The 72089-nt window shown below is 37.3% G+C and overlaps 1 protein-coding gene and 1 non-coding gene across 2 annotated transcripts; one reads left to right on the top strand and one right to left on the bottom strand.

Annotated features, from left to right (window-relative positions):
- The first annotated feature begins 25377 nt into the window (after positions 1-25377).
- LOC141660316 (uncharacterized) lies at positions 25378-38548 on the top strand. The gene is made up of 15 exons (XM_074467294.1): positions 25378-26788; positions 27124-27291; positions 27377-27543; positions 27629-27839; positions 27951-28188; positions 28298-28445; positions 28519-28825; positions 34192-35574; positions 36267-36392; positions 36489-36706; positions 36773-36983; positions 37085-37322; positions 37433-37580; positions 37729-38048; positions 38271-38548. Exons 1-14 carry the CDS (start codon positions 25480-25482, stop codon positions 38038-38040), a joined length of 5184 nt encoding a protein of 1727 aa, XP_074323395.1. The 5' UTR covers positions 25378-25479; the 3' UTR covers positions 38041-38048; positions 38271-38548.
- Positions 38549-63298: 24750 nt separating this feature from the next.
- Positions 63299-63405, bottom strand: LOC141662734 (small nucleolar RNA R71). The gene has a single exon (XR_012550832.1). It is a non-coding gene; the product is annotated as a small nucleolar RNA R71 (small nucleolar RNA).
- Between the last annotated feature and the right edge of the window lie 8684 nt (positions 63406-72089).

Raw genomic sequence — 72089 nt, forward strand, 5'->3', positions numbered from 1 at the left:
GCTCAGGCACTAGCTGACTTCCTGGTGGAATGTACCATACCCAACCAAGAAGTCGGGGGTAAGAAGATAACATACCTCAAGACAAGGAAGTTGATAAAGGGGATAAAGATGAGGTTAATAAGGAAAAAGAATATTGGGTTCTCTATTTTGATGGAGCATCAAAAACGAATTCAAGTGGAGCAGGTTTGGTTTTAGAAAACCCTGATGGGTTCTTAATTGAGTATGCCATGAAGCTAGACTTCCCAACCACAAATAATGAGGCAGAATATGAAGCTCTGATAGCTGGTCTTGGCTTAGCAGGGACACTTAGAGTCAAGAACTTAAAAGTCTGTGGAGACTCGAAGTTGGTCATATCCCAGGTGAAGGGAGAGTTTGAGGCAAGGGATGAGACGATGGCTAAGTATGTCCGCGTAGTAAGGGCCGTGATGACCCAATTTGATGAATGCCATGTTGAACACATTCCAAGGGAGGAAAATGCTAAGGCAGATGCGTTGTCAAAATTTGCTTCATCTGAGATGGAAGAAAGTTCTGGAAGTGTATACTATCGCGTTTTGAAAACACGGAGCATTGATGTTAAGCTTGTGGCTCTTATAGGCCTGGGGAGGTCATGGATTGATCCCATTAAGGCTCACATTCAAACCGGATGGTTACCAAATGATGCTACTGAAGCACGAAAATTGGTTGTTCGAGCACTAAGATACTCTTTGATAGATGGAATTCTATATAAAAGATCTTTTGTGGTTCCCTACTTAAGATGTCTCAGACCTGATGAGGCTCGCTTGGCTCTTGAAGAAGTACATGAAGGCATATGCGGGCAACACTTGGGGGGCAGGGCCTTGGCTCATAAGATAACCCGTTTAGGCTTCTATTGGCCAGAAATTATGGCTGATGCCAAAGAATATGTGAAAAAATGTGACCGCTGTCAGAAGCACGCACCAGTTGTTAGACAACCCCCCGAGATGCTGACTTCTATCAACTCGCCCATCCCCTTTTCTATGTGGGGAATGGACATATTAGGGCCTTTCCCCATGGCCACGGCACAAAGAAAGTTTCTGATTGTGGCCATTGATTATTTCACCAAGTAGATTGAAGCCAAACCCTTGGCCAAGATCACAACTAAGCAGGTTGCACAATTCCTGTGGGAAAGTATTATGTGCCGGTGATAAGTGGCATTTTATACCACTTAGAACGTCTTAAAAAGGCTTAAATTGGTGTCTTGAAATCAAGTATTTTGTGTATTTGATGCGTTTTTCTAGTGTTTATGCATTTCAGGGTATTAGTTGCATTTCAGGGGAGTAATCATCAAGAATAAGCCTTGGCATGTGTTCATCATTGAGAGAGGGAAGAAATGGGCAGATTACGGCGAAGTAACGAAGCGAACTCAGGAATTTTCCAGAAGGGTCCTGAGCGCCCGCTCAGCTATGCTGAGCGGCCGCGCAGAAAGCTGAGCGCCCGCTCAGCTATGCTGAGCGGCCGCGCAGGGTCGGGGAAAAAAATAGTTTATTTTAGGACTTCTATTTCTGTTTGGCTTCCACTTTTATGTAATCTGAGTTTTATGGGACTATTATTTAAGTAGATTTGGAGACGTTTTCAAGAGAGTGGATCGTGGTATTACGCAAGGAGCGAAGGAGATAAGGAAGAAGACCGTTTAGTGCACAGCAACGAAGAAGAAGCATATTTTCTTGTGATTCTTGTTTCGTTGTAACGTTGGATGCTAGTTTTCTTACCTTGAACCTATTTACTCTTGTGACGTACTCTGATTTAATATAATTAGTTTAGTTATATTTTCTTGTGTTTGTTTATCATGATTTCATATGAACCCATGATGACGATAAGTGCTATTATGGGCTAATCGTGATCATGGGGTTGCAACGGATTTATTATGGAATTCTTTAGTTAATTATTTAATACTTTAGTGTGTGATGATTGTATGATATCTAGTTTTGGTTGTGCGTATTCGTCTTATGTGTGTCGCGAACATATAAGATAGGGTGTTAATCTCTTGTGAAGCGACGGTGGATCTTGAGATTTAGAACTTGCCATGCTAGCATAGGTTCATGTACGTTGTGCATGATTAGTGGGTAACTCTAACAGTTTTATTTGCCCTATGTAATCAAAAGGAATAACTTGTGCTTAAATCGTTGTGTTGTCAATTTCTGTAGACATATAGGAACTCAACATAATTGATGACTATTCAACTTCTATCTTGATTGTGGATATTGGTAGAATGGTATTAGTACAATGAAAGTTGGCTTTTATCAGTTTTGTGTTATTCGATTAATATCATCACTGTCACATGCTAAAGGTAATAACAATGACTATTGAAGAAAGTAGTAATGAAGTTGTGATCTCATGAGTATTTTATTATTGATAATTTGAAGTGTTAATTAAGTGATTAATTAAGTAGATAATTGTAGTTAATATTTAGTCAACAATTCTAAGTGTTAGTGTCTTAACATTGAGAAGTAATCATACATTGGTGAGTGAGTTTAATTAGACAATAAATTAGTCTGAGTCTCTGTGGGAACGAACTAGAAAGTATTCTATATTACTTGCGAACGCGTATACTTGCGTGAATATTAGCGTGTGTTTTCGCTCTAACAGCCGGTATGGAATTCCCCGCATCCTAGTCACTGACAATGGAACACAGTTCAACAACGAGGAATTCAAGAAGTATTGTGAGAAAAATGAAATCGAGTTACGATTCACATCTGTGGCCCACCCGCAAGCCAATGGGCAAGCGGAAGTGGCAAACCGAATAATCCTGGATGGACTAAAGAAGAGGATTGAGAAGTCAAGAAATAACTGGGTAGATGAAATACTCCCGATACTATGGGCCTATAGGACTACTTGTAGAGTCACGACTGGAGCAAATCCCTTCATGTTAGCATATGGGGCAGAAGCAGTTGTTCCCGTAGAGATATCACATTCTTCTCCCAGGGTTCAAGCTTTCAATGCTGAGGAGAATGAGGAAGGGCAAAGACTAGCCTTGGATCTAATTGATGAAGTGCGAGACGAGGCACATGCGAAAATAGTGGAGTATCAGAAAAAGGCTTCATTCTACTACAACCTAAGGGTTAAAGAAAGGTTCTTCAAACAGGATGACCTAGTCTTGAGGAAGGTGGAAGCTTCTGGTGTAGGGCAGAAAGGGAAACTTGCCCCAAATTGGGAAGGGCCATATAAGGTCAAGAGTGTACAAGGTAGAGGAACCTACAAGCTGGAGACTATGGATGGTGTTGAAGTCCCGAGAACTTGGCATGCACAAAACCTGAAGGTTTACTATATGTGAAGCCATTAAACATGATTCTCACTTGTCAAGGTGACAAGTAGGTTGAAAAGCACCTTGAAGCTTTGATTGCTTAGGATTTACATGTTTTAGCTTTATTTTTTAGGATTATTAGGAGTGGTGTAAGGGATGAATCTCAAGAGTTGCCATAAACTTGTTTTACAATTTTAGTTCATCTTATTATAGAACTATTTGGTGCATACTATATATGATTAAGTTTGCTTATCTATTTTAGTACAAGTACGGGGAAAATAGGGGATAGCTTTTAAAAGGCTAGCAAACTAACAGTACAAGTACTTGAAAAGGATAGTAGAAAAGCAAACAAATAACTTAAAATAACATAATAAACCCCGAAGGGTAATAAGTTCCGAATACGACTAAGTCAATACATAGAAAGCCACGATGGGCCAAATAAGAAAAACAAACTACTCAAAGATCCTTGAAAAAGTCATCATCAATGTTTCCCTCATCGGCAGCAGTAGATGAAGGAACGGGCGTAGGATCAGCATCTCGAGGAGAAACAGCTGCGACCTCAGCAGAAGAATGTAAGAGTAGGAGAAAGAGGAATATCATCAAGAAGAGGCTCTTTCCCAGGAATAACAGGGACTAGATAGGCGGTGAGAGTCACCTCCAAAATCTTCTTCCCAATCTCCTCCACTATCTGCTCCCAACAGCTAGAAAAGGTCTCCGGGAAGTTAGCATCGTACTCAGCATTTAGGACATCCTGAAAGTCCTGAGATGCCTTATACTCAGCTATCACCTCAGCCCAGGCCCTCTGAGCATCCATCTCCATCTTACGAACTTTCTCATTTTCATCCGCCAGCTCATTCTCTACCTCACGGAAACGAGTGAAGTTGGCCTCGGAAGCCTTGAGGTACCTGTCCCTATCTCTCTCAGCAATGGTTAGGCTAGTCCTCACATCCTTCAAATTGTGAAGGGCAGCCTGGAGATAGGTATTCATCTACACGAGCATATCCAAATACAGTAAGTAAGTATGAAAGAATTGAAAAACAATCAAAAAAGGAGACGAGGAAGAGGCTTACAGAAGCCACGGCCTGAGCACCCAGACGCTCAATCTGTAGGTCATCAGAAGACTCTACTATCTCAGCCCTGTCATGAGGTATAATCACACTCTCAGACCAAACAGCGGCAGCCTCGGAACTCCCTACCACTGTGTCCCTCCTCTGAAGGCCCCAAGTGACGGTGAAAGGAGAGGTATCCTCATCAAGGCTAAGAGGCCTCTGGGATAAAAAGGTAGGGACGGCCTCTTGAACCATGACTGAAGGGCTGTCACCAATCCTAACCCGCTTGTCACGGTGGATCTCAACAGCAGAGCCCTTGGAAGCACGGGCCTCCCGCTTCTTGAAGATCGTGTCCAAAGCTGCCCTAGCTGCAGAAAGATACAGGCACGTAAGAAGAAGGACAAATAAGGAATTAAGAAAATGGAACAAAAAGGGGAAAGAAATACCCTCGGGACCAAGGTCACTTAGACCTAAACCTTGTAAATTACCCTCTGAAAGGATGAGAGCGCAATGATGCAAGTTATCAGCTGTGATGGCCTTGATGGCCGCATCCTCATCTATCCCCAATTTTAGGTCTCTTAAAGACCCGTCTATACTTTTTAAGAAGTTGGGCCTGAAAAAATGGTCCTAACCCTCCTCGGAATCTAGAAACACATAAAACCACTCGCTCTTCCATGTTGGATACGAGTCAGGGTTGGTGCCAGAAATAAAGCAGGAGCGGGCCAAGGATCTATGAACTATTTTGACCCATCCTTGGTCCTCGAAAGCATTTACAAATTTAAATAAATAATGAAAGACACAAACATTAGGCTAAAAACCGTGTTTACGAGATTGGGCCATATAACAGTGAATAAAATGCCAAGAATTGGGTGTGAGTTGGGTCGGACAGACTCGGGCCTCAGCCAAAAGGCGAAAAACGAAAGGATGAGGAGGAAGGTGAAAACCAGCATAGAAGGTTTCCTTATAGACCCGAATGGCCCCAGGCTTTGGGTAGCAGGCCCTATCATTTGGGCCTGGAGCCTCGGCCCTATAAGGGTGAGAAATGCCAAAAAGGAGAGCTATGGTACCTACTTGTTCTGGACCAAATCTAAGTGTAACATGTTAGGGAAGGCTTGCCCAAATTCGGTTAAAAGATTCCTAAGAGAAATAACTGAGGAATGTACAAGAGATTTTTTACCTCGGTTGGCCCTAGATGGACGGGCAACAGCTTGGGGAACATGGGAGTGAGATGAATCGGAATCCGCCATGGATGAAGACAGAAACCCAGGAAGCTCTTGAAGGTAAGTGAAGAAGATGAAGATTCAAACGGAATCTTCAAAATAAGCCCAGAAAGCGGTGGTGTAGAAAGCCGGAAATCGCTTTGAGGTGGCGATTCTTGAGAGAATAATTGCAGAGTAGAGGTGAAGAAATTTTGTGAAAGTGAAGTGTGAGAAATGAACTCACACTCCACCCCTTATATAGAAGAGCCTGAGGAAGCACAAATGTATCTGGGCCTAAAGAAATGGGCCTAATAAAGGCGGGAAGCCCATAAGATTTGAATTTTGAAAAGATCTATAATGTTTTAAATCAAAAACAAAAGTTCATTGAATAAATCAAGGCTCGAAAAGCCTCAACCACGCCCAGAGTGCATGATTCCTAGGTGTGGTACCAAACATGTCTCCTAGGCGTGGGTGCACAACGCCTAGGATCTATGAACAGATAGGCCTTCAACAACGCCCAGGGTGCATTGTTCCTAGCCGTTGTTAGAAGTGTGGCTCCTAGGCGTGGATCAACAACGCCCAGGAAGCATTGACCTTCAACAACGCCCAGGGTGCATTGTTCCTAGCCGTCATTAGAAGTGTGGCTCTTAGGCGTAGATAAACAACGCCCAGGAAGCATTCACCTTCAACAATGCCCAGGGTGCATTATTCCTAGCCGTTGTTAGAAGTATGGCTCCTAGGCGTGGATCAACAACGCCCAGGAAGCATTGGCCTCCAACAACGCCCAGGGTGCATTGTTCCTAGCCATTGTTAGAAGTGTGGCTCCTAGGCGTGGATCAACAACGCTCAGGAAGCATCAGCCTTCAACAACGCCCAGGGTGCATTGTTCCTAGCCGTTGTTAGAAGTGTGGCTCCTAGGCGTGGATCAACAACGCCCAGGAAGCATCAGCCTTCAACAACGCCTAGGGTGCATTGTTCCTAGCCGTTGTTAGAAGTGTGGCTCGTAGGTGTGGATCAATAACGCCCAGGAAGCATTAGCCTTCAACAACGCCCAGGGGGCATTGCTCCTAGACGTTGTTATAAGTGTGGCTCCTAGGCGTGGATCAACAACGCCCAGGAAGCATCAGCCTCCAACAACGCCCAGGACTTAAGTTTCCTAGACGTTGTTAGGAAACTGTCTCCTAGGCGTGGATCAACAACGCCTAGGATGTATTGAGCAACAAAAGTTCTATTTTTCTGATTATTTAATTAATTAGAAAAATGGGTTAAAATAGGGAAAATTGCTAAAAAATTCCCAATAAATAGGGAAAATAAGCAAAAAATCCCAGAAAATTAGGAAAATTAAAAAATAATTTCCAAAAATTATTTTTGTTAAAAATTCTTGAAAAAATTAAGGAAAAAATCCTCGGAATTAAGGGAAAATTCCTGAAAAATCGGATAAATCCCAGAATTAAGGGAAAAATTCCTGAAAAATACCAGAAAATTTCTAAAAAGAAGTAATAAGGTGAGGAAAATAATAGAAATGTTCTATAATAGCCTTGAAGCCGCGTGCAAAGTAAATCGTTGTAAATGTGTTGGTCGCTCCACACTTTACGCAAAAACGATACCCTGTAAGGGAACAAACAAACTTAACTTCTGCGAAACCTTTTACGGTTTCCCAGAAGTTGGGGGGCAAATGATATGGGCCTAAAATTAGTTTAGAAATATAGTTAATGTTGAATTAATTAGACCTGGTATGGTCCAGTAACGAAGCCCGATTAACGAGGCCCGAAACTCTGATTATTTATTAATTTCATAATTAATAAATAAGGGAGATTAACAGCTCATTAAAGGAGTCCAATCAGTGATATAAATCTATAAAAGATAGCCCCGAGGGCACCTACACCAATTAGGAATCTGATTCCTCTATTCTAGGACTTCAAAGTCTATCCAAAGTCTGAGAACTTGATCAACAAGTCTCCTATCCCTAGTCTAATTCAAGGACTCTCAACATCTATATAAAGGGATCTACCCCTCAATCAGAACTACATTTTTGGCTTGATTCTCTAATTCACAAAGATACGTAGGCATCTCGTAAAGGCAGAGTTAAGCTACGAAACACGAGAGCAACCATTAAAGGCTTTGAGCTCCCGAACCTTAGTAATAATTACAGTAAATAATAACCTTAGTTTTTTATCCATACCAATTATTAAATTAAAAACTCTGATAATCACTACAATAAGAACAGAAATATTTACTACTTTTTGGATGAACTTGATAAAGATAATCACCACCATTCAAATACGAAGACAACTAAAATTACGTCTTATTTTATAGCTAGTCAAATCAACAACACTCTATTATATTTCTCTTGGTCACAACAAGATAAATCACTATAATAATAATATGAATATAATTTAATCAGCCTACAGATCAATTTTAGAAAATATTATTCAGAATAAACACACAAAAATGCCTCAAAATTTTGATCATCATATAACACATCAAAGAAATAGTAAATGACTACAAAAAACATGAAATAAATAGCAGTCAACACAATATGATGAAGAATAAAGAGCATACCTTAAGGTATATCAATCACTTGAAAAATTAATCAACCCTGAAAAACAATCGAATATAACATTCAGTTAATAAGAGTAAAATTAGATATATAATTGATAACTCCTGGTGGAAGGTCTGATCCTTCGACGCCGTGCCTAGATCCTTCGTCACTATGGAGGTGTAGCTGTTGTGGGACTCCTACAAAACAACACCGGAAGGGGGGTTTGGGTCCCGCGGCGCCTCCGGCGAGAGAGTAAGAACTTGCTTTTGGGGAAGATGAAGATATAAATGAATGCAGGGTGACTGTGTGTGATGTGTGTATATGAGTGTGTCCACTCTATGGGTTTGGACACAACTTAGTCCCAATCCAAGGGACTTTGTATCTACCTGTCATTTTCGGAACTGCTCCTAACCAAGTAACTCATGTCATAAAGTTCTATGTCATCAACACTCCTTCATCATACAATGAAATCATCGGCAGGTCAGTTCTAAACATGATGCAAGCGATAACTTCAATCTCCCATCTCAAAATCAAGTTCCCAACCGCGACAGGAGTCAGGGAGATAAAAGGAGATTATGGAGTTGCTGAAACATGCTATATCCAGGGGTTAGTCATGGCAGAAACCCACTAGGACAACAAAAGGAAGGCCACAGTCCTTCGTAAACAGCAAAGCATCAAGAAGCACCGACCCTGGCCAAGGGAAGAAATAACAAAAGAAGTACAACTCATTGAAATAAGTCTGAACCAAGGAGCAAACATGCCAAGTCCGCAAGGACCGGCAATCAACCAGGTAATGGTAGTCGACAAGGCAAATCAGGTCCTAGACCAAGCTAGTCCTACCATGCAAGCAACCAAAGCAAAAGAATCAGAACAAATGAACTTCTACCTGAAGAAGAACTCCGAAGCCCGAATTCATCAAATGGTTTCAAACAAACAACAAGCAAAAATCGAAGCTGCAGTTGAAATAGAATAAGTCCGGATTGATGAAAGCAGTCATAACAGGAAGGTAAAAGTTGGGTCACAATTCGAAGAGTCCTTCAAAGAAAGGCTAGTGTCCTTGCTCCGTGAGTACAAAGATGTTTTTTCCTGAAGTCCAAGAGACATGCCCGGAATACATGAGTCCATAGCAATGCACGGCTTGGATGTCAACCCCAACAGAAAACCAGTCACACAGAAGAGAAGAAATTTCACCCCGGAGAGGCAAAAAGCCATAGACGAAGAAGTGGAAAAGTTACTCAAAGCAGGAATCATCAGAGAAATCAAATATCCGGAGTGGCTAGCTAATGTTGTTATGGTGAAGAAGTCCAACGGCAAATGAAGAATGTGTGTAGACTACACTGATCTGAATGATGCATGCACGAAGGACCCATACCCTCTCCCCAATATCGATCAATTAATAGATGCCACTTCCAAACACATCATGCTAAGTTTCATAGACGCCTTCTCCGGGTACAACCAGATTAAGATGAACCCGAAAGACATACCTAAGACAGCATTCATAACTCACAGAGCGGTCTATGCTTATGTGATGTTACTATTCGGCCTCACAAGCGCAGGATCCACTTGCCAAAGAGCCATGAACAAGATATTCAAGTCTCAAATCGGGAGGAACTTAGAGTGCTATGTCGACGACATGATTTCCAAATCAACAACTATATCAGGACACATAGAAAACCTGAAGGAGTGCTTTGACAACCAGAGGAAGAATCAACTTAAGCTGATTCCAGAGAAATGTACCTTCGGAGTAGGAGCAGGCAAGTTCTTAGGATTCATGATCAGCAATCGAGGAATAGAAGCTAATCTGGAGAAGATAAAATCAATCCAGGAGATGAGGGCTCCCCGGACCCAGAAAGATGTGCAGAAGCTAGCAGGTTCCCTAGCAGCACTCAGGAGATTTGTCTCCAAACTAGCAGAGAGGTGCTTACCATTCTTCGATTTACTCAAGGGAGCAAGTAACAAGAAAGAGGTAAACTGGAGTCCGGAGTGCCAAAAGGCATTTGAGGAAATCAAGTCCTACCTCTCTCAGCCACCAGTCCTAACTAAAGCTCAACCAGGAGAGCCTCTCTACTTATACTTATCAGCGGGAGCATAAGTAGTAGGAGCTGCCCTAATCAGGGAAGAAAATGGTAAACAGCAACCAATTTACTATGTAAGCCAAGTTCTTAAAGATTCGGAAACTAGATACCCAAGACTGGAGAAGTTTGCCTTCGCCTTAGTAACAACTTCAAGAAAACTCAGACACTACTTCCAAGGAAGAGAAATTAGAGTGGTCACAAATCAACCTCTTAGAAAGATAATTCACAAGCCAGATATATCGGGAAGGCTAGTCAATTAGGATGTGGAGTTAAGCTGATTCAATTTAAGCTTCATTCCCAGAACAACCATTAAAGCTCAAGCACTTGCAGATTTCATAATTGAATGCAACTTCCTAAAAGAAGATCCGGAACCAATGAACATAGATCCGGAGACAAACCAAGATGCAAATCCGGATGCCTGGATCTTGAAAGTAGATGGTTCTTCAACAAGTGAGAGGTCGGGAGCCGGACTTATACTAAAAAGTCCTGAGGGATTCAACATTCAAATAACTATATCTTTCGGTTTCCCGACAACAAACAACCATGCGTAATATGAGGCATTGATTGCAGGACTAAACTCTCCAGGACCCAGAATCCAGGACATAAAAATCTACAGCGACTCCCAAATAGTGGTCAGGCAAACAAATGGAGAGTACATAGCTAAGGACCCCATTCTGGAAAAGTATCAAACACTTGTTCAAAGTTACCTAGCCTTAATACCAAAACATCAAGTCCTTCAAATATGCCAAGAAGAAAATGAAGAAGCGGATATTCTATCCAAGTTAGTCTGAAACTCATCAGACCTGGACTTCTCAGTTTACTTTGAAGAACTCCACAAACCATCTATTGATTCCGGAGAAGTCTTGGAGATCGAAAGCAACCAGAACTGGATGAGTCCCTTCATCAACTACTTAGAGAAAGGGGAGCTCCAAGAAGACAAAGGAAAAGCCCAAAGACTGAAAGCAAAAGCAGCCAAGTTCTTCCTCGAAGAAGGACTACTCTACTGCAGGACTTTATCATCTCCTATCCTAAAATGCGTTGGCCCAGAAGAAGCAAAATACTGTTTGACGGAAGTACATGAAGGGATATGCGGAGATCACATGTCCACAAAGGCCCTAGCTCATAAGATCATAAGACAAGGCTAATACTGGCCAACTATTCATCAGGATGTAATAGAGTTCGTGAAAAAATACAGGGAATGCCAGCTCTTTAGCAACGTGTCCCGGATCAACCCAGTCCTACCTTCTTCAGTCCTATCATCAATCCCATTTGTTGTATGTGATATTGACATTATGGGACCCTTTCCCTGGGCCAAAGGAGACCTCGGGTACTTGTTAGTCTCAATTGATTACATGACCAAATGGGTTGAAGCGAAAGCAATGAGGACCATTAACCAGCAAGACTGCATAAAGTTTATGGACAACATTTTGATGAGGTTCGGGATTCCACGAGTCCTAGTATCAAATAATGGACCAAAGTTCATCGAATCAGAATTCGACTCCTACCTTCAGGAGTGTGGGATCAAGCACAAAAAATCATTAGTAGCATATCCCCAAGGAAATGGGCAAGTAGAAGTCACCAATAGAATCCTGCTCCGGGGTATCGAAAAGAGACTCAAAGAGAGCAAGAGAAAATGGCCAGAAGAACTGCCAAACATACTATGGTCCTACAGGATAAGCCCCAGGACAAGCACCAGAGAGACTCCATTCAAACTAGCTTATTGCACAGAAGCAATGCTTCCTATTGAGGTGGGATCTCCTTCTCACAGAGCAATAAACTTTGATGAAGAAACCAACGAAGAAGGACTCAGAATAAATATGGAGCTAATTGATGAGGTCCGAGACCAAGCTGTAGAAAAGATGGAAAGATACAAGGAGAAGACAAGGGAGCACTTCAGTAAGAAGTCCAGAGTAAAAAACTTCCAACTAGGAGACTTAGTTCTTCGAGATACCAAAACATCAGATCCTACAAACACTGGAAAGCTAATGCCCAAATGGGAAGGACCATACAAGATCAAAGAAATCCTAAGGCCATGAACCTACAAACTCCTGAACATGGACGGCTTAGAAATCCCCAATACCTGGCACTGACTCAGGCTAAGGAAGTTCTACCAATAGGAAAAAAGCAAACAAAGCAACCAAAATCCTGTAGCCGATATGGCAAGCAACCAATTTGTTTTTCCTTATGTTTTGTATGAATGAAACTCTGGATTAATGAAAAACATTACTCTCTTGACATTTATTAAAACTATCCACTAGTCCGGACCAACCATGAGTCTGGACAATAGCAACCATATTTACTTAGAATTAATTTTCTAATTAAAAAAGTCATCACTAGTCCGGAAAAAATATTAGTCAGGACTAGAGCAACCATATTTACTTAAAATAAATTTTCTAAGTAAAAAAGACATCACTAGTCCGGACAAAATATTAGTCAGGACTAGAGCAATCATATTTACTTAGAATTAATTTTCCAAGTAAAAAAACCATTACTAGTCCGGATAAAATAATAGCCAGGACTAGAGCAACCATATTAGAATTAATTTTCTAAGTAAAAAAGTCATCACTAGTCCAGACAAAATATTAGTCAGGACTAGAGCACCATATTTACTTAGAATTAATTTTCTAAGTAAAAAAGCCATCACTAGTCCAGACAAGATAATAGTCAGGACTAGAGCAACCATATTTACGTAGAATTAATTTTCTAAGTAAAAAAACCACCACTAGTCCGGACAAAATATTAGTCAGGACTAGAGAAACAATATTTACTTGGAACTAATTTTCTAAGTAAAAAAAAACCATCACTAGTCCGGACCAAACATTAGTCAGGACTAGAGCAGCCATATTTACTTAAAATTAATTTTCTAAATAAAAGGCCATCACTAGTTCGGACAAAACATTAGTCAGGACTAGAGCAGCCATATTTACTTATAATTAATTTTCTAAGAAGCAATCGCCAGTCCGACATAATATAAGTTTGGACTAGATCAAACTTATTTACTTAGACTTAATTTTTTAAGTAAAAATAAGCACCTACTAGTCCGGACCAAATACGAGTCTGGACTAGAGCAAACAACATTAACTTAGAAAAAATTCTAAGGCAAGAATAAACTACAATAGCAAAGCAGAATAACAGCAAACAAAAGCAAGCATTTAAAAGTTAACCGTACTAAAATAGCCCGGAGATATGTACAAATATTACAATCACAAATCATTAAAAGTTTTAACCCACAGCAAGTCACAATTCAGATAAAAATCTAAGAGTCCGGAGCAGATGGTGAAAGGAAGCTAGGACAAGAACCATCAAAAGGCTCCGGCTCCCCAAGCCCGGCCTTGATATGTTGTTTCTCCTTGATAAATTCTTCAACAAAACTCTCCCAGTCTGCCTCCGGATTCATCTTAATATGCCTCTCCGCGACAACCCAGCAGCGAGCAATTTCCGGAGCACCAGCATTCGCAATCGCCCTGTCGTACTCCTCGGACTTCTTATACGCTTCGATGACTTCTGCCTCTGGCCTCATAAAAGAAAGCTGCTTCCAGAGCTCAGCTAAATCAGACTTTAAATTCGTAGCTTCCTTTTCAGCATTCTCAGCCCGGCTTGTAACCTGGGTGAGATGCTTATTCAGTCTTGAAAGAGATGTATCCTTAACAATGATTTGATCCCTTAATTGCCCGATCTCTATATTCTTGTCAGCAATTGTGGTCCGGGAGATCTTCAATTTATTGTATGCAAGAGAAGCAGCCCCGCCCATATACCCACCAAGCTATAGAGAAAAAATTTACAAACATCAGAAAAATTTACAAGGCAAAGATAGAAGAAACAGAGAAAGCAAAAGAGCATTGCATACCTGGCCCCAGAGACGAGTACATTCCTTCATCGTGGAATCGAACCCGGAGGCATTCATCTCCTTCTAGTCGGAGGCCGAGGGAATATCAGCCATGAAATGTGCAACTTTCAATTCAAGCCCCTGACTGGATATCTCCGGATGTTCTTCCACCACGCCCTTACCCTTGTCCACTCCGGACTCAACACCAACATCAACTTTTCCACTCCGGGGAGGCTTAGAACCAACACTCCGGAGCCTCTTCCTCCTCCGAGTGACCTCAATCTCAGGAACCTCCCCAAGAGGCTCAAACTCTTCTGGGTTCTCAAACTCATCACCAACTTCAACTTCAACATCCTTCTCCGGACCCCTCTGTTGTTCCTCGGACTCTGGTCTAGAAATAGCATTACTTTGAGAACCCTCCTCTGGAGCAACGTTGGATCCGGATCCACCAGTAACAGAAGCTTTTTTGGAAATTTGAAGGCACTTCCCAAACCCTTCAAAGAATCACTATAAGCCGAGGAGGACATATCCGGATTGTAATGAGGCAAACCTGCCAGAACACAAAGCAAAAAAAAAATCAGCACAAGTACACTATAAAGAGGAATAACTAACAAACAGTTTATAAACAAAAAGTAGTCGAGACTAGAAATAAATAACTTACAGCCCAGCCTATGCATAGTCTTATACATTATGAATGTATCTCAGGTGAGCTGAATACCCAAGCATTCACAAAAAGTAAAAACCATTCGGATTGCATCTTCCCGGAGAGTAGCTCGAGGGAACCGGGTCCGGACTCCCTCATGGGCGATATGAGGGATATACTTCAAATCCAACCCTCTCATCATAATAATCTCCCCATTCCAATGCTTTAGGTACGACTGTTGGATAACAGGCCTATACGAAGAACCATAACCACATTGTGCAGCCCAAAACCGAAGTTCGTACAGAGGCATCTGACTAGACTTAACCAAGCTAAACATGTGATGCCACAACTTAAACGTGGGCTACACCTTAAATTGATTATAGCAGAAAATAAACCAAGTCATCCACTTTATTCTGTTGGGGGTTATCTGCATTGGTGACAACTGATACTCATACTTACAGAGATATTTCAGAAAGAAGTGCCAGTATGGATTCCATCCCCGCAGATGCTCCAGCCACATCGGAACGAACCCGTCGGACGGTCTATGGTATATCCTCTCCCCGGGCTCGGGCCACCTCCACTCAATCCGGGGATCAAGTTGGAAAGCAGCCCGGATTGAAGGGTCTTGAGTCGCGTGGTCCAGAGCAGCATACTCATCCTCTAACTCGTACGGCTCCTTACAATAATGCTCCCAGGGAACCTCCTATCGAACTCATCTTGATCATATGGCCCCGGACCTGCGTGAGGCTGCCTTGCATAGCCAGACCGAATACTCCTAAAATACCAGCTATTTTCTATTTCTTCACTCCTGGTGATAAAATAATTCGGGACATCAACCCATAACCCCTCCGGAGTGCAGGGAACCTTCCTAGCGGAAATCTTTCCTACAATCAGTTTAGTGATAACATTAGCATCTGAAGTAGATGCCTTCTTCCCCATCTCAATGCGCTCGGAGTCACTAGATGAATCTAAATCGGAGTCCGACGGCCCCGGATAATAGATGATGTAAGCCTTGGCATGAATTTTAGCCCGGACCATATATCTAAAATAAATGACAAAGGTTAGTCTAAATCCCTACAAATTTTTATCTTGCATCCTATAATGGTCCGGACTAACCTATGTCCAATTTTATTAAAGTCATAAACATCTAGTCTGGAGATGAGAAATTAGTTACACAATACTATCATCCCCACAAAACACTATAATTCCAAATCAAGAAATCCGGACTAAAACTACACCGATAAACACAACCCACAATAGTACGGACTCAAAATACAACAAACTCAAAGATATACCGACACTAAACTATCAGTCCGGACTAAACGTCCAAGTCCGGACTCAACCAAAAAACCCTAATTCCAGAAACATGATTATCCAAAATCAAACACCAAAACATGACCACAAAACATATACATACATACATACGAACACAGTCACACCTATGAACACAAGAACATGCGAAACCAACTAAAAAGAGAAATCAAAGCAAACAACAGAATCTAGAAACAAATACAAGGAAAAAAGCAAAAGAAAGGAAGAGGGATCTTACAAGAGCAGAAAATAAGGGGAGGTTGAGGACGACCGAGCAACAAACTCAAATCTCCGAGAACTCCTATAACAACCGGCGATAGCAGCAAAGATAAATACAGAAAACAAGAAGAAGAAACCGAAATAAGAATTGAAGAGAGGTAAAAAAATAAAAGAATGAGAAGGGGTATCCTTTTTATAGGCGATATGAATACCCAGGGGGCCAGGCCACGTGGAACAATCTCAGCCGCCCATCCAAGATGAATTTACACACAACTATATATATATATACACACGGTGATTAATAGGGATAATTATTACTGCACGTCTTTTGAAAAGGAAAAACTGTAACAATTCAAATCATTGGGGGGAAAATCCCAAAACCGTTTCACCTTCCAAGTCTGGACCACTCACCTCAGCGCAATTCGGACAAGGAAGCAAGAAAAGCTTAAATTGATCTAAAGACAAGCAACCTTAGTCCTGATTGGCTAAACTCAAGGTAATCCGGACTGGGGGCAAGAAAATATCAAATTGATCTAAAGACAACCAACCTTAGTCCTGATTGGCTGAATTCAACGCAATTTGGACTGGGGGTAAGAAAATCTCAAATTCTTCTAAAGACAACCAACCTTAGTCCTGATTGGCTGAACTCAAGGTAATCCAGAACGGGGGGAAGAAAAGCTCAAATTGATCTAAAGACAACCAACCTTAGTCCTGATTGGCTGAACTCAACACAATCCGGACTGGGGGCAAGAAAATCTCAAATTCTTCTAAAGACAACCAACCTTAGTCTTGATTGGATGAACTCAACGCAATCCAGACTGAGTGGCAAGAAAAGCTCAAGTTGATCTAAAGACAACCAACCTTAGTCCTCATTGGCTGAACTCAAGGCAATCCGGACTGGGAGTAAGAAAAGCTCAAATTGATCTAAAGACAACCAACCTTAGTCCTGATTGGCTGAACTCAATGCAATCCGGACTGGGGGCAAGAAAAGTTCAAATGCTTCTGAAGACAACCAACCTTAGTCCTGATTGGCTGAACTCAAGGCAATCCGAACTAGGGGGCAAGAAAAGCTCAAATTGATCTAAAGACAACCAACCTTAGTCCTGATTGGATGAACTCAAGACAATCCAGACTGGGGGCTAGAAAAGCTCAAATTGATCTAAAGACAACCAACCTTAGTCCTGATTGGCTGAATTCAACGCAATCGGGACTGGGGGGCAAGAAAAGCTCAAATTCTTCTAAAGACAACCAACCTTAGTCCTGATTGGCTGAACTCAAGGCAATCCGGAATGGGGGGCAAGAAAAGCTCAAATTGATCTAAAGACAACCAACCTTAGTCCTGATTGGCTGAACTCAACGCAATCCGGACTGGGGGGAAAAAAGCTCAAATTCTTCTAAAGACAACCACCAACCTTACACCCCCATCCAGAAAATCTGCATAAGGGAGTGGGGGGTACATGATAGTACATGTAGCTCCTACAAGGACTAGACCCGGACTCTTAACTCAGTCTAGTCCCGCACACTACTAGTCCTAACTGGCCTAATCCCGCAAACCCAATCTTGGGAAATCCCAGCACGTGAGGCACTTGCCTAAGCACATGACAGGGACAACTGTCATCCATCAATCATGGGAATAATCAGGGCACGTGTCAGAGGATTCTCAGAACATTCCCCAGCCAGTCCCGCACTGACACGTGTAAAGCATCCACTCCAGTCAGGTGTCCTCCGCTCCTAGAGCCAATGGCTACGATTCAAAGGTACCAACCCCAAAACCCTATCCTTGGTCTATAAATAGCCCAAAAAAATAAGGTTTTGGGGTTAATCACTCTCTCACACTCATATACACACAGCCACATTGCATTCCTATCTATCTTCATCTTCCCAAAAAACGAGTTCTTACTCTCACACTGGAGGCGCCGCGGTACCCAAACTCCCATTCCATTGTTATTTTTATAGGAGCCCCACCACAGCTACACCTCTACAGCAGCGAAGGATCGAGGCACGACGTCGAAGGAGCAGCCCCGCCACCAGGAGTTATCAATAATGGATCCATTAGTCTAATTCAATTTAATTACTAATTTTGTCAAATTTTAATTCTTTTATTATTATTATTTCATTATTATTATAATTTTAAAAATTACAGGATATTACAAATGTAAATAATCTTATATATACATAATTGCCAATCATTTGATTTAAAAAACAAAGAACAAATAGTCATCTAGGTTTTTATTACAACTTAAGTTTCCAACTTTGTTTTTTCTAATTTTCCTTTGAATTAATGAATATCAAAAATTATAATTAACTTATTAACTTCTAAATATATTATCATCGTTCGTAATATTCTCGTAAAATTCCTATAACTTTTTTCATTAAGATTTTTGTAATTTTTAAGATAAATAATAGCAAGAGATTATTTTAATCCCTTATATTCTCTTAAACTTTCTTTACTTTCTTCTTAAGTCATCTAAAATATTTTGATTACATTGTCATTTTTTACGCAATTATCATCTTATTATTATCCTAAAATTTCTCCTTAAGGTAAATTAATCAATATATTCATATTTTCTGAACTTTTTTTGAAGTCAAAATTACGAACTTAATTTTCTGTTAAAAAATCTTAATTGCTTTCTAAAAATGTTCTAGCAATTTTTTTTGACATACTGTCTTAGTATTCTCCCAAAAGTTAAAAATTATTAATCAAAAGGTAAATCTTAGATTACGAATAACTTAAAATTTAATCGAGAAAAGTTTTAAATAAAAAATTAGGTAATATAAAAAAGGGAAGTAAGTCATTTTATATACACATACTTTTCAATTGTTTGACTTCAAAAACAAATAACAAATAATCAGTTAGGTTTCTCGTTACTCCCTCTATCCCATTATTTTTTTATAGTTTTTTTCTCTATACAATATAGTTTCATAATTTATTTTTAATTTTTTATATAATAAGAATTTGAGCATAAAATATTGTTATTTAGAACAAGAATAATTTTTAAAAAAATTACGTAACTATTTTTTTAATAGTCTTAAATTGGCATGCCGAACCCCTGCCCATGTAAAGAATTAGATGGGACGCAAAAGTACAAATTTTCAGCTTTATTTTGCACGTTATTATAATTTTGTCGCTATTTCTTTTATAAAGCCTTAGTGTTTTTATTAATTGTCTGATCGATTTTATGATTATAAAGTGCAATATTTTATCTATAGAAGAACGATGAATGCTTTTAAAATTAGAGGTTTGTTTTAGACTTATTTTACATGATGTTTTAATTTTGTCGCTATCTTTATTGTTAAGACTTTAGCTTATGTTAATTATGTGATCAGTTTTATGATTCTTGACTGCAACGTTTTGTTTAAGGACGAACAATAAAGGTTCATTTTATACTATTTAATTATAAGGTATGTTATTCTATATTTAAATTTTTGTAAATTTGTTATTTTTTATAGAATGTAATCAAAATATATATTATAATAATGCATAACACAATATATACTCAATATATATTCTAGATGTTAATAACATTAACCAAAATGAGAATGAGGAAGAAAAAGATATCATGATGTAAGTTTAGCAAGACACAAGTATGACAATTAAAAGGAAGTATATAGTTTTATATATCATAAGTGTTATTTTAAAAAAAAAATAGAACAAATGGTTAGTTAGGTTTTTCATTATCACTTGAATTTTAAACTTTATTTTACATGTTATTATAGTTTTGTTGCTTTTTGTTTTGTTAAATTTTTCATTTTATGTTGATTATTTATTTTGTTTTATAATTTTGGATTATAGCTTTTTGTTTAGGAAAAACTCATAATGCAATGGGACGATTAGTTTTAGATATTCATTTTACCTATATATATAATTATAAAGTATATTATTTAATATTCAAATTTAATTATTTAGGTTTGTTATTTTATATTAAATATAGTGAAAAAAATATATTATAAAGTCGAGCACAATACATACTTGAAGTGTTGGTGACTTCGAATAAATGTTCTTCAGGAATTATTGGATGTCAAGAGTATTATCATGTGCATTAGCAAAAAGTAAATTCTATATATTAATGTATTTATATACTTTAACATTATTCAATGAAATTTGTAAGGGGATAAAAATTCTAAATTTTACCACAGAGTTATTTGTAAAAGAAAGTGTAGGAATAGAATTGAGAAAATTATATTGAAGGATAAGTTGGTGAGCGATCCTAAGGACATCACTAACATCTTTTTTGAGTACTTTAAAAGCATATATAATAAAGGAACAATGGAGGTTTGTCAATTGGGCTCCTTACTAAGCTCAAGATTGAAGGGGAAGAAGTGGATCAGTTAGAGCAAGATTTCAGTATGGAAGAAATAGAATTTGCTCTCAAATTTTTTAGTAATGATAAGGCCCTAGGTGCAGATGGGATAGATATGAAATACATTAAGGAATTTTGGGTATATCTTAAGGATAAGATTCTTGAAGAATTCAACACCTTTGCCGAATTAAGTATATAGCCTCAGGGTTGTAACTCATCATTCATTTCACTGGTTCCTAAAATTAAGGTCCCCATGTTGCTTAAGGATTTTAGACCAATCAGTTTAATTAACAGTGTGACCAAACTGTTAACAAAGGTGTTGGCTCAGGGGCTTAGTAGAATATATGATAAGTTAATAGATGGGAATCAGTATGGATTTGTAAAAGGGAGACAAGCTGCACATAGTATCATGCTGATGAATGAGGTCCATCATTCTATTCATTCTTTAAAGAATAGAGGCTTAATACTAAAATTAGACTTTGAGAAAGCTTTTGACATTGTCAACTAGAATTTTCTTTTGGATGCTATGATAAGTTTAGGGTAGGGTGAAAAGTGGAATAAGTGGATGATGAATTTGTTCAGATCAATTAGGATTTCAGTGTTGGTGAATGGTAGTCCTACAAAGAAGTTCAGTATTTCAAATGGACTTAGACAAGGGGATCCTTTGTCTCCAATGTTATTCAATTTGGCTGGGAAAGTATTGAGTAAAATGTTACATAAAGCTTGTAACTTAGGGTTGTTTGAAGGTTTGGTTTTTGGAAAAGAAGGAAAGAATGTGACTCATTTACAGTTTGCTGATAACACAATTGTTTTCTTAAATGGAAATATGAAGTCAGTATCTGGTATTAAAAGGGTATTACAATATTTTCAGATACTTTATGGATTGAAGATCAACTTTCAGAAAAGCAAGTTATTTGCTTGTCATGTATCTAGCGAGGAGATGGACTTGTTTGCTGGTAAGCTCGGTTGTAAGGTTGGACTTTGGCCTCTAAATTACTTAGGTAGTCAAATTGGCTTAAGTCCCAGGAAATTTATTTTTTGGAAACCTTTGATTGACAAATTCAAGAATAAGTTGGCCAGTTGGAAGAGGGACAGTTTGAATCAGGCTGGAAGGCTATCACTGATTAAGTCTACTTTAGATAGTTTGCCAATTTATTGGTTTTCTCTGCACAAAGTGTCTGCTGGTGTTTGTAATCAGTTAGAAAAAATAAGAAGGGATTTTTTCTGGGGTAATGATTTGAAGGATGATAAGAGCTTGGGAAGGAAGATGCATCTAAAAGCTTGGAATTTGGTCTGCAACCCCAAAAAGGTAGGTGGCTTAGGTATTAGTTTGCTACAGCACAGAAATCTAATACTCCTCTATAAATGATGGTTTAGGTGGCAGTCTGATAGGGATGCTAGTTGAATGTTTGGCTCAGGGAAAAGTATGATCTTAATAGGTGGAAGGAGCTGGAAGGTTTTAGCAGCAGTTATAGGTCTAGTTCTTATTTAGTACAAGATGTGTTCAAAGCAGTGGGTGAACTAGCTAAGTCTGGTCATTTAAATCCTGGTAGTTTGAGATGGGAGGCCCGTGATAGGGAATCTGCTCTATTATGGGGGGACATATGGTACAAAAAAAAGGTATTAATGGAGCAGTTTAGTAGGCTCTATAAGATTTCTAATTTGAAGCATAAGGAAATTAGAGTTTTTAAGGTTCTATGGGATTGCTATGATAGAAAAGGGGAAGTCTTCTGGAACAGAAAGTTGAAAAGCTGGGAATTAGATGAGGTTTTGGAGTTAGAAAAGGTGTTGGACTCTTTACACTTGAGTAGTAATAAAGATGTGTTGTTATGGGCTCCAATAGGTGAGAAGTATTCTTGTAAAGCAACTTATGAGTTACTCGTGAAGGAAGATTCATATTCTAATAATTTTTGGGAAGTTATCTGAAAATGCAAGGTACCTGAGTCAGTTAAATTGTTTTATGGAAAGTTCAATCTGGGATAGTGCCAACCAAAGTGTGGATAACTGATAGAATCAATAATTTTGATGGCTCCAAGAACTGTTTGCTTTGTAAAAATGAGGAGGAGTCAATGGTACATCTATTTTGGAAGTGTGAGCTGTCATGTAAAATATGGACTTTTGTTATTGACCGGTGAGGCTTAACTCTAAATGTGAGTGTAGTTAATTTGGACTCTATGTGGAACTCCATGTCTTTATTTTCTCAAGGTGTTATTAAGAAAATGTGGATCACTGTTTTAGTATCTACAATTTGGACTATCTAGCTATGCAGAAACAAGTGTCTTTTTAATAACAGTTTCTTGAAATTTAATCAATTGTGTTTTTTGGTTCATAGTAGAGCTTTAGAGTGGAGCTTAGCAAATGGGATAATAAGTTAGCAGAGAGCCAAGTGGTGGGGTATTAATCCAGTTGGGGTTATCACAGCAAGTGCAAAAGATGTTTGGTGGAACATAATTCATTGTGATAAATTTGAGATTGTTTCTTGCATTGATGGTAGTTTAAGGTGTGATTCGAAAGGAAAATGGTTAGCTGGATTAGGAGGAGTTATTTATTCAATTAAGTGGAAAGTTTTAATCCAGTTTGCTAGTCCTTCAACAACAACTTAAGTCCCTGAAGTTGAGTACCTTGCATTGGAGACTTTGCTTGAAATTCTCAAAGGCAGCTGTTGGAAGCATATGCAGATTCTAATCTTTTCAAATAATGAGATATTGGTTAAGCACACTAATTTGGCTACTATTCAAGAAAAGTTTTGGAATGGTAAGTTCTTATCGGTGCAGCTAAAACACATTAGGAGGGAATGGAATGTAGTGGCAGATTCGAATGCAAGGAGGGGAACTCGTTTAAAGAAATTAGAGTTAAGTGCCTCTTGAATTATTTTGCATGTATGCAAATTCGAGATATAATTTTTTTAGTGGGGTTTTATCTAAAGATTAGGAGTTTAATAATTCATTAGTTCAATTTTTTAAGAGTTTTAGAGTAATTATTATTCATAGGATCATTATGATAACTTTGGCAAGTGGAAAAGCTTCCAGATTCTTCTTGCGAGTTCAAATATTTGTGTGGGGGGGTGGATAGTGTGTTTAGGGGTTTGTGACTGCATTTAAAGAGTCTTATCATTAGTAATATAAATATCAGTGTTTAGTTTGCTGCCTTATTATTTTCAGATTTAGGCTTTTCATTTTCATAAATCAGAGAGTTAGTTTGTTAAGTTTTCTCAGTCTCTTTCAATGGAAGAAGGAAACGTTAATGTCAATGGTAGATGGCTTATGAGTTATGCCTAGCAAATGGGTTGTCAAGTGCATTATGCACAGTTATTATTCTCAGGAAGCACTACCTAATGGGAATCACACAGGGATAGGGGCGGTGTTCAGAGATGGGGGTGGAGTCATACTGCAAATGACAGCTGGGTCTTTGGGTTTTGAGGATCAGTTGGAAAGTGAGTTGCATGCACTATTGGAGGGTTGAAGGAGGCTTTTTACAAGGGCTAGAAGAGAGTGATATTGGAGACGGACCATGTTGATACCTATTGGGATCTCTATAATTCTATAGTGGTGGGAGGGAAACCTCAGTATGCTCATGTTCTATGGCAGCTTAATCAGCGTAAGGCTGATAAGAACTATAAGTGTGAACTGAGGGTGTTGGACAAGGAGACTAATTTATTAGCTTCTTATCTTGCTCAGTATGGGGCTCATCATTGGAAGCAAATGGTTATAATTGAAGAAGATTTCGGCAGGATTGAGGAGTTGTGGTACTTGGATATGGGGTTGGGTAGCACGGAATAGAGATTCTGAGCGGTGAGTCAAGGGGAGATTGAGCCGGCTTTGTTGCAGGAGGAAGTTGAAGATCCTGAGCAAGCAGTCAATGATTTGGAGGGTGCTCAAGAGCAAGTCCTGGGCATGGATGCTGATGGAATAGCTGGTGGTGGTGATGGTAATGTTGGGATCAATAATATAAAAGTGGTCACTCGTCTTCCAGCTGCGGTTTTTGGTGATGCAGGTGTGGAAAATGGAATTGCAGATGCTGAAGTTGCTGGTGACGAAGCCCAGAAAGAGGAAGCTGCCATGGAGTTTTGATCCTGGAAGATGAAGAGTTGCAGTGGTTTGTTTGGGCCTTTGTTTATTTTAGTTTAATATTAGTACGATTAAGTTTCTTTTGGATATTATTATGGTCTAGCTGATTAAAATTCAAGACTTGGATGTTGAAACCCAATTTATAAATTGGGTTGGTTTGTATTGGTGAATTGCTGGACTTTGTCCCTTTTTATATATTGCGTTTCAAAAATAAAAACTTTAACATTATAATAAAAAATATTTTATTTTTGACGTAGCTCATATATAACTAAATGCTATCATATTAAGTAATATATTTAATAATTTATAAATATATATGTATTTTTCCGCTACGAAGCGTCATAACTTAGTATCCTAGTTATTCCTATCTAAGATTAAGTTTAAAAAAATAATGGATAAAAAAATAAAAATTAATGTAAGTAAATATTTTACGTATATATATAAGCTAGTGATAAAATACAAATCAATATTATAATACAAATTATAAACTAATAATCGATTGATATACGTATAATTAGTAATTAAAAAAATGATTAACTTATATATTTATGACCGTGGTATTACATATTTACTTATTCAGCGTTATTTAATTTAGTGATTTCCAATAATTTAGTGATTATTTAAATTTCATTGTACTACATTGTTGATATACATTTATCCTTAAATTTAGTGATTTTCGGTATATAAATCAGAAATTTACGGATGTTTATATGTTAATTTAATTTAATTTATATTAGAGGAAAAATATGATACCCAAATTTTCCTGCGGCCTAAACGAGGAGCAGGGGCAAACTCCCGGGAGCCGACTCTGACAATAATACAGCATCAAGTTATGCAAAGACTTTTAAAAGTCCTCAAATATCAGGCACAGACTTTAATGCCATAAAATCGACACCGTTGTCTTCAAAAATAATAGGAAGCGGTCGGGACGGGGGATATATATTTTAACATGTACATTTCAATAATCTTATTAAACTAGGAACGAAGAATGCTTAGCCGGAATAAATATCCAAGTACATTTTGTGTATTCCTTTTGCTTCAATCTTGCCTTTCCACTAGCATCATCACCTCAGATGAACCTCTATATGATGGCGATGTTTTGGTTTCGGCAAGTGAAAACTTCATACTTGGATTCTTTAGCCCTTCTAATACTACTACCAGAAGATATGTGGGAATTTGGTACAATAAAATCTCTGTACAAACTGTAGTTTGGGTTGCCAACAGGGATGATCCTATCTTAAGTACATCAGGTGTTCTATCACTAGGCAAGACTGGAAATCTTGTTTTAGTGGACAGCCGAAAGCCAGATGTTGTCGTATGGTCGACTAATGTGTCCAACTCATCTTCTAATATTGTTACATCCAACCACACAGCAGAGTTGTTGGACTCGGGGAATTTTGTGGTGCGTGAAGAAGATAGCAAAAATGGTTTTGTGTGGCAGAGCTTTGATTTTCCAACAGATACTCAGCTTCCGGAGATGATAATTGGAGTAAACCGTAGGTCCGGTTTCAACCGGTTCTTGACTTCTTGGAAGTCACCTGATGATCCCGGAACAGGGACTTACTCACTTATGATTGATGTTAATGGCTCCCGACCTCAGTTGTTCCTGTATAGAGATGGGATTCCGTATTGGCGGGCAGGACATTGGAATGGAGTTCGATATAGTGGTGTACCTGAGATGAACACTAGTAATTCCATTTTCAAAGTAAAGTACGTAGATAATTCTGAGGAGGTATCGCTGTGGTTCAGCTTGCGTAACACATCAGTTTTATCGAGACTAGTTATCATTGAGTCACCTCGGACGGTTGAAAGACAAACACTGCAAGAAGATGTCCATAAATGGGGTGTCTTCTTTTCGGCACCAAAGGACGAATGTGATTATTATAGTCATTGTGGCGCATTTGGAAACTGTAACAGTTTCAGTGCAGGTGCTTACGAGTGCAAGTGTCTTCCAGGATTTGAACCAAAGTCACCACGGGACTGGAACTTAAGGGATGGCTCACAAGGTTGTGTTCCAAAGCAAAAAGGCCAAATATGCAGAGATGGAGAAGGATTTGTGAAACTTGCTGAGGTGAAGCTGCCCGACACAACTAAAACAAAGCTAGAAATGAATTTGGATGATAAGGCGTGCGCAGACTTGTGCTTGAAGAACTGCTCGTGTACGGGTTACGCCAGCGCTAAGGCGAGTGGAGGAAGTTTCAGTGGATGCATTACATGGTATAATGAACTGGTAGACTTGAGAGAGTATCCAAGTGGCGGCCAGGATTTCTACCTACGTGTGGATGCGGTTGAGTTAGGTATGCTTTCTTTCTCTTATATAGTGTGTTATAATCTGGGAAGATATAAAAAAAATGTTCATATTATTGAATAAACAACTTTAATAGTGAAGTAGTCGTCTAAGGCTCTCAATTTTTTTATCGATTAGTAGCTCTTATAAATCTTTGATTTCATAGACCAATTTTTATGAGTTGAGGTAAAGAAATTGTGTTCAGTGCTCTAGTTAAGTAGTATCAATTTGATAATCAGTGCTCGACATATTTCCCTGTTAATGTATTTAATCTAATGTTATCTTATTGTATTTTTTCTTCATCTGATGACATCTTTTCCTTCTGATTCCATTCCCATCTTGAAGAAAATTGGAAAACCAGAGCTTCAATCCCTACCATCATCCCAGCTAAAGATTCGAAGAAGTTCAACAGATTTCACGGCTACATCAAGGTTTTAGTTATTGTGGCACTAAGTGTTGCATTATTTGTTCTGCTTACCGTCACATATTGGTTAGTAATGAAGAAAAAGACAGGTAAACTATTGTGTGAATAAAGTTTTGTTCGACACTAGTTAGTTTCCCACATTCTGAAAATAACCAAATGAATGATCGAATTTAGGAATAGCTCAGCGAAGACGGGAGAATATAAACTGGATCAGTAGCAACGACATAGGGACAAGTACAAGTGATGTGAAAACTTATTCTCTGAGCACAATTGTAGCTGCAACTGAAAATTTCTCCCTTGCTCACAAAGTCGGAGAAGGTGGTTTTGGTTCCGTGTACAAGGTACATTCATTGTAGTTCTATCAATGCACTTGGGTGATTTGAATTTTTATATGAGTGCAGGGATAATGCTCAAGAAATATTGTAGGGTAAACTGCATAATGGACAAGATATCGCTGTAAAGAGATTGTCAGACACGTCAGGGCAAGGGATGAAGGAATTTGAAAATGAGGTTACGTTGATAGCAAAGCTTCAGCACCGAAATCTTGTCAGACTTTTTGGATACTGCACTCAGAATGAAGAGAAAATGTTAATTTATGAGTACTTGCCGAATAAGGGCTTAGATTGCTTTCTTTTTGGTAAGATTCAGTCTAGAGAGTTAAAATTAGTAGGCATGTTTATCACCATTGAGATGACATATTTGTTAATTAAACTATTCTGAGTTTAAGTTGATGTTAATTTTGATTCAGATAAAGAAAACAAATGCATACTTGATTGGGAAAAACGATTTGATATAACTCTGGGCATAGCACGGGGGATGGTATATCTTCATCACGATTCAAGGCTGCGAATCATTCACAGGGATTTGAAAGCAAGTAATATTTTACTAGATGCTGACTTGAATCCAAAAATATCAGACTTCGGCATGGCTAGAATATCTGGAAGCGACCAAAATGAAGAACAGACGAAGCGAGTAGTTGGAACATAGTGCGTACCACTTGTACTTATTTATATCAATATTGAATGATGAAGGAAGCCAAATTTTGCACTCTTCTAGCTAACCAAAATATATAACATCGCAGTTGTATGATTGCAGTGGTTACATGTCGCCAGAGTATGCAATGCAAGGACATTTTTCAATAAAATCTGATGTTTTTAGCTTTGGAGTTCTACTCTTGGAGATCATCACAGGAAGAAAAAACAGCAGCTACTATACCGAAGACTCAATTAATTTAATTGGACATGTAAGTAACAAACATTTGTTTATGATGTTGTACTAGTAAATTCATGGAAGGTCCTTTAAATAATTTCTCCCAGGTTTGGGATCTTTGGAGGGAATCAAAAGTCTTGGAGGTAGTTGATGAGTGGCTTGGTGAATCAAGTCATCATGATCCTCGGATATTGAGATGTATCCATATTGGACTACTGTGTGTGCAAGAATCTGCTACTGCAAGACCAAGTATGTCGGAAGTGGTGTTTATGTTATGCAATGAAACAAGTCTTCCACCTCCAGGCCAGCCTGCATTTATTTTCAGAACATCTGATAGAGGTCCAACAAGCACAAATTCTACCAGCGTTGGAACTAATCCTTTTAATGAGCTCACAATTAGCACAATTCAAGGACGCTAATCTCATTCAATTTAACGACAATTTGGCTTTAAGAATTCATATGTTTATTGCGGTTACCTGCCAATAGTTTCGTGTAGTCTCGAGACAGTGTTGGTGCATAGATTTGTTCTTCAAAAAAACAAAGTACTGCATTTTCTTTTAGTACAATGCTAAAGTCATTGAGGGACTTCAGGTTGCTTATAGTCCCCTAAACTATTTAGATTGTAAAAATTATACAATGTTTTACCAGCAAAGATAATTGGTTGCTATTCTTTTTGGATTTTGCTTATTTTTAATGTGATTAATCTTCAAACACTACTTAAGAATCAGGAAACCCAGTACAAAAGCAACTAAACCTTTGACTGCATTGTTTGTAAAACAAGTGACATACAGGGGACCATCTCTATGAAAGATAAAGAAGTCGCACTTGTGGATGAGAAGAGAGCCCAAAGTGCTTGGGCTGCACAAAGATGTGCTGTACTTGTACACGTTTTGCAAAAGTCTTTCAAATTCATGAAGTCCATTTCTTCATCCAGATTACCAAAATTATATTCAAAGAGTGAAAAGCTTGCAAGTTAGAACCATAAGAATTTGACCTTGTCAAGGAAACTACATGCCATGATAGACCTTTCAGTTGTCAATATATGCGAAACCAATTAGCAAAGCTGTAACAGCCAGCACTTCTGAATTATTAAATCTAAATCCAGACAAGAACAAAATATAATTTATTCATAAAAAATCTATTACAATTGTGACTATTACAAAGGCGCAGTTAACAGAAGTCCAAAATTCAATCTACTCCAAACTTAAGTCATCGAACTCCAATGCTATCCATCTTGAAATATTACACAAAATCCTAAAATATTAAAAGGGGTGAGCTACAAAACTCAGCAAGTACAGATTGACTAACTATTTAATCGAAAATCAATGGGTGTTTTGATAAAACATTTTTTTTCTCAAAACAATAATAATTTTGTAAAACAATTTCTAAAGTAGATCTAACCCAAAAAAAATTTCATTTTAAAATTCAGAATTTAAAACAGGACAGAACAGATTTTATAACAGATCAGAACAGAGTAAAACAGAACGGAACGATAATTCTTATAAGTACCACAGTCTTGATCTACGACCACACTTTGCTAGCAGCCGACATCTTATTATTATTCTTATTTACCACACTTTGCCAGTGGTCAGTATCTAAAATTCAATAATTACGCGCTCTTAATAGGTATAAAGTTGCACACTCGTGCACCTACTAAGGGTATTTAAGGATAGTTCCAAAACTATAACGTAAATTACGAACGGGTTCGAAACGTAGAGACTAGGTTTCAAAAGATTCTCGTATCTTATTTCTTATACAATTCGAAACAGAATTCTTATATCTTATACGAAATTCGAAAATCAGAGCATCAAAACGTTTCTGAAATAAAGCAAGTCAAAAAGTACTTACTTCAAAGCCTGACCAGATATGAATATAGCCTTTTTGACCCTCTAAACGATGTTATCTTGAATAACACGAAATACGATAGTTGTACAGAACGAAAAGATCTTTCCGAAAATTCCAGAATCAACGAATTCTAACTTACGATGAATTTTATAAGACTGCTGATTTTTGTTGAGAAGAACCCTACGAATTTTGATAATTAAAACGAGTAAGACTAATAGAGTGTATTTATAACGATACAAAACCCTCTTTCTTAACCTATAAGTTATCCTTAGAATATGATCCAAATTTTAGGCTCAAAACTCTAATTCAATTTTAAATCCTAATCCTTATCTAATTTTAATTCTTTTAATTCTATTATTCTATTATTAATCTAATTCTAAAAATTACGGGATATTACATATTGCCCTCCTTAAAAAGAATTTGGTCCCCAAATTCACAACAATTCTAAAGTTTGTGACACGTCTACCTACCAAAGGTCAAACTAAAGTCCAGCGGAACGTATACTAGGAAATGTACAAGCCCATACTTAATACACTCCGAAGGACAGCCCGCTCTGATACCAACTGTAACTATCCGCACTTTCGGACTATTAAATCTAAATCTAAACAAGAACAAAATACAATTTACTAATCAAAAATCTATTACAATGGTGAATATTACAAAGGCGCAACTAAAAGCGGAAGTCCAAAATTCAATCTACTTCAAACCTAAGTTCTCAAACTCCAATTCTATCCATCTTCAAATCTTACACAAAAACCTGAAATATAAGGGGTGAGCTACAAAACTCAGCAAGTACAAATTGACTAACTATTTAATCGAAAATCAATGGGTATTTTAATAAAATATTTTTTTCTCAAAATAATAATAATTTTGTAAAATAATTTCTAAAGTAGATCTAACCCAAAGTTTTTTTCATTTTAAAATTCAGAATATAAACTAGACAGAGCAGATTTTATAACAAATCAGAACAGAGTAAAATAGAACAAAACGATAATTCTTATAAGTACCACAGTCTTTATCTACGATCACACTTTGTCAGTAGCCGACATCTTATTCTTATTCTTATTCTTATTTATCACACTTTGTCAGTGGTCGGCATCTAAATTTCAATAATTACGCGCCCTTGATAGGTATCTAAAGTTGCACACTCGTTCGCCTACTAAGGGTATCTAAGGCTAGTTCCAGAACTATAACGTAAATTACGAACGGGTTCGAAACGTAGAGACTGAGTTTCAAAGAATTCTCGTATCTTATTTCTTATACAGTTCGAAACTGTTAGGTCACACAACACTGTAGAAGGGGGTTGAATACAGTGTTTAATACAATCAAATCGATTTAGAACACAAGTAACAGATGACAGATGTATTTGATATAATAAACTCTGTTACAATTGAACTGTTCTCTCTCAGTGATGAACAAATATCACGAGAGCTGCTAGGTTACAATGTATGATCTTCTCGATAAAAATAACACATATAGTGTAAACCTATGTATGTGTTTATATAGTACACAGTTATAAGATAACTTCTAATTGATATGAAATATAATTCTGTCTCCTAAAATATATCAATCAGATATCTTATATAATTCTTCTAGTCCTCTAACTTTTTCCTTGCATATTTTCTTCTGTACTAGTCTTGATCTTCTACTATTAATCAACTTCCTTCCTTAACTGTAAGTCCTCCCGTACTTAAATTCTGATATGACCTTAAGTTCTGATATGACTTTAAGTCCTGAATTCCAGTAAGTACTGATTCCAGTAAGAACAGATATTTCCTGTTTGTTAAGATCTGAAAACTAAACATGAAATATATTAGACATGACATCTCAAATATATTCAACAAAAACAGAATTATTATATCTTATACGAAATTCGAAAATCAGAGTATCAAAACTTTTCCAAAAATAAAAGTAAGTCAAAAAGTATTTACTTCAAAGTCTGACCAGATCTGAATATAGACTTTTTGACCCTCTAAACGATGTTATCTTGGAAAACACGAGAGTTGTACAGAACGAAAAGATCTTTCCGAAAAGTCCAGAATCAACGAATTCTAACTTACGATGAATTTTCTACGAATTTTTTAAGACTGCTGATATTTGTTGAGAAGAGCCCTACGAATTTTGATAATTAAAACGAGGAAGACGAATAAAGTGTATTTATAACGATACAAAACCCTCTTTCTTAACCTATAAGTTATCCATATTAAAATATGATCCAAATTTTAGGCACAAAACTCTAATTCAATTTTAAATCATAATCCTTATCTAACTTTAATTCTTTCAATTTTATTATTCTATTATTAATTTAATTTAAAAAATTAGAGTTAAATGCACTTTGCACCCTCAAACAAAGTTGAAAAAACAATTTTGTACCAGAACTTTCGGAAATACAACTTGCACCCCTCAACTTTAACTTACTAATTCAGTATGCACCATTTTACAGATTATAATTAAAATAATAAGGGGTAAAACAGGAACTTCATTTTAAAATGTAAATAAATTTTAGTTAGAATTTCAAAAATAAGTTAAAATATTTATAAAATTGATTTCTTGTATAGTAAATATTAATATTAATCAAAATATTTTCATTAAATGCACTTTAAAATCATAACGACGTCAAAGAATTTAAAATGAAATAATTATATTAAATTAAGTATACAATTAAAATATAAATAAAAAATTATTTTGAATTTAATTTTGGTTGAATTATATAATTTTTGGCATTAATATTATAACTAAAATTCAATACTCAACTATATAATATTATTCAAAAATTTTAAAGTTATTATTTTATAGCTATAATAATAAATTCAGTTTTTAATATAATCAGGAAAATAAAAAATTTAGTTTAGTTAATATTTTACTGAAATTCCCATTCTATCCCTTACTTTTTTAATAATAATCATCGAAGGGGTGCTTTATGAATTGGCGGGTTGTAGTTGAGGGGTGCAAACTGGGTTTCCAATACTCTTGATACACATTTGTTTTTGAAACAAAATAAGAGAGTGCAAAGTGCATTTAACCCTATATTACAAAAGCTAACCTATTATAACAGGGGATAATCGCTGAACTAATAATATGTCTAAAATCAGGAGAAATGATGGTAGACGCTTTTAGACTAGCTAATCGCAGATAATCAGGTTAACTTACTCAAGTCAACTGATCAGACTTGGTGATTAAGTTAGTCTTTTACAAAACATGACAGAAGTAATAGGATCCCGGTGACAGGCTTGTACAATAGGTCTTCTGCAAATTTAGTGTAACAGCGCCAAGCAAAGCAGCAACTACTGTATGAGGTGACACTTTCGATGATGCAAATTGTCAATGCCTGCATTAACATGTGCCATAAGATCTGCTTAAAATTCTAAGATAGACCACGTTGGAAGAAGGAGACCCCAGGGCAGCTATCAGTTCTGGAGCAAACTTGAAATTTTAATTAAAAATCAATACGTAGTAATAATAGAGCAGACTGCTAATTTTAATTATAAGATCAGGGACGGTTTGCTTGTGACTAGTTATGTAACAAACTGCTTTGTAACTGTTGGAACGGTTCAGATTAAAAGAATTAGCCCCGGACAATGTATGCTATCACTTGATAGTTTTTGACAAGAAGAATGGGCACTCGGATATAAATCCCGAGATAAAAATGCTTGATGCGTTGGTCACCCCGTCAAATAAGCTGTACTGTAATAAATTTTAGTATCTGGGGTTAGCTAATAGTTTTCTACCCTGTGTAGTGTTGTAATCGCATTAAACTTGAGTTTTGATGGATACCAACCTTGCACATCTGTCGTTGTTGCCCCATGCATTCAATCAGATACCCTCATTATTTAAGTGATGCTCCACACTAATTAAGGTTCCAAACTAATAACAGCTAACTCTTTTTCATTATTTAAAAGTGCCGTAAAAAATTTTGTTTGAGCAACTTGCAACCTAACATGATCACTTGTTCCACACGGACAAAACTTCATATTTAGTACCTGCTGAAGAAGGCATTACTGTAAGAACTATGTTTAGCAAAAATAAATCCCCCCCTTTCATTTTCATATTTTTGCTCGTCGAAGCCTGTACTTCCACCAGCATCATCACCCCCGATAAGCCTCTTAGTGACGGTCATGCTAACGTTTTGGTGTCAGCTGGAGAAAGCTTTGTGCTTGGATTTTTTAGCCCTGATAATAGTAGCAGAAGATATGTGGGAATTTGGTACAACAAAGTCTCTGTACAGACAGTAGTTTGGGTTGCCAACAGGGACCATCCACTCACAAATACATCAGGTGTTTTTTCACTAGACAACTCTGGAAATCTTGTTTTGTTTGATAGCCAAAAGCCAGATGTTGTCTTGTGGTCGACTAATGTGTCAAACATGTCATCTGTTGTTAAATCGAACTACTCAGCTGAGCTTTTGGATACAGGAAATTTGGTTGTACATAAAGATGATAGCAAAAATAAAGGTTATGCGTGGCAGAGCTTTGATTATCCCACTGATACTCTACTTCCAGAGATGAAGTTTGGAGTGGACCGTAGGTCCGGTCTGAACCGCTTCCTGACTTCTTGGAAGTCACCCGACAATCCAGAAACCGGATCATATTCATATATGATTGATATTAATGGATCGGTGCCTCAGTTGTTCTTGTATAAGAATAAGGATCCTTTCTGGCGAGGAGGATCTTGGAATGGTCTCAGATGGAGTGGGGTACCTGAATTGAGATCTAATTTCATATTTAAGGTAAGTTATGTTGATAATCCAGAGGAGATATCCATAGTATACGGGATGCTGAACACCTCAATTATATCGAGGATGGTTCTTAATGAGTCGACAGGGACGATTCAAAGATCAACCTGGCACCAGGGTGACCACAGATGGGATAACTTCTGGTCAGCGCCACAGGACCGGTGTGACTATTTTAGTCATTGTGGCGCATTTGGAAATTGCAACCTGGAGAATGCGGGTGAATACGAATGCACATGTCTTCCGGGATTTGAACCAAAGTCATCCCGTGACTGGTACTTAAGGGATGGATCACAAGGTTGTGTTACAAAGCAAAAAGGCCATTTGTGTGGGAATGGGGAAGGATTTGTGAAACTTGAGGAGGTGAAGCTACCTGACACAACTAAAACAAAACTAGACATGAAGTTAAATACTAAAGCATGTGCGGACTTGTGCTTGAAGAACTGCTCGTGTACGGGTTACTCCGCGGCTAATGTTGGAGGAGGTGGTTTCAGTGGATGCATTACATGGTACGATAAACTGGTAGACTTGAGAGAGTATTCCAAGGGTGGCCAGGATTTCTACATACGTGTGGATGCGGTTGAGTTAGGTACGTTGTTTTCTTGAATTCATTGTTTCATTTATTGAACGATACTAAATGCAATATTAGCTACGTGTTTGTCAAAATAATTGGCAGGCGGCCATGGTGATATGATAGATCACCATCTTAAACAGTTGAAGCTCACAACTCACTAGTAAATCAGAATCAACACATGATGCACAACTGCATTCGCCGACAGTAATCAATGACACTTCAATAATTAAAAATCTATGTTATCCTACTGATTACATAACAGTAATAGTATTAATTGTCGAATATAAACCTCCCCCGTCCCCAGATTCTGAATAGATTTTGAATGAAGCTTGATGAATTACCATTTTCTAAGTAAATTCACTCCAGCCGTAAAATTTTTATTCACTACATTTAATACCGACTCACTCAACTGAATGGACTCGCCCAAATTTACCGGATTTGTATTGAGGAACTCCCAAAAGGCCCCGTACTATAGCTAATGACTTTAATTTACGGGTTATTTTTTAGGCAATACCCGTCTGCAATATAGGGCAGCTGCTTTTCCTTTTTATCTTGACCTGCTTATTATTTATCACCTTCAATGATAATATGTATGCACAAAATATTTTCGCTTTTCCTAATCCTTAACCATAATTTTTTTTATTAAATTGACATCATCTGATCACAAATTTTCAATCAGTGACAAAGTTCTTTTTCTCATATTACAGCTAAATATTTAAAGAAGTCGAAGAGATCTCATGGCTATATCAAGGTTTTGGTTCTTGTGCTAGTCAGTGCTGCTTTTCTTGTTCTGTTTACTCTTGCATATTGGATAATAATGAAGAGGAAAAAAGGTAAATATACTATGAATGAATCAGATATTTTTTTATACTTGTTACTTAATAATATTTTGATAATTTAACCAAACCACTGACTGAATTTTGGAATAGCTTTGAGGCGGAAGGAGGAGGGTAGAAGATTTTTTCAGAATGATAGAAATAAGCTCGGCTTATCTGCCCAGGGATCATCAACAGGAGAAGAGGGTGATGAAATAGAGACAAGTACTGTTGATGTGAAATTTTACTCTCTGAGCACTATTATAGATGCGACTGAAAATTTTTCCATGGCTCAAAAAGTCGGAGAAGGTGGTTTTGGCTCGGTGTACAAGGTAGCTGTAGCTTAATTGTTGCACCCAGTTCATGTTTACATGGTTTTATAATGCTGGTAACTGCAGGGTAAACTGCGTAATGGGCAAGAAATCGCCGTAAAAAGATTGTCAAACACGTCAGGGCAAGGGATAGAGGAATTCAGAAATGAAGTTACTTTGATAGCAAAGCTTCAACACAGGAATCTTGTGAGACTTTTCGGATACTGCATTCAGAGAGAAGAGAAAATGTTAATATACGAGTACTTGCCCAACAAGGGATTGGATTGCTTTCTTTTTGGTAACACTCTGCCTTCAGACTTAAATTGATAAAGTGTACTAATTTATCACCACAAAGATTTCATGTTAATCGAACTATTCTGGTTTTATGTTACTTTGCAGATAAAGAAAAAAAAGACATTCTTGACTGGAAAAAACGGTTTGATATAAGTTTGGGTATAGCACGGGGGATGGTATATCTCCATCATGATTCTAGATTAAGAATCATTCACAGGGATCTAAAAGCAAGCAATGTTCTACTAGATGCTCACCTTAATCCAAAAATATCAGACTTCGGCATGGCAAGGATATTTGGAAATGATCAAATTGATGAAACGACGAAGAGAGTAGTTGGAACATAGTGTGTATCACTTCTGCTTATGATTATGTAGTATTGTATAAAGAATCACGCCAAACCTTGGCACCCTTCTAACTAGTTCGAAATATAACATGACACCTCAATGATTGCAGCGGGTACATGTCACCAGAGTACGCAATGGAAGGATTGTTTTCAATCAAGTCTGATGTTTTCAGCTTCGGAGTTCTGCTGCTGGAGATCATTACAGGAAGAAAGAACAGCAGCTACCAGTCCGAGAACTCCATTAACATGATTGGACATGTAAGTAACCAAATTTCCGATATTCAATAGATTAAATAAATCACGAAAAATTCTAAAGTTTTCATCTTTTGAAGTACGGATAAAATTACATAATAATATAAGTGTTTACTATAATAATTAAAAGCCCTGTAAATTTTAATTTTCACAGGTTTGGGATCTTTGGGGAGAATCGAAAGTCTTGGAAATAGTTGATCCGGCGCTAGGCAAATCACATGAATATGATACAGAAATTGTAAGATGTATCCATATTGCACTGCTGTGCGTGCAAGAATCTGCTACAGCAAGACCAAGCATGTCTGAAGTAGTGTTTATGCTGTCCAATGAGATAAGTCTTCCAACCCCGGGTCAGGCTGCATTTTTGTTGAGAACAGCGTATAAAAGTCTTACAAATACAAGTTCTGGTAGTGTTGGAGCCATCTCTGTTAATGACTTCACAATTAGCACAGTTGAAGGACGCTAAATCATAAGGTATCAAGTGAAACAGTTTCCGGATTTTGCACTTAAATTCATTAGCTTTTTGTAATTGCCTGCTAGCACCTAACAGCTGCTCATGTTTAAGTTGAATATTATTAGGTCCAGTTGCGATCAAGTATTACCTTCTGTATAAAGTTTCTTCGATCGTGAAGATATAGATTATAAGTTTAGGGAACAGCTTTAGTACGTATTTCACGAGATCTGTTCTTTTTACAGGTGATCAACAGAGAAATGAAGACTTTTGGTAAATGATAGAGCTATTTCGAGAAGGATAGATTATTGGCGAAACTGCAAGGAAGAAAAATGATGCATCATGAATGTGTAATTAAAAAAGATAATATAAGAGTATATGGTTGAGAACAAGGTAGTTATATACTCATAGTAAAATGTAAAATGTAAAATGTTTGACTATCACCCTTTTATAAAATTTTAGATAAGGGACTTGATATACACTTCAATACTATTATTATCTATATTATGATTATGTAAAGTTATATCTAAGAGTATCTACAATACTAAAAAACCTTAGCTAAATAATATAGTTGCCATATAGGTATCATGTGACAATTTTAGAGAATATATAAAAAAAATTGAACTCCAATCTTGTAACCCTTAGCAAAAAATATAGACAATCACTTTTAGTTGCTATATTTGTACAACCATAAAAACCCTTATGTATAATTTTACATAATGAAAATAGATAATACCATTGGAGTATAATTCAAACTCCTTGGCTAGAATTCTAAAAAATGATGATAGCCAACTATTTTACATTTTAGCATTGGAGATGCTCTAAGAGTTTTTTTCGTTGGCCAAATATACCCAACTAATTGTCTATAATTTTTAATTTTTAGTAAGGAGATACATGGTTGGAGTGTAATTTTTTTTACATATTATCTAAATATGCCACATTCTTGACGCAGATGCCAAGTGGATAATTTACCTAGGGTTTTATAGTATTGGAGATGCTCTTGCTTAAATCCCGTGCAATGCGTGGATTCCCATTAATATTTTAATTTTTTTTTATCCTGTCATATTTTAATTTTTAAAATATTTTTGTAAATATAGAATAATTATAAATTTATAATAAAAATAATAGGATAACTTTAGTAGAATAAGTAGATTACGTCCAATGGTTTGACAATTTAGTAGTTTAGCAAATATATAACTGTTATGGATTAAAACTAATATATATAATTGCTGTATTTAATACTAAGGAACGTGAGCTTCGAGGCTCGATTTGACTGCTCTTGTGTTTCGTGACTCAATCCGCCTTAACAAGATGCCTACGTACCTTGCTGATTGCCAAGGATCAAGTCAAAAAACGTAGTTCTGATTTGTGGGGTGAGACCCCTTATATAGATGTGGGAGTCCTTGAATTGGACTTGGTATAGGAGACTTGATGGACAAGCCTCTGATTTAGGATAGACTTAGGAGTCCTAGGAAGTAGGAAGCTGATTCCTTATCCTTTTAGGTCCCCTTGGGGCTAATCTCTAAGGATTTATATCCTTATCGGGACTCTTTTCAACATCTGATTTCTCCCTTATTAATTAATTACGAAATTAATTAATAATCAGGGCTTTTGGGCCTTTTTTATTCCATTAGGCCTGATCTGGTCCATCAGGCTTAACCTTTCTGGTCTGAATATTATACATCTTATTATTGGGCCTATCAGCCCATTAATTATAAAATCAGGACTTATTTATCCCTATCATTTGCCCCCCAACTTTTGGGAAACATTGATTAGGTTTCGCAGAAGTTAAGTCTATTCATTCCCTTGCAGGGTTTCGTTTTTGCGTAAAGTGTGGAGCGACCTACACGTTTACAACGATTTTTCCTTTTATTCAGGAATTATCTTAATTTCCAGGAATTTTTCCCTAATTTTCTGGGATTTATCCTTAATTTCTGGATTTTTTCCCTAATTTTCCGGGACTTATCCTTAATTTCTGGATTTTTCCCTAATTTTCTGGGATTTATCCTTAATTTCTGGATTTTTCCCTAATTTTCCGGGATTTATCCTTAATTTCTGGATTTTTCCCTAATTTTCCGGGATTTATCCTTAATTTCTGGATTTTTCCCTAATTTTCTGGGATTTATCCTTAATTTCTGGATTTTTCCCTAATTTTCCGGGATTTATCCTTAATTTCTGGATTTTTCCCTAATTTCTGGATTTTTCCCTTAATTTTCTGAAAATATTAACATTTTTCAGAAATTATTTAAGGAATTTCCTTATTTTTCTGGATTTTTCCCTAATTTCTGGGATTTATCCTTAATTTACTGGATTTATTCCTTATTTCTGAAAATATTAACATTTTTCAGAAATTATTTAAGGAATTTCCTTATTTTTCTGGATTTTTTCCCTAATTTCTGGGATTTATCCTTAATTTACTGGATTTATTCCTTATTTCTGAAAATATTAACATTTTTCAGAAATTATTTAAGGAATTTCCTTATTTTTCTGGATTTTTTCCCTAATTTCTGGGATTTATCCTTAATTTTCTGGATTTATTCCTTATTTCTGAAAATATTAACATTTTTCAGAAATTATTTAAGGAATTTGGATTTATCCTTAATTTCTGGATTTTTCCCTAATTTTCCGGGATTTATCCTTAATTTCTGGATTTTTCCCTAATTTTCTGGGATTTATCCTTAATTTCTGGATTTTTCCCTAATTTTCCGGGATTTATCCTTAATTTCTGGATTTTTCCCTAATTTTCCGGGATTTATCCTTAATTTCTGGATTTTTCCCTAATTTTCTGGGATTTATCCTTAATTTCTGGATTTTTCCCTAATTTTCCGGGATTTATCCTTAATTTCTGGATTTTTCCCTAATTTCTGGATTTTTCCCTTAATTTTCTGAAAATATTAACATTTTTCAGAAATTATTTAAGGAATTTCCTTATTTTTCTGGATTTTTTCCCTAATTTCTGGGATTTATCCTTAATTTACTGGATTTATTCCTTATTTCTGAAAATATTAACATTTTTCAGAAATTATTTAAGGAATTTCCTTATTTTTCTGGATTTTTTCCCTAATTTCTGGGATTTATCCTTAATTTACTGGATTTATTCCTTATTTCTGAAAATATTAACATTTTTCAGAAATTATTTAAGGAATTTCCTTATTTTTCTGGATTTTTTCCCTAATTTCTGGGATTTATCCTTAATTTTCTGGATTTATTCCTTATTTCTGAAAACATTAACATTTTTCAGAAATTATTTAAGGAATTTCCTGATTTTTTTTGTAATTTTCCAGGATTTTTTTTTCTTCTCTCTTTTTTTTTTTTTTTTTTTATGCAGATTTCGACCAGGAATCCATTCGGCCAGGATCCTGGTCGAATTAACCTTCAGTATGCCCTGGTCGATTGAATTTCGAGCAGGTTCTATTCGATCAGGAATCCTGGTCGAATTTCGGCCAGGATTTTCACCCCTTCCTTTTTTTTTTTTTTTTTTTTTTTTTTTTTTTTTTTTTTTTTTTTACAATTTTCGACCAGAAATTTTTCGACCAGGATTTTTGTCCCTTTCGGTCAGGAGTCCTGCTTTTTGACCGAATTAACCTTCATTTGTTGCCCAGGTCGATGCAAATTCGGGCAGGGCTCATTCGACCAGGATTTTATTTGGTTTCCTGGTCGACAGGGTCAAAAACATTCTGCCATTCTTGATCGAATAAAACAGCTATTTTCCCTTTTTCGACCAGAAAATTTTTTGGTCAGGGTTTGAGGTCAGAATTCTTTGTTTTGACCGAATTAGCCGCCTTTCTTGCCTTGGTCGAAGCAATTTCGAGCAGGATTGTTTCGACCAAGATTTCCATTTGATTTCTAGTCGAATGAGTCTCAATCCTGGTCGAATTAGGCTTATTTTTCAGCCCTGATCAACAAAATTTCGACCTCAGTAGCTTCAATCAGGATTTTCTTATACTTCCTCGTCGAATGGGTCTGTAATTTATTAATTTCTTGCATATATTTCTATGATTTGGGCCCTTATTCTGGGCTGTATTCTTTTGGGTTCATTTTAACTGGGCTTATCCTCTTACTGGGCTTCATAGGCCTTTCTATTGGGCCTCTTTCAACACTTGGGTTGTCAACTGGGCATGATTATTTCCTCAGGAACATTTTGGTCTTGATAAATATTTTTGACCGAATTAACCTCCTTTTCTAGCCTTGGTCGAAGCCTTTTCGATCTCAACTAATTCGATGATGAATACAACATGAAACCTGATCGAATTGGGTCTGGGATTTGGGATATATTACTTTCTGTGACTCCATATATTTGATTTGGGCCCTAAGTCTGGGCTGGATTTTTTCCAATCTCAAATTTGAGCCTAAGATTTGGGCCTGAATTCTTTTATGGGTACCTTATTTTTGACCCTGGGCCTTTTCCAAACCAGGCCTTTACCTTGGGCCTTCCCCTTTTTTGACTGGCTTTTTGTATTAGGCCCCTTACTTTTAACTGGGCTTCTTTGGTCCACCCTAAATTGGTCTTTAATTTGGGGCCATTTAATTTTCTGCTAATTGGGCCCTTTTCTGGGCTTACCTCTTTTTGGGTTGATCTTTGCCCTAAACCTGGGCTAGATTTATGAAACCTTGTATTGGGTTTCAACTTGGGCCCTTCTGGGCTTTGATCTTTAATTGGGCACTTAGTATTGACCCTGGGCTTGATTTATTGATCCCTATACTGGGTTTTTTTCTAACTCAAGTAGGATTAGGCCTTATTTTTGGGCCTTCATTTATCCAAATCCTTTTTGGATTTGGGACTTATTTCTGGTTTTTGAAGATAATACTCATATATATTTTCTTCCAGTTTTTGGACCCCGGGTGCTGGGCTTTGAATATTTGGGGCCCTTATCTGGGCTTGACATACTTCCAGGCCCAACAAGTTTTAACCTTTTTTTTCTTTGAATTGGGCCTTTTTATAGGGCTTTCATATCATGCATCTAATTTAACTGCCATGCCATAGAGATTCAAACATATTTCGAAAAATTCTCTGAGCTTCAAAAATTGTTTGGGATTCATCCCTTACACAAGTCTTAATAAACTTCATAATAAGACATATAAATCCTAAGCAAAGCTTCAAGGTGCTTTTCAACCTACTCTCCATCATGACAAGTGAGAATCGTATCCAACTGCCCTACACATAGTAAACCTTCAGGTTTTGTGCATGCCAAGTTCTCGGGACTTCAAAACCATCCATAGTCTCCAGCTTGTAGGTTCCTCTACCCTGAACACTCTTGACTCTGTACGGCCCTTCCCAATTCGGGGCAAGCTTCCCTTTTTGTCCTACACCAGATGCTTCTATCTTCCTCAAAACTAGATCGCCTTGTTTAAAAAACCTTTCTTTAACCCTTAGGTTGTAGTAGAATGAAGCCTTTTTCTGATATTCTACTATCTTTGTATGTGCCCTATCTCGCACTTCATCGATCAGATCCAGGGCTAACCTCTGCCCTTCCTCATTTTCTTCTACGTTGAAAGCCTGAATCCTTGGAGAGGAATGTGATATCTCCACGGGAACTACTGCTTCCGCCCCATATGCCAACATGAAAGGAGTTGCATCTGTCGTGACTCTACAAGTAGTCCTGTAGGCCCATAATATTGGAAGTATCTCATCTACCCAATTATTTCTTGACTTCTCGATCCTCTTCTTTAGTCCATCCAGGATTATCCGATTTGCTACCTCCGCTTGCCCATTGGCTTGCGGGTGAGCCACAGAGGTGAACCGTAACTCAATTTCATTTTCTTCGCAATACTTCTTGAATTCCTCGTTGTTGAATTGTGTTCCATTGTCAGTGACGAGGATACGGGGAATTCCATATCGGCACATAATGTTTTCCCACAGGAATTGTGCAACCTGCTTAGTTGTGATTTTGGCCAAAGGTTTGGCTTCGATCCACTTGGTGAAATAATCAATGGCTACAATCAGAAACTTCCTTTGTGCTGTGGCCATAGGAAAAGGCCCTAGAATATCCATCCCCCACATAGCAAAGGGAATAGGTGAGTTGATAGAGGTCAGCATCTCGGGGGGTTGTCTGGCGACTGGTGCATGCTTCTGACAACGATCACACTTCTTTACATATTCTTTGGCATCAGCCATCATTTCTGGCCAATAGAAGCCTAAACGAGTTATCTTATGAGCCAAGGCCCTGCCCCCCAAGTGTTGCCCACAAATACCTCCATGCACTTCCTCAAGAGCTAAGCGTGCCTCATCGGGCCTGAGACACCTCAAGTAAGGAACCACGAAAGATCTTTTATATAGAATCCCATCTATCAAAGAGTACCTTAGTGCTCGAACAGTTAACTTCCGTGCCTCAATTGTATCGCTTGGCAACCAACCGGTCTGAATGTGAGCCTTGATGGGATCAATCCATGACGTCCCCAAGCCTACGGGAGCCACAAGCTTAATATCTATGCTTCGTGTCTTCAAAACACGGAAGTACACACTTCCTGAACTTTCTTCAATCTCAGATGAAGCAAACTTTGATAGCGCATCTGCTTTAGCATTTTCTTCCCTTGGAATGTGTTCAACATGGCATTCATTAAATTGGGTCATCACAGCCCTTACTAGGCGAACATACTTTGCCATCGTATCATCCCTTGCTTCAAATTCTCCCTTTACCTGGGATATGATCAACTTCGAGTCTCCACGGACCTTTAAGTTTTTGACTCTAAGTGTCCCAGCTAGACCAAGGCCAGCAATCAGGGCTTCATACTCTGCCTCATTGTTTGTGGTTGGGAAGTCTAGCTTCATGGCATACTCAATTAAGAATCCATCAGGGCTTTGCAAAACCAACCCTGCTCCACTGGAATTTGTTTTTGATGCTCCATCAAAATAGAGAACCCAATATTCTTTCTCCTTGTCCCCATTGTCGACTCCTTTGTCTTGAGGTGTGGTATCTTCCTGCCCCCCGACTTCTTGGTTGGGTATGGTACATTCCACCACGAAGTCAGCTAGTGCCTGGGCTTTTATGGCCATACGTGGCTTATACTTGAGATCGAACTCTCCCAACTCTATTGCCCACTTAATCAGTCTCCCACTTGCCTTGGGATTGTGAATGATATTTCTCAGTGGCTGATTTGTTAGCACTTCAATTTGGTGAGCTTGAAAATAAGGACGCAGCTTTCTTGAAGCCATTACCAAGGCTAAAGCGAATTTCTCAATGGCTGAATAATTCAACTCAGCACCATGCAAAATTTTGCTGACATAGTATACGGGTTTCTGGACTTTCAGTTCCTCCTTAACCAACACCGCGCTCAAGGCGCTTTCTGAAACAGCCAAGTACAAGAATAAAACTTCACCCAGGACTGGCTTGGCCAACAACGGGGCCTGGCCCATATACTTCTTTAACTCTTCAAATGCCTTCTGATTTTCCTCACTCCATACAAAGTCTTTAATGTTCTTTAATGACTTGAAGAATGACAAGCACTTGTCTCCTGACTTGGAGATGAATCGTCCTAGCGCAGCGACCCTTCCTGTGAGCTTCTGGACATCCTTGATGGTTTTTGGTGGTTCCATGTCCAGGATCGCCTTGATTTTATCGGGGTTAGCCTCAATTCCCCTTTTTGAGACCATCAATCCCAAGAATTTTCCAGATCCTACTCCGAAAGCACACTTCGTAGGATTCAACATCATCTTGTGGTACCTCAGGACCTCAAAAGCTTCCCTCAAATGGGTTATGTGATCAGTCTTTACTAGACTCTTGACTAACATGTCATCAACATAGACTTCCATTGTCTTACCAATAAGATCCTTAAAAATTTTGTTTACCAACCTTTGATAGGTTGCTCCTGCATTTTTGAGACCAAACGCCATAACAAGATAACAATAAACACCAAAGTCAGTGATAAATGATACCTTTGGAATGTCATCCTTATGCATTTTGATCTGGTTGTATCCGCTAAACCCATCCATGAAACTCAGCATTTCATGTCCAGCGGTGGCATCAATCAAAGTATCAATTCTAGGCAGCGGAAAACAGTCTTTGGGGCATGCATCATTCAGATCAGTGAAGTCTATACACATCCTCCACTTTCCATTAGCCTTCTTCACCATTACAGGGTTTGCTAACCACTCCGGAAATTGAATCTCCTCAATGAAACCAGCCTCTAAGAGCTTTTCCACTTCCTGCTTTATAGCCTCTTGTCTTTCCGGGGCAAAATTTCTTTTCTTTTATTTTACTGTCTTCCGGCTTGGATCCACGTTTAACTTGTGAGTAATTAACTTCGGGTCTATGCCTGGCATATCAGCTGCTGACCATGCAAACACATCACTACTTTCTTGCAAAAATTTCACTAACTTCCCTCTAAGGGGCTCCTCTAATGTGGCTCCAATGAAAGTCATCCTCTCAGGATTCTTGGGATCTAAAGGAACCGAAACCAATTCTTCTGCTGGCCTTCCTCTATTCTCATCATTTTCTCGAACATCCATATCTTCAATAGGAAGAACCTGCCCCCCGACTCCATCTGCCCTCAAAGAGGCCACATAACAGCTTCTAGCCATTTTTTGATCTCCTCTCTCTTCTCCAATCCCGTTTCGGGTGGGAAACTTCATGATTGAATGGTAGGAAGAGGGGACTGCCTTGAAGGCATGTATCCCTGTTCTCCCCATGATAGCATTATAAGTTGAACTAGCCTTTACCACCACGAAATCCAGCATCTGAGTCGCTTGCCTTGGCTCCGTACCTATGGTGGTTGGCAATTTAATTATCCCTTCCACAGGACATTCTACTCCAGCAAATCCATATATCGGCATGTCGGTTGGTGTCAACTGGGAGTCGTTATACCCCATCCTTAGAAAGGTGTCGTGGAGCAAGATATCCACAGAAGCACCATTATCCACAAGGACCCTCTTAACCGGGCTATTTCCTATTATCGGCGTTATGACCAGCGGGTCGTCATGGGGAAACTTCACACCCTCTAGGTCGGAATCATCAAAAGCCAATGTTACTTCTGTCCTGGCCCTCTTCGGGGCTTCTCCAACAATATGCATAACCTCTCTAGTATATGCCTTTCTGGAATTTTTGGACAATCCAGCAGCAGTTGGACCTCCAAAGATCGTGTTTATCACAGGCCCTCGAGGTCTCGGCCCTCCATAAATGGTGTTTATAACTGGTCCTCTAGGTTGGGGGTTTCGCCCCTGATCGTCTTGGTCCCTCCTACGATCTTCAAAGTTCTTCCTTCCATTATTATTTCTGTCCCCTCCATCTCCAGTATACTTGTTCAATCTTCCTTTTCGAATCAAAAACTCAATTTCATCTTTCAATTGCCTACACTCATCGGTGTCATGGCCAACATCTTTGTGAAACCTGCAATACTTGCTCTTATCTAGCTTGGCTGGATCGGCCTTCAAGGGCTTAGGCCAACGAACATCTCGATCTTTCTCGATCTCCATCAAGATCTGGCTTCTGGGAGCATTCAGCTTAGCGTATTCGGTGAACTTTTGCCCAGGTCCTCCCTTCTTGGGGGTTGAATCAGGGTTTTGTTCGGTTTTAGGATACTTATCCTTAGCGATATACTCCAGATCAGTTTTTCGCTTCTTGCCTCCAGTGGGCTCATTACTTACTACGGTCTTCCTCATGCTTTCTTCAACCTTGATATACTTCCCTGCCCTCTCTTGGAGCTGCAACATATTTTCAGGGGGACGTTTGGCCAAGGACATCTTGAAAAACTCATCCCTAGTTCCTTGTTGCAGTGCTATCATAGCTACCTTATCATCAAGGTCTGGGACTTTTAAAGCCTCCTTTGTAAAACGATTCAGGTAATCTCTCAAGGATTCCTTAGCTTCTTGCACAATACTCATAAGAGATGCTGAACTTTTCTCATGGACTTTTCCACTGATGAACTGCTTAATAAAAGCCTGACTTAACTCTCTGAACGATCCAATAGAGTTTGGGGGCAAACGACTGTACCATCTTTGAGCCATACCTGACAGGGTTTGAGGGAAGGCCCGACACTTTATAGCATCATTCACGGGTTGCAGCAACAGTGCATTAGAGAATGTCCTAACATGATTAGCGGGGTCTCCCGTGCCATCATAGGCTTTGATAGTGGGCATCTTGAATTTCCTTGAGATATGGGCATTCATTATCTCTTCTGTGAAGGGTGGAGTTGGATCATCAGGATCTCCAAGGGGAAGGAGATTGCTTGGATCAGTTCTTGGGACAACAGCCCTTCTTCTTACCGGACCATCCAGGTCTATGACAGGAGGAGGATTTCTCCCCCTAGGAGATATCTCGGGTCTGGTGGCCTGGTGAGCCTCCAAATCACGCCTCAGCCTTTGGATTTCAGCCTCATGAGCCCTGATCCTTTCCTGCACTTCTTGGGGATTCGCCCCTGGGGTGCTTTGGGGGCGTTGCCTTCCATCGGTCATTGGCTCTTTTCCAGGACGCCTCCTTCTCGGGGCCACTTCATCATCCGAAGATTCGGAGTCTCTCTCAGTATAAGGACCAGAAAATTCCCGATCCTCAGGAATAGGACCCAAACCTCGTATATAGGGGGGTGACTGCCCTCGTGCTTCGCCTCGCCTAGCATATCCGCTTCCTCCAACCTCAGGGCGAAGGGGCATCCCATAAGGGGGGTTAGTGGTAACAATAGTTGAATATTCATACCCGACGGGTCGAGAATTCACAGGTATATGTATTTGTTGAACTTGAGGATTCGTACCTTGAATAGTCGGGGGAGTTGTCCCTTGTGGCTGAGGATGAGTTGCCCCTGTCTGGGCTTCCCCCTGAGTAGATGCATAAGTTGAATGGGGAGGAACCTCCACGGTTGATGAAATCACCTGGGTTGTCCCTGATGGTGTTCCCTCCTCCAGAGTGCTGGTTGTTCTCCGTGTTCTCGCCATGGTTGTTGTTTCGTTTTTCCCACAGACGGCGCCAAATGTTATGGATTAAAACTAATATATATAATTGCTGTATTTAATACTAAGGAACGTGAGCTTCGAGGCTCGATTTGACTGCTCTTGTGTTTCGTGACTCAATCCGCCTTAACAAGATGCCTACGTACCTTGCTGATTGCCAAGGATCAAGTCAAAAAACGTAGTTCTGATTTGTGGGGTGAGACCCCTTATATAGATGTGGGAGTCCTTGAATTGGACTTGGTATAGGAGACTTGATGGACAAGCCTCTGATTTAGGATAGACTTAGGAGTCCTAGGAAGTAGGAAGCTGATTCCTTATCCTTTTAGGTCCCCTTGGGGCTAATCTCTAAGGATTTATATCCTTATCGGGACTCTTTTCAACATCTGATTTCTCCCTTATTAATTAATTACGAAATTAATTAATAATCAGGGCTTTTGGGCCTTTTTTATTCCATTAGGCCTGATCTGGTCCATCAGGCTTAACCTTTCTGGTCTGAATATTATACATCTTATTATTGGGCCTATCAGCCCATTAATTATAAAATCAGGACTTATTTATCCCTATCAATAACATTATTTATTTATTTTTTAATAATATGATACATTGCGGTCTTAATTTAGTGGGATAAGTAGAATATATATAGTAGTTTAACAATTTATTAGTTTAGCGGATATATAACACTATTTATTTATTTTCTTTAATAACCAAAATTAGGGAATAACAGTTGAACCAAATTATAACCCATTCCGATTATTATAGTATAGTATAGATTAGTACATAGTGTATTTTAATAGTAGATCGAGTTATAATTTTTAATTACTCAAACTACCGTAAAAACCCGTATATATACATAAATAATTTCTCAAATAAATTTGTCTATATATTAAAATCATTATGATTAGAAAAATGAAAAAAAAATATATTTTTTTGCTTTATCTTATACTTTTATAGTAATTTCGTAACATCACATATGATTCTCGTGAATAATTTTTTTAATAGATTATATTTCATAGAATTTGAATAAATATCTACGATAAATATTTTATAATAATTTTAAATTGATAAAAAAATATATTAAATTTAAATGACGTTATATAAGCTTTATTAAAATAAATCACTGTATACGCTTAAATAATTATTTAAGCATACTCATCATATTTGAAATGTACGAACATGAACAAATGTGATTTTAATATAAACAATGATGTATTTGTAAAATACAAAATTGACATAATTTTATACAATAGGCATTCTTGGAGTTTGTCTCACTTCGTTTATATTTATGTAAGACCTCAGTTACAAGATAAACCTCGATGTATGAATACCAGGAAATATTTTATATATTAATCGCTATTATTTATTTATCAAGGTAAAAAACACATTGTCTTTATTATATTAGAATCGAAAAAATTATTCATTTGCCCAAATTATTTATTTATCGAATATTCATTTATCGATGTTCTACTGTAATTCACACGACGCTAGAAAAAGTATTTCTATATATTTTTAATGTCATTTTAATAAATACTAAAATTATTTTCTGAATTTTCAAATTAATCCTCATTTATTTTTTAATATTTCTATATATATTATGTTATTTATTTTAGATCAAGTTTTAAAAGTATATTTTATATTTTAATAATTAACGTTGACATTTGATACAGAATATTCGGTGACTTTAATTATATCTGATTCAAAAAAATGATATATAACTCGTATTTATTTTATAAATTATCCAAATTATGTTAAAAATTAAGGACAAATTATATAAAATTTAAATTTGAGAGTTATTATACCCTTTCTATTTTGGGTTTCATATTATTTTAACAAAATGTATCATGTCTGAACTTAGTTTATATTGAGATTCGATGAAATACCAGATATAAAGACCAAGATCTTCATACTTGTTTACTTGTTTGTCATGTCAAATATGTAACCTTAAGGAGGCGTGTGGTTCACACGGAGAAAATGGAATAAAATTTAGAAAATGAAAGCAGTTAACAAGAAATTAATAATCCTGAATTATACTACCTGTTTGGTTTTTATCCGGAAACAAAAATATAAATGTACTTACATTATGATTTTTAGATTTAATATTTTTGACATTATCAAATCTCAAATATATATATTCATAGTTCTGACAATATAATTTATTTATATTTTAATAAAGTTATTATATAAAAACTTTATAGATTTTTTTAGGAAAGTTAAGATATAAATCCAATGCATAACAACTAAATTTATAAATTATTATAAATTTTGAAATATAATTGACATATTAATCTATTTTTATGTGTAAAATCTAAATTATAACTGCAAAAGAAAAAAGAATAAGTAAAGGGAAACCAAATTCCAAATAGGGGTGGAGAATGAGGTTAGAGGGATATTTGGTAAATCTTAAACTAAAAAATGTGAAATGGATTGACATTTTCAATAAAAGAAACACCACGGGTGGGAATGAGCCACATTGATTCCCTTTTTTCTTTGTTAACTGTCCTAAATAATCGTTCCTTGTGTCTGAATTAATTTTTATTTGGTATTGGACTATAACTCTCTTTTAGTATAATTTAATATATTTATACAGTAGTATAGACTATATAATTTGTGATTTTTAATATTTGTTTGTTAGATGTTTGTGGAGACTTCTTCCGTCATTACTAGATTGTAAAAATTTTAAACTTTTCAAGTTATTAGTTATCAACGTAGTTCAAAATAAAAATTATTTTTAAAATCATATTCGGCTCAAATTTGATGTATCACAGACTATTCGATTTAGACAAGAAAATATACAACACTGGCTCGAATTTGATTTAAATATAATTTTTAATACTCGAGACTACATTATATCGAATAAAACGACATTGAATTCAAAGTTGGATATTAGAAATTATAATGATCTCAAACTTGAATATGAAATTGTTCGGTCTCAACCAACTTTACACACACTAACTCGTATATTTGTATAGACTTTTTCTTCCTTATTGTGTATTTATATAGTTCATCAAAATATTATTAAGACAATTAAAAATATATTTAACATTTATTTAATTAATAAAATTAAGGGTACTTAAATTTATAAAAGATGATTGAATTTATAAATATATGTAAAACAATGAAAACTAAAAAAAAGGAATTATATAAAAATGAAAACAACATTTTACTTGCTCAAAATATAAAATAATATAAGAAAATAGGATCTAATAAGAGCTTTAAAACAAACTCAAATATTCATGTAGCATGATGGTTATAACATCAACTTTATATTAGAATGTTGGGGGTTCAATTCTTCAGATGAACAAAAATTATCTTATTTTTGCCATATTAGATAATCGTTGCATTTTTGTAAATTTTCAAGATATAAGGGTAAAATCGTAACTACACAGTCATTTTATTAACTCAATTTGCCCCTAATCCTCTTTTAATATATAGAAGTAGATTGTATAATTATATATGTACTTTTCGTGAGTACACGTTAAATAGCCTTTGTATATCGTCGAAGTTAGAGTATAAATTTCGATTATAAGCAAAAATTAGCTTATTTTAATGGTAGACCTATTGACATTATGCTAGGTTGATATCCCGAATTTTATTAGTCAGATTACATATCTCAATCAACATGCTTCTATTACTAAGTAGTGCATCCAGATCTACTATTGATTTCATATAATACAATTTTCAGGTTCATCTTAGTATCATGTCATCTAGTCTGATGTAATGGTCAGTAGCAACAAATTTACCACCAACAACGACCACCTAATGTCATTTTTACGTTTTGCGCATAAGATTACACATTTGAAAAAGGGGCAAAGGGGGGAAGTTTGCTAGTGACCAGTAATAAACTGCTTAGTAACCGTTGAAACGGTTCGGATTAAAAGAATTAGCTCCAGGGATAGCGGATAATGTCTGTGGTCCGGATAAAAGACAATTTTGCCCTCGAACACGGACCGTAGACATTGTCCGCGGTCCGGTCTTGTCCCCTTATCCGCAATAGCCCCCTTTCCTCCCTCATTTATGCTCAATTAAACCACACAAAATACTTTCCTCAAAAACTCCAAGTTTATGCAATTTTTTGGCGATTTTTTGAAGAAATTAAAGCAACTCTCTCAATTTAAGGAATATATCTTCTCATCAATTTTTATTTGTCATGGAGAATAATTTATTTGCTCGTATATTTCTTCATAAATGTAAAAATGAGAAAAGAAGAGAGGATGTTGGTCATGTTTTATATTTTGATGATTTAAGTACGAGTGAAGAATTTAGAACCCATCAATTTGTTTAAGATGATGAGTTTGTAGATAATATTGGGGAAAATAAAATTTTTATTGATTTATATGAAAGTTTTGTTAATGTTGAGGAATATTAAATCTTAGAAAGTGAAAATGAGCTTGAAAATGAAAAAAAAGGCGAGGATGAAGATGATAATGTGAAAGGTGTAAATTTATATCAAAATATTGATGATAATGGGGTTTCATATATATATGAATCAATTGTTCCAAACTTTGGACGAGGCCAGACATTTTTTTATGGTTTATGCTTTAAGAAATGGATTTGTCATTAAAATTCAAGCGACCCATAAGCGTAATCAAGAAATAGATATATATGGCCGTCTATATGTTTGTAGACTTTCGGGAAAAAGTGTCGTCGCCGAAAGTTTAAAGCTAAACGGCGTCAAAAGATTCTTCCTAAAAGTGAGTGCAATGTGAGAATATATGTGAATTACAAAAAAGAATAAAATTCTTTGGGAGATAAATAGTCTTGAGTTGGTACACAATCACGGTCTTGTTGCCCCTAGAAAGATGAATTTTTTACAACACGAAAGACATGTGAACACCGTTACCCGTAGTTTGATTGAAACTCTTTATGGTTCAAGGGTTCGTAATTGTCAAGTGATGAATATAATTATTAATATTCATGGGGGTAATGATAAAGTTGATTTCGGTGCTCAACATGTTAGGAATGTGATAAGGGATGAGAGGAAGAAAATGTTTGAAATTAGTAATGCTCAAGCGGCGTTGGACTTGTTACATTGGTTGAATGAATGAAAGTGGTTCTAAATATTTTATTTGGACCGAAGTTAATGAAGAGAATTGTTTGAAGTGTCTTGTATGGATTGATCCGAGATGTTTAATGGCCTACCAAAATTTTGACGATGTTGTTGCTTTTGACATGAATTACCGGATAAATATATATGTCATACCATTTGTCCCTTTTGCCGAAGAGAACCATCATTATCAGTCGGTGAGTTTTGGATTTGCACTAATGCAGGATGAACACGCAACAATTTTTCAGTGGATTCTTCGTACTTGGCTTGAAAGTGTGGGGAATAAGCATCCAATGACTACAATTACTGATCAAGATCAAGTCATGGCAAGTTCTATTGTGGATGTACTCTCGAATACTACCCATTTATTGTGTTCTTGGCACATAACTCAAATATTTCCCAAGAAATTAGTTTATTATTATTTAGCTTTCCGGGAATTTAAGTCGAGCTTCAAGATTGTATTTACAATTCCCTAACCGAAGATATATTTTAGGCTAGATTGGCATCCTTGGTGGCTAAGTATCACTTGGAGAGCATAAATGGTTACAGGGGTTATATGAGTTGAAGAGCAACTGGATAATTGCATTTACTAGGAACATATTTTCTGCTTTTCAAAATAGTACATCAAGGAGTGAGATGATGAATTTTTTATTTGACAATTATGTGAGTTTGGCGACGGGATTGAAGGAATTCATTAAAAATGCCCAAAAAGCATTGGAAAGGCAAATTATAAGGGAGAAGGAAGAAGATTATGTCACGATTAATCTAAAGTGTTCTATGAAAATGCATACCACATTGGAATATCATGCTTCTCGTGTTTACACCAAGTAAATGTTTTGAAGATTTCAAAATGAATTGGTTGAAACTTCAAAATACTTTGTTAAAAAAGATCAAAAAAGTTGTGAAGATAAAGAGAGAGAAGGGGATATTTATACGTATTATAGTTGTTATAGGCCCATGTTTGAGCCTACGAGAAGAAAAGTTTATTTTGTTTCATTTGACAAGTTTATTTTGGGGCTCCCTTGTAGACACCTATTAGAGGTTTTTCACTAAGAAAAGAACTCTCAGAAATTCCTGACGCTTTCATACTATTAGATGTTATCTTCAAGATATCTTCACCCATACTATATGCTTTTCTAATTTTCTTCATATGTGATTTTCCAAGTACCATGAAGTAAGGATCCATAAAGTAATAGACTGGTTTTCTCTCCCATATACCTCCAGTGTAAATCTCCTCCTCCCGACTCCTTAACAATCCCTAAAAAGAAATAAATAATGATTTAACAAGTTAAATCTATGCATTTTATTATAAACCAAGATGCACGAGTAAGGAATAATACCATATAGGTGCATATGATCTTATCATCAACCCATCTTCCTGGAGCCAGGCTCTGCATCGCAGAAACATGTACATGATAGCCCTGAATAGTAAGACCACCCGAGATCTTCGGCTCAATCCCAATGCCCCATCCCCAATCCTCATATATCTCATTCTTCTTTGTCATACTCAAAGTCTTCGTGATACTTCACTTTTCTTCTTTCATCCTACGAGATACAAGCTTTGCAGGTCTACTAGATGAAGCAGTAGTCAGGGGAGGCTGAGACACTTGCTGAGATGTGTGTGTCATGTCAATGACATCCTGAGTATGAATGGCTATAATGTTAATGTCATCGGTGGAATCTGATTTGATGTTCTCAAATGTGGGAGCTCTATAGGATGTTCCTTTAACTTCTTCATCAACCGTGTGAAAGGTGTAAGGAAGGTACCAGAAATTCTCCCAAACTCCTCCCCACACTCCGCAGGAACCCTAGCATACAAATGCTTCAACATATTAAGCCCGACAACCATCTACAAAGAAAAACATACACTTTAGCATTAATTCCACACAAATAATATGTGCGAAGAATGAAATATGATAATGTGTCGTGTAATATGCGTAATATAAAATATGAAAAATTGTAGAACACTAACTGTTAGTGTTTGTACCCTAGAGACAACACTATAATATTTTAGTTTAAGACAGTTGGATTACTAATGTTTATGTTATATCGATTATTCCCTTTGTAATTTACTATGTCTTAATTTACTAGCGATATAAATGTTAGATTAACAAATATCCTTGGAATATGATATGAATTATATATCTCTAAGTACGTGACTTAGAAATGAGATTATGAGAATAATATCAATATTTCTAAAGGTCCCTAGTCGAGTATTATTATTAAGGGATAATAATAATGCATCAAGATTGGTGTGTTTGTTGACTAATGATCACATCTCATTGATAATAGATATAGTGATACTAAAGTCAAAAAAATAGGCACATGTAAAGGTACATGGTGCTGGACAGAACCAATGTGAGATTCTATATGCCTGTTGTGTCATAGGTAATTCTCATTGTGATAATGATGTAAATGGTCCTTGGATTTAAAATTATTATTGTGACGCCCTCAATCTCGGGGTTAGGAAATGAGGACCCACACACCATTAAATTAACAATAAATAAGCATAAACCCCGATTAACTAATATCAGAATCTAAACAGAATTAAGTTTGGGACAAGATTACAACTACCAACCAGATAATATATATTACAACCCGAAATTATATTTAATTTACTTAATCGATTCCGACTTGGAACCGACAGATAACCCATTGTATCCTTATAACTTTCCAACTAAAGCACTTGCTCACACATCCTGTATTACCTGCTCTGGCATCTGGAAGCCTACGACACGGTAGGGGCCACCAGGTATGCTCTTACGAGCAATGCGCCTAAGTTTGGCCATCTTCTCACTTAACTGCCATGGTTCGAACAAAGCAAAATATATGAGCATAAAAAGCTCAGCAAGTAACTATATGATAGTTTTATGATGCAATAATAAAATTATCCAAAATCTCTTTTAAGGCATTCTACTTTAAATCTCTAGGTGGCAGATTTCTGCCTTTGGGCTATGAAAGGGTTATGGAGAAAGGTTTGGGCTTTTAGGAATCAAGGCTCAAGATAGGGTGAAAGCCGACACTCATCACAAATTATTAACTGGATCTCAAAGGATCTTTCAAGTGGAAAACAAGAATCTATTCAACTCTGGGAATCAATTATATGATTGATAACAATATTAGAAGGTAAATCAACAATATGAAATCTCAAATAAAAGCTCAAGTATTTAATAAGTGAATGGAATTGGAAATTACACAACGCTATGAGCATTGAGGGGTGATCAACCCACATCAAATCTCTGAACCACATAACAAGTGATTCACAACTATATAGGATCCTCAGCACACATTGGCCAAATAAAACCATCAGGCTCCCTGCTACTGATGTTTTGAACAATGACTGGCACCTCAGTCTTACCAAAACATACCATCCAATTCCTTTTAATCAATTCATTTTAATTTCGAAGGGTTCTTGATCAAGGACAAGATAACAAGTGTATGTATAGTCAAGGTTCAAGTGACAGGTTGTCTAAAATGAGGGAATGTTATTAAGATCAGGGTTTCCAAAAGAACTAATTCAAATTTATGAGGGGTTTAGGGTTCACATGATATATTAAGGGACTATTGTAGGGTATTCAGGTTAATGAAGAATTCAGGTTACTCAAGACATTTCGCAAGGGAATTCATAAAGGTTCTCTTAGGGTTTACGAGATCATAGGGTGACAAAGGAAATATGCAATGTAATCGGGTATGAATCAATCAAGTGGTTGTAAACGGTCGAACATGATTCAAGAACAAGTTTTCACAAGAATCAATATTTGGGTTTCTCAAAAATCAATAACAGGTGTATCACAAGTATAAAAAAAAGAATCACTACTTTATCATGGCATTAGCAATATCATTTCATAAGACAAGGCAGAGTTACTTGCCTTAAATCGCTTTCCCGCTTTATTGAAATTGAAACTGAACTACTAAAGCTGAACTACTGCCACCTAAGTTTCCTTTCCCTTTTCTAGCCTGAATGCCTCCACTATTTGAATCTACAATCCTGAATGCCTCTGCTATCTGAATCTACAATCCAAAACATAATCCCTAATTAGATACTTATTCGCACTCGACGTTCCCTGAACATCTAACGATTATCCCAACTCGCATTCAAGCTTAACTTATATACACGAGTAATCACATAATATTCACATAGCACTTAGTAGTATATACTTATATACTTAACTCGTATATTAAAGAATAATCATAGAGTACTCATATAACACATAGCGAGTATATACTTGTATACTTAAATCTATATCTTAACAAAACAATCATGATCTAAATAACTCGATAACCAAACAACTATTCCTTCATTTGTAACTATAAAATTCGAACCAAAAAAATGGTACCAAGCCAAGAAATCAACATGCAACCACTTAACTTGACATGCAACTAACCACACATCTTTTAAACACCAAATCAATCTTACACAAACCATATAATTAGACTCTATAATAAAATTGACCAAACAACTTGAATCAACCCTTTTTAATACCATATACCACTCGGCTTTTTCAATAAAACACAAATAATTTATCAAATATCGACATGCAAGGTTCCATTTACAATTTAAACCTATTTTAATCCATTCCAAACAAGAACACTGCTTGAAATCTTTTCTTTTAAATCAAAAACCGAACCAAAACATTATTTTTGAACAAAATCTTAACATGCATAAATCCAATCATTTATTCCTTTGAAAACCGAATGAAATCCATGATTTTAATAATCAAAACTTAACTTATTCATACTTATCTACTCACATATCCAATATAAACCAAATTCCATTTTCAAGTTAAACAATAACAAAACAACTTGTAGAATCGACATGCAATCAATCAACTCCACATGCAATACTCTAAATCACAAATCCAACTTAATTAAACCCATGATCTAATCATTTAACCCATTTTTTTTAACAAAACAACTTGTAGAATCGACATGCAATCAATCAACTCCACATGCAATACTCTAAATCACAAATCCAACTTAATTAAACCCATGATCTAATCATTTAACCCATTTTCTTTCCAAACCAAACAAAATATATTTGATTATACCTAAGATTTTACATAAATGGAAAGAAACCAACTCAAAAATAAAGGTTTATATATATATATATCATCAAAACCAATCGAACATTAAAACCCTTTTGCAAAACTCATTCATTCGAACTAAAAACCAAATCTTTGAACCAAAACCCTTTGTAAACTTTGAATCAAAATCAAAACCCACCTTTTTAATAGCAAAAGTCGAACCTATCTCCACAACAAACCAAGAAAATCACATAACTTATGTACTATACTCTCTCTTAAGGTCATACACTAAGAAATTGTATTTTCTTAGATATAACCAACAGATGTTGATGCAACAACTTCCTTAAACGCTTACATCCAAAGAGTATATGGATAGAGAATTGAAAAGGATGAAGATAAATGGCAAGATCTTTGAATTCTAAGTAGGATTTGATATTGCATGTAGGATATAGAAAGAGAGAGAGAGAGAGAGAGAGAGAGAGAGAGAGAGAGAGTTCAGGTGAGAGAGAGAAAAGAGAGAAGAGAGGGGAGAAAGTGGAAAAAAATGAGATGAGTGAAGTGGTGAGTGGAATGAAAAGCTTTTTATTTGATTCTCCCATGTGCACAAGTTAGTGGAGTTTGAAATTAACAATCTACCCTTCTCTCGCTACTAGCACAAAAATGCATGCAAGGATGATATGGTCATTTGGATGCAAGGAGATAGTGGGGTGGTTAATAACACAACTACCCTTCTCTTATATTGTGAGTGGAAATGCATGCAAGGGCAATTAGGTAATCTAATAATTATTAATCTAATTAATTACAAAGAATATATTTTATAAATAAAACCATAAATTTATAAATTACAAGAGTGAGATCATAAAATAGCTTAGAATTTTAGGAATTTAATAAAATCAAATTCGAAATTTATAAATAAAAATAATTTTAAAAACTATTTTTCTTCAAGAATAAAAATGCATTTATAACCTATATAAATAGTAATTAATGAACTTCTTATTTTCTAAAATTCTAAACAATATCATACAAGCATATAATCACATAATCATGCACCTTAATAGTTAACAACATATATTCACATATCACGTATCGTAATAAAATATACTTAATCATAAAATTTTCCTTTTTACTGATATTCATTCTTCGCATAACGGGCCGTGTCCTGACTGACGACCCGATACTGAGCGTTTTCAACTACGCTTCACAATCATTCTCTTTATACCAGCCGACACGTCAAAATGGAATATAATATTTATTTAAATATTTTCATTCTCACATAATAACACATAATTCACATAATTACACTTTACTCGCATAATTAAATCGTAAAAATTCCCAGTCGTTATATTCTACCCCCCTTAAAAGGATTGTGTCCTCAGAATCTAATCTAAACATATAGAATGGGGATATTTCTCCCGTAATTCACTTTCTAATTTCCAAGCTGACTCTTCTATCCTGGGATTTCTCCACAAAACTATAACTAGAGGCACCACTTTATTTCCAAGCGCTTTTTCTTTACGATTTAGAATTTATACTGGATGCTCCACATATGATAGATCTCGTTAAATTTCCACGGGTCCTAGCTCAATCACATGACTAGTATCAGCGTTATACTTCTTCAGAAGAGAAACGTGAAACACGTTATGAAGAAGTTGCATCTGCGGAGGTAACGCTAACTTATATGCTACTTTTCCAATTTGCCTTAGCACTTCGAATGGTCCAGTATATTTAGGACTCAACTTGCCGTTCTTCCCGAATCTGGATAGACCTTTCCATCGAGGGATCTTTAACAATACTTTGATTACGGGTGCGAACATCACATCCTTTCTTATTTTGATCTGCATCTTTCTTTTATCGATATTGAGCAGCAATCAGCCTTTTGCGAATCACATCCATTTTCTCTTTCGTCTGTTGCATCAATTATGGGCTAATAATTTGCGTTCGCCAACTTCATCCCAGTAGGTAGGGGATTTTTACTTTCTTCCATACAATTCCTCGTAAGGCGGCATGTCGATAATTGCGTGATAACAATTGTTATAAGAGAATTCAATCAAAGGAAAAAGGTCGTCTCAATTCTCTTTGAAATCCAATGCACAAGTTCGCAACGTACCTTCGATTGTTTGAATAGTCCTTTCACTTTGTCCGATGTTCTACGGATGATATGCCTTACTCATTTTTCAATTTAGCTTCCAAATGATCATGAAATGTTTTCCAAGATCTCGAGTTAAATTTCGGATCTCTACCGGATACGTGATAAGTGGCATTTTATACCACTTAGAACGTCTTGTAATGGCTTGAATTGGTGTCTTGAAATCAAGTATTTTGTGTATTTGATGCATTTTTCTAGTGTTTTTACATTTCAGGGTATAACTTGCGTAATTAGGGGGATTTCATCATAATAAGCCTAGGGAAGTACTTGGAACCAGTTGTGGGGAGTTGTGCGAAGAAATCAACAAAATCAGAAGCACGAAGTTGAATTTTCCAGAAGGTGTGCAGGCGCCCGCCTGGAGACTACAGGCGATCGCCTGGAGAGCAGGCGCCCGCGTGGGATTCGAGGTGGCCGCTTGGGTCGGATTTTTAAATTCTGGATTTTCTAATTTGAGTTTTATTGGGCTTCTACAATTGCTGTTTCTTGTGGACTCTTATATAAGTAATCTTGGGAGACGTTTTCACAACAACAAGTAACAAGCAAGGAGCAAGTAACAAGGAGAGAAGATTAAGAAAACCGTTCTAGCACGCAACAATGAAGAAGAGGAAGCATACGTTATCTTGTGATTCTTTGAATTTGTTGTAACAGTGGATGCTAGTTTTCTTTACTTTGAACCTTAATACTCTTGTGACGTACTCTGTTTTTATTAAGTATTTTTGTTAGTTTATATCGTTGTATTATTATCATGTTTTCATATGAACCCATGGTGACAATGAGTTCTATTATCGGCTAATTGTGATCATGGGATCGTAACGAATTTACTATGGATTTCTTAAGTTAATTGTTTAATAACTTGGTATGTGATGATTGTAAGATATCTAGCATAGGTTGTGCTTATTCGTCTTATGTGAGTCACGAACATATAAGATAGCTTGTTAATCTCTTGTGAAGCGACAATGAATCTTGAGATTTAGAACTTGCCATGCTAGCATAGGTTCATGTATTGTATGCATGATTAGTGGGTAACTCTAACCGTTTTACTTGTCATATGTAATCATAATGAATAACTTGTGCTTAAATCGTTATGTTGTCAAATTCTGTAGACATATAGGGTTTCAACATAATTGATGCCTATTCAACTTCTATCTTAATTGTGGATGCTTGATAGAATGGTACTTGTGCAATGGAAGTTGGCTTTTATCAGTTTCATGTTGTTCGATTAATATCATCACCGTTACATGCTAAGGATAATAACAATGACTATTGAATGAAGTAGTAATGAAGTTATAATCTCATGTGTGTTTAATATTGTTAATTCAAGTGTTAATTTAAGTATTTAATTCTCATAGTTAATAATTAGTTAATCAACCTTAAGTGTTATTTTCTTGACATTGAAGAGTAATCATACATTGGTGAGTAAGTGTTAATTAAATATAATTAATCAGAGTCTCTCTGGGAACGAACTAGAAATCATTCTATATTACTTGCGAACGCGTATACTTGCGTGAATTATTAGCGCATGCTTTGTGCCTAACAAGTTTTTGGCGCCGCTGCCGGGGACTCGGTGTTAATTTGTTTAGTTTATGTACTTGCCATCAGTGGTCATTAAGACTTGTTACTTACTGTTTCCGGTTGTGTTTCAGGTACTCTAGTGAGCATTTATGCAAACACGTTCTCGCAATCACAAGAGGACTCTATATACGGCTGAGGAGATAGATTCAACTCTTGACATTTCGGAGAAGTTAGATTTTGAAGATTCGGATAAAGAGAGTGAAAAGAAAGAACCTGTAATAATGGGTGATCGTATAGTTCCAGCAGATCCAGCTCTTATGGACTTTTCTCGGCCTAAAATTGATGACATTCAGTCAAGCATCATTCATCCGACTATTCAGGCCAATACTTTCAAAATCAAGCCGGGCACTATTCATATGGTGCAGAATTCTATTTCTTTCGAAGGTGCTGCGACTGAAGATCCCAACATGTATATTAGGAATTTTGTCGAGATCTGCAGTACTTTCAAATCTAATGGTGTTACTGATGAGGCTATCAAGATGAGGCTTTTCCCATTCTCTCTGAGGGATAAAGCTAAGGATTTGTTACATTCCTTACCAGCTGGGTCCATCACTACTTGGGAAGATCTTGCGCAAAATTTTCTGGTGAAGTTCTATCCAATGGCCAAGACTGCAGCTATGAGGAGTGCTCTTACTCAGTTTGCGCAGCAACCAACAGAATCTATGTGCGAAGCTTGGGAGCGCTATAAGGAGATGTTGAGAAAGTGTCCACATCATGGAATGCCTGACTGGATGGTGATCACTGGGTTCTACAATGGTTTGGGGGCCCAATCTCGTCCCATGCTCGATGCAGCTTATGGAGGCGCCTTGTAGGCCAAAAGCTATACTGAGGCCTATAATCTCATTGAAACTATGGCTGAAAATGAGTATCAAAACCCAACTCAAAGGATGATTCCTGGGAAGGTACCAAGTATTCTGGAAGTTGATGCAGCTACAACTATCGCAGCGCAGCTCCAAGCGCTGTCTATGAAGGTCGATTCTTTAGCCAACTATGGAGTCAATCAAATAACTATTGTCTGTGAGCTTTGTGCAGGCTCTCATGCTATGGATCAGTGTTATCTTGTTAATGAATTTGTTCAGTATGTGAACAATTATCAGCGATCGTAGTAGCTTGTGCCAGCTACTTATCATCCTAATAACAGAAATCATCCCAATTTCAGCTGGAGCAACAATCAGAATATTGTTCAACAACCATATCAACAAGTTGTAAGTAAACAATTTAATCCACCTGGATTCCAGCAACCTCAGCAATATGCTCAAAGGCAATCATATCCTCAACAAGGAGGTGCTGTTCCACCTTCTAGTGCTGATTTCGAGGAGCTAAAGCTATTGTGCAAAATTCAGGCTGTTTCTATCAAGACCTTGGAGAATAAAATTGGTCAAATAGCCAATGCCTTGTTCAATCGTTAAGCTGGCACATTTCCCAGCGATACTGAAGTGCCAGGCAGGAAGGAAGCTAAAGAGCAAGTCAAGACTGTCACTTTAAGGTCTGGAAAAGTTGTTGAAGCTGAAAAAGCAAAAGATGGAGAAGCTGAAGTTGTAGATAAAGAAGAAAAGCAAAAGGAGAAAGAGGGGGAACCAAGGAAGACTACTATTGAACACACTCTGCCTGAGGGTAATACAGGGGATAAATAGCTCTATCCTCCACCACCTTTTCCTAAGAGATTGCAAAAAAAAGCTGGATAAGCAATTTGGTAAGTTTTCTGGAGGTGTTCAAGAAACTTCACATCAATATACCTTTCGCTGAGGCTCTGGAGCAAATGCCTAGTTATGCAAAATTCATGAAAGGTATTCTTTCAAGGAAGGTGAAACTGGATGATCTTAATACTATTGCTCTGACGGAAGAGTGTAGTGCCATGCTGCAACAAAAATTACCTCCAAAGCTTAAGGATCCAGGTAGCTTCACCATTCCTTGCACCATTGGCAAGTTGTCATTGAACAAGTGCCTTTGCGATTTGGGAGCAAGCATCAATTTGATGCCGTTGTCTATCTTCAAAAAGCTGAATTTGCCTGATCCAAAGCCCACATACATGTCTCTGCAATTGGTTGATCGTTCGATTACATACCCACGAGGTATCGTGGAGGACGTGTTAGTAAAGGTGGACAAGATCATCTTTCCTGCAGACTTTGTCATTCTGGATTTTGAGGAAGATAAAAAGATTCCCATAATCTTGGGAAGACCTTTCTTGGCTACAGGCTGTACCTTGATAGATGTGCAAAAAGGTGAACTTACTATGAGGGTGCAAGATCAGGATGTAACATTCAATGTATTCAATGCGATAAAATTCCCTACAGAAGATGAGGAGTGCTTCAAGGTGGATTTGATTGATTCTGCAATTACTTCAGAACTTGATCATGTGCTAAGGTCTGATGCCTTAGAAAAAGCCTTGTTGGGGGAATTTGACAGTAATGATGAGGAAGGCAATGAGTAGTTAAAATATCTAAATGCTTCTCCTTGGAAGCGAAAGCTAGACATGCCATTTGAATCTCTTGGTAATACTGATCTCAAGAATGCTGAGGGAAAGCTCAAACCATCTATTGAGGAAGCACCTACTTTGGAGCTTAAACCATTGCCTGAACACGTGAGGTAAGCTTTTTTAGGTGATGCATCTACTTTGCCTATTATTATTGCATCTGACCTTTCAGGTAGTGATGAAGACAAGCTCTTGAGGATCTTGAGAGAATTCAAATCGGCCATCGGATGGACTATAGCAGATATAAAAGGAATCAGCCCTTCGTACTGCATGAATAAAATTTTGCTGGAGGAAGGTAGTAAGCCGAATGTTGAGCAAAAGCGAAGACTTAATCCTATCATGAAAGAAGTGGTGAAGAAAGAAATTCTAAAGTGGCTGGATACAGGAATCATATATCCTATTTCTGACAGTTCTTGGGTGAGCCCCGTGCAATGTGTACCTAAGAAAGAAGGTATTACTGTGGTAGAAAATAAGAAGAACAAGCTCATCCCTACACGAACAGTCACAGGATGGAGGGTATGCATGGACTACAGGAAGTTGAATAAAGCCACGAGGAAGGATCACTTCCCTCTTCCATTTATTGATCAGATGCTTGACAGGTTGGCTGGTCATGAGTATTATTATCTTCTGGATGGCTATTCGGGCTACAATCAAATTTGCATTGCACCAGAAGATCAAGAGAATACTACTTTCACTTGTCCATTTGGCACGCTTACTTTTCGCAGAGTTTCTTTTGGCTTATGTGGTGCACTTGCCACTTTTCAGAGATGCATGATGGCCATATTCTCTGATATGATTGGAAATAATGTCGAAGTGTTCATAGACGACTTCTCCGTCTTTGGACATTCGTTTGATGAATGCTTGAATAATCTCCGTTTGGTGCTTAAAAGGTATGTGGAAACCAATCTAGTGCTCAATTGGGAAAAATGTCATTTCATGGTGCAACAAGGCATCATTCTTGGGCATAAGGTCTCTGGAAAATGCCTTAAGGTGGATAAAGCCAAGGTGGAGTCATTGAAAATCTTCCGCCACCTAAATCTGTGAAAGGAATCCGTAGTTTTCTTGGTCATGCGGGTTTTTATCGGCATTTTATCAAGGACTTCTCTAAGATATCTAAGCCGTTGTGCAACTTGCTCGAGAAAGACGTGACTTTCAAATTTGATGATGAATGCTTGGCAGCATTCGAGACTCTCAAGAAAATTTTAATAACTGCACCAGTTATTACGATACCTGATTAGAGAGAACCTTTTGAGATGATGTGCGATGCAAGTAAATATGCGGTGGGAGCAGTTCTTGGGCAGCGCAAGAATAATATCTTTCATGTGGTCTACTATGCTAGTAAGACGCTAAATGGAGCTCAAATGAACTACACCACTATTGAGAAGGAGCTCTTGGCTATAGTTTTTGGTTTCGAAAAATTTCGATCTTATCTACTTGGGACAAAGGTGACAGTATTCACTGATCACACTGCCATTCGCTATATGGTCTCAAAGAAGGATTCGAAGCCTAGACTTATTCGTTGGGTGCTCTTGCTAAAGGAATTTGAGTTAGAGATCAAGGATCGAAAAGGTACTGAAAATCAAATAGCTGACCATCTCTCTAGATTGGAGAATCCCAATTCTACTTCACATGATAAGATATTGATCAACGAATCTTTTCTGGATGAGCAGTTGTTCACAGTTCAAGAGGAAGTGCCATGGTTCGCAAACATTGTGAACTATCTTGTCAGTAATATAATGCCTCATAATATGAATGCGGCTCAAAAGAAGAAGTTTCTGTATGAGGTGAAGTGGTTCATGTGGGATGAACCATATTTGTTTAGACAAGGAGCTGACCAGATCATCAGGAGATGTATCCCATTCTGTGAGAGGGAGGGGATATTACGAGACTGTCATTCCACAGTTTATGGTGGATATTATGGTGGTGAAAAGACAACAGCTCGTATTCTTCAAGCAGGTTTTTTCTGGCCCACATTATTTAAGGATGCACATCAGTTCGTTTTAAGGTGTGATCATTGCCAAAGAGTTGGGAATCTTACTAGAAAGGATGAGATGCCTTTAAATGTGATGCTTGAAGTTGAGGTCTTTGATGTTTGGGGAATCGATTTCAAGGGACCATTTATCTCGTCCTGCAATAATCAGTACATCTTGCTGATAGTTGATTATGTCTCGAAATGGGTAGAAGTCAAGGCTCTACCGACAAATGATGCAAAGGTAGTGTTGAGTTTTCTTCATAAGCAGATATTCACAAGGTTTGGAATGCCACGAGTTATCATAAGTGATGAGGGGTCGCATTTCTGCAATCGTAAGTTCACTTCTATGATGCAACGCTACAATGTGAATCATCACATTGCTACTGCCTATCATACGCAAACTAATGGTCAAGCTGAAGTGTCTAATAGAGAGATCAAGCGCATTCTAGAGAAAGTTGTTTGTCCTTCTAGGAAAGAATGGTCTTTAAAGCTCGATGAAGCTGTTTGGGCTTATAGAATAGCATACAAGACTCCACTTGGGATGTCCCCGTTTCAACTTGTCTATGGTAAGGGATGTCATTTACCTGCGGAGCTTGAGCATAAGGCTTATTGGGCATTAGAGAAGTTAAACCTTGATCTAGATGCAGCTGGGAAGAAGCGAATGCTTCAGTTAAATGAACATGATAAATTTCAACTTCAAGCGTATGAGAACAACAAAATGTACAAGGAAAAAGTAAAAAGGTGGCACGACAGGAAGCTATCTCCTAAGTCATTTGTATTGGGGCAACAAGTTCTTCTATTCAACTCTCGTCTCCGACTTTTTCTTGGAAAGTTGAAATCAAGGTTCTGGACCATTTATCTTCAAAACTGTGTTTCCACATGGAGCGGTGGAGATTTTTGAGAACGATCCGGGCCAAGCATTCAAAGTAAATGGTCAGATATTGAAGCACTATTATGGGGATACGGAAAACCGGGAAGTGGTTAGTGCCGTTTTATTGTCAACTTGATCGCACTACTCTACGTCAAGCTAATGACGTAAAAGAAGCGCTTCTTGGGAGGCAACCCAAGATATGAGACCATAGGAACCCTTAGAATTTAGTACTCTATCCAAAAACCCAAAAAAAATCAGAAAAAGCTGGCTGAAAAAATATTTTTTCCAGGGACCTTGCAGGCGCCCGCCTGGAGGTTCCAGGCGGCCGCGTGCTAGCAGCCGCCCGCCTACTGGTTCCAGGCGACCGCCTGCGGACCTGAGTTTTGAAAATTCGGTTTTTCAGCTTATAAAAAAAATAAAAAAAACACAAAAACACAACCACAGCACTGCAAACCCCATTACCCACGATTTTCTTCCTACAAATTAGCCACAACCCCACTCCTAATCTAATTCTAACCTTAATCCTACCCTATATATACACACAACCTCTCCATACACATTTATTATACTTTCAACTTACAACTCTCTCCTACACACAAAACACAACTCTACAACTCTTATTCTCAGTTTCAATGGCCCCAAGGAGATCTCGAACTGTAGATAGCAGCAGCACCATTCCGACTGCTGATTCTTCAAGGAGTTCTGCTGCGAGGCCCCGATTGGTGGATAGGGCTGCTGAGGAGGAGTATGTTAGGCTTCTGACTAAGCCGATTTTGAAGGAGAAGGGGTTTTAGCCATCGGGGGGGGGATGGTGTCTTGTTGCCGATGATTGCAGAGAAGGGTTGGATTGCTTTTTGCGAGTCACCTGAGGCGGTCCCGATGAGTGTTGTTTGTGAGTTCTATGCGAATGCCAGGCTGACAAGAATGAGTTTTCTGTTGTTTGTGGGCTTACGATTGATTATCAGCCTACGGCGATTCTCCGTGTTATTGAGCAGCGACAAAGGAAGCCCCAGGAGGAGAATTGGAATGAAAAGGCCCCTGAGGATTTTGACTCGGATTTGATTATTGCTGCTCTCTGTCAGCCGGGCACGGTGTGGAAGTTTAAGATGGGATTCAACGAGTATCATTCTTTCCCGGCTGTTGCGATGAACAGGTATGCCCGTGCATGGAATGCCTTTATTTGTGCTAATATTTTGCCTTCTTCGCATGCACATGAGGTTACAGTTGAGAGAGCCGGGTTGTTATGGGGGATTTTGAATGAGGAGTATTATGTGGACCTTGGTGAGTTCATCTACCAAGGGATTTTGAAGTTTTTGAGGGGGAAGTCGCATTACAACATCCTGTATGCCTCTATTGTCATGAAGCTGTGAAAGGAAGTGGGAGTCCACTGGCCTTCTTATGAGCAGCTGCAGATGCCGGCCGCTTCTATTGATTCATCGACGCTGAATGCGATGCAGGAGTGGACAGGTGGAGAGCCTGAGGAGCATGGTTTGGGATATCATCTCCCAGGAGGACGTCCAGCAGCTGGTGCTACGATGGCTAGGCCCAGTCATGCTCAGGGGGAGGTAGGTTCTTCCAGAGGCCAGGGAGGAGATGGTTCGGGTATGGCTGATGTCCAGTACAGGAGGCTTTCCAGGAGGATGGATGCGATGTATGAGTCGCAGAGTAGGTTTACGCAGGAGCTCACCCTAGCGCTTGGGACTGCTTTTAGAGGCCTTGGAGCTGACATCCAATGGCCCATTTTTGGTGAGGACTCTGCTTATCCGCCTCCTGACACTCCACCCTCTGAGGGTGATGATGATGATGATTTCTCTGAGTAGGTATATGTTGTGAAAATGTTGTGTACCTGATGATCACTTAAACAAAACATCTAAGTAGATTTTACTTAGTGAAATATTGTAGCACTCGGCGGATAAGAATTATAGTCCCGACGGATAACTCATTATAGTCCCGACGGATGATTAACTTATTATCCATCGAGTGAGTAGCTTATGTAATAATAAGTTTGTAGCACAGTGATGTATGCACCTTTGTATAGAATCTGTAGTAGCATATAAGTCATGTTGACTTTAACTAGATATGCAGAATAGGTTGATTAATTGTACATAAGAAATGTCTTGTAATTCTGTATAAGTGAAATGAAGTCAAGTGCCAAAATAGCTACCGACGGATAATTAACAAAGCCTTCGACGGATGATCAAATGACTATCAACGGATGTTTAACATAGCAGTCGGCGGATGATCAATTAAGTCATCGATGGATGATCTGAAAGTCGACGGATGATCATATCAAGAATTCAAACATCAGTTGAACAGTGAAAGCCGACACACAGCCATCGAGTTGGATATAAACACATTGTGGAAGCCCATTAACTGGGTAATAGAGGACGAAAAGAAGCAATAATTAAGACTGTTAGATTTTATATTTGTTCAGTCTTTTTGACTTTGTAATCTTGGTATTATATAAACCAAGAGAGTAGCAAATAGAAAAATAACTGAGATAGTTGAGAAACACAAAAACAGAGAAATCTTTGTAAGCTTAATCTTTAGCATTTGCTGTATTCTCAGCAGTTCAATTTGTAAGCAGCTGTGGGCATTTCTGCACACAGAGTCCTCTCGATATATTATATATATCTCTGGTGGAATTGTTTAAATCCACCAGAATGTTTTTAAAGACTCTTGTTTTTAATTACTTATGTTTTGATTCATTTAAGTTTACATTCCGCATTGTGCTAATCAAAACAAATATATCTTTAATCGAGTTGAACATTTTTATTTCAAGAAAAAGGTTCAAGAATTCCATTCAACCCCCCTTCTGTAATTCTTGCTATATTGTTAAGGGACTAACAATTGGTTTCAGAGCAAGCTCTTAATCTACAAAGAGTTTAAAGATCAAAACAATTCAGCAAGATGAACAAGAAAGATGTTGGAGTCAAGATTCCTTTTCATGATAAAGATAATTACCATCATTGGAAGGTAAAGATGCATCTTCACATGCTTTCTCAAGATGAGGCCTATGTGGACTGCATAGAAAGAGGTCCTCATGTTCCAATGAGAGCTATAACAGGAAATGATCCATCTGTTCCAAAGCCGAGGCATGAATGGTCTGATCCTGACATTGAACAAGTCAGGAAAGATAAAAAGTTCATGAACATTTTGTTCAATGGTGTTGATGCAGACATGTTTGATAACATCATCAACTGCAAAACTTCCAAGGAAGTTTGGGACACAATACAGATAATTTGTGATGGCACTGAGCAAGTAAGAGAAAATAAAATGCTGCTCATGATTCAGCAATATGAGCATTTTCACAATGAAGAAAGTGAGTCACTCACTGACATTTTTAGTAGATTCCAAAAACTACTAAATGCTCTTAAGTTGCATGGAAGAGTCTACCAGACTAAAGACTCCAATCTGAAATTTCTCAGATCTCTTCCAAAGGAATGGAAACCAATGACAGTCTCATTGAGAAACTCACAAGATTATAAGGAGTTTACTTTGGAGAGACTGTATGGCATTCTGAAAACCTATGAGCTTGAGATAGAGCGGGATGAAAGAATGGAGAGAGGAAAGAAGAAAGAAGGATCCATTGCACTAGTTGCTAATCTGGAAAAGGAGAAGGAAGTGAAGATGGAAGCTGTGGAATCAACTTCAAAGGTCTGTGAAAGCAAGGGTAAGGGCTAGCTGTAGAAAATGAAGATTCATTGAGCTAAGATGACATGGAGGACATTGATAAGCACCTAGCATTCCTTTCAAGAAGATTTTCCAAGCTCAAGTTCAAAAAGAACTTTGGAGCAGCCAAGCCAAATAGAAACATGGTGGATAAGTCAAAATTCAAATGTTTCAAATGTGGCTTGGCAGGGCATTTTGCAAATGAGTGTAGAAAGTCAGATTCCAGTTACAAAAGATTTGAGTCTGTAGATTACAAGCAAAAATACTTTGATCTACTCAAACAAAAGGAAAGGGCTTTTATTACACAAGAGAATGACTGGGCAGCTGATGGTTTGGATGAAGATGAAGATGTCAGCTATGTCAATCTAGCCCTTATGGCCAAGTCTGATGAAACAGAGACAAGTTCCTCAAGCAATC

The sequence above is a fragment of the Apium graveolens genome, chromosome 5, assembly GCF_009905375.1.
Source record: "Apium graveolens cultivar Ventura chromosome 5, ASM990537v1, whole genome shotgun sequence".
Taxonomy (NCBI): Eukaryota; Viridiplantae; Streptophyta; class Magnoliopsida; order Apiales; family Apiaceae; genus Apium; species Apium graveolens.

Coding starts and splice junctions, on each gene's coding strand:
- LOC141660316 (XM_074467294.1), top strand. CDS start 25,480: ATGCTTAGCCGGAATAAATATCCAAGTACATTTTGTGTATTCCTTTTG. Junction 26,789..27,123: donor TGTGGATGCGGTTGAGTTAG/GTATGCTTTCTT, acceptor CCCATCTTGAAG/AAAATTGGAAAACCAGAGCT. Junction 36,984..37,084: donor ATTGGATTGCTTTCTTTTTG/GTAACACTCTGC, acceptor GTTACTTTGCAG/ATAAAGAAAAAAAAGACATT.